General features: G+C 43.4%; 1 protein-coding gene across 2 annotated transcripts; it reads left to right on the forward strand.

Moving 5' to 3' along the window:
* The first annotated feature begins 9,536 nt into the window (after positions 1-9,536).
* Positions 9,537-60,136, forward strand: SEC16B (SEC16 homolog B, endoplasmic reticulum export factor). 2 transcript variants are annotated; one of them, XM_025390374.1, is made up of 27 exons: positions 9,537-9,570; positions 11,602-11,673; positions 15,353-15,706; positions 17,380-17,492; positions 18,246-18,366; positions 19,134-19,242; positions 21,702-21,846; positions 22,491-22,642; positions 23,028-23,089; positions 24,444-24,579; positions 25,053-25,283; positions 29,024-29,121; positions 31,369-31,450; positions 35,302-35,419; positions 37,013-37,124; positions 38,833-38,938; positions 41,526-41,666; positions 42,842-42,946; positions 43,785-43,860; positions 46,002-46,301; positions 47,152-47,219; positions 55,280-55,432; positions 55,605-55,703; positions 56,108-56,219; positions 56,348-56,427; positions 58,276-58,374; positions 58,995-60,136. In XM_025390374.1, the coding sequence occupies exons 3-27, from the start codon at positions 15,411-15,413 to the stop codon at positions 59,064-59,066; spliced, it is 3,186 nt and encodes a 1,061-aa protein (XP_025246159.1). In that variant the 5' UTR covers positions 9,537-9,570; positions 11,602-11,673; positions 15,353-15,410; the 3' UTR covers positions 59,067-60,136. The 2 variants fall into 2 exon arrangements, with proteins under 2 accessions (XP_025246159.1, XP_025246170.1); XM_025390385.1 differs by lacking the exons at positions 9,537-9,570; positions 11,602-11,673; positions 38,833-38,938; ... (9 more) ...; positions 58,276-58,374; positions 58,995-60,136 and adding an exon at positions 12,850-12,873 and having other exon boundaries at positions 37,013-38,195.
* The last annotated feature ends 11,298 nt before the right edge of the window (positions 60,137-71,434 follow it).

Here is a 71,434-nt window from a genome sequence, read left to right on the forward strand (position 1 = left end):
GATGTCTTAAAGGGAGCAATTCCACAGACTCATCTTAAATATCTATTTCTGTTTTTAAATGGTTATTGATTGGAACAAGTACCTTTTCAACTGCTGCTGGCTTTTGAGAGGCAAAGACACAACAGCCTGACTCTTAAGAAAATGAAATTGCTTGAAATAAGTGTGACCCATAGACTTAAGGTTTGAAATAAATTTAACTGAGTCAAAAAAAAAAAAAAAAAAAAAAAAAATCAGCCAGGCTGTGGTTTCAAGTACAACGGAAAATACCCACCATTGGCAGCCATGCAGTGCAGCCTCAGCTTCCCAGAACTCCTCACCATCAGTTCAGTCCTTTTTGACTTTGGAAGTTGTGGGAGATTCATAACATGTTAGTAGAATGATGGATCAAATCCATTTTTTAAAAGCACAATTTTTATGCAGACTTATTGTCCATCAGCCCTGCTAGCCTAGCTCACAAAATTATCTGCATGGGCATTCATACCCTTGCTGCCTCCCTCCCTTCCCCAAGACAGAGGTGTACTTCCTGACCCAGAACAAATCCCTTCTCTTGGATTACCTATCCCCATAAGCCTCCTCTGGAACCACCACACTCATCACTCAGTTCCTTTATTCTGGCTGTGTCTTCAGTCTTTCCACTGGCTTTCTACCGGCTTTCCACCACAAGTAAAAACATCTTTAAGTCTCTCCCATTTTATAATACACCAACTGACTACCCACCAAACCAGCCAATGAGCAAACACAATCCCTCCTTACTGTTCTCTCCCTTTTCTGACCCTTTCACCAACCCCACTGGCGTCCTCTAGTGGGCACTTTCGAGTTGTTATGTAATTTGATGTCTTACTGTGTTTGTGGTCTTTATGCCTTTCTTGATAGCCTCTCCTCCCTTGGTTGCCTTTGATGCTGTTCTGACCTTGCCTTCTTAGTCTTCATTGACTTCTCTTCCTCTGCTTTTTACCTTAAAGTATTATTTTCTTATTTTGAAGTATGTGCTCTTCCTTGACAATCTCATTCATATCTGAGATTTTAATTACGGTTTGTATGCTGATAATGCCTAAATCAAAGCACATACAAATCTTCAGGAAAGAAGCAAAGTATAAATAAATGAACACCGCCCAGCACAGATGCGTGTCTCTGCAGATTTCTCTTGGGAGCTCTTGACTCATATTTACTGCCTAAGACACCTCCAGTACATTGTCCTGCAGGCACCTCAACTCAGCATGGCCCATCCTGAACGTAGCTTTCTCTTAGTTGGCTGCCTTTCCCTCTGTGTATAATAATGTATGTAACTTCTACCCTAACACTTACCACATTTTATTAAAGTGATTAGTTTACTTTATTTGTCTCTCCAGTTAATGGTGAAAATTTGAGAAACAGAATTATGTCTTTATTTTTGTATTCCTAATGCCTACAACATGAGGCACATAATCGTTATTCAGTCATTAATTATTGAATGAATAAATGGTGGACAGATGGCTGCTTGCTGCAGTAGGTTGACATTCTGTGTCAGTCAACCCAGTCAGTGAGAAACATTGCTCTTTCACAGTAGTTCATGCATAAGTTCTGGGTGCATGCTTTTTGGAATGTCTCTGGACATGTGCTGACTGCTGAGTGAATCACCATGGCCAGGGAGATGCAAGACTCTCACTGTCCAGGTCTAAATTTTGTGCCCATTCTTAGAGCAAGAGATGGGGTCAGTCTCACACATGACAGATAAACTGAGAGGGGGTAGGGACGTTCATAAAAGTAAAATTGATCATTTATTACCAGAAGCCAGAGTATAGGATGCTGGCAGAAATGGCAGGTGTTCATCATAACTGTGTGCAAACCCCCTGGCTTTTATCATATAACTGCTATGATAAAAGCTAAACATTGGGGGTTTGCACATACTTATGATGAGTACCTGCCATTTCTACACTCCACTCTCCTTGTCCAGGTGCCAAGCAGGGACAGTCTTCCGTACCAACTCTCAACTTTTCTTTGCATTCTAAGCTCAAATCACATTAAGCATAAAACCCATTATGATGCTGCAAATGTACCAGGTCTTCCTTCACCTTCTAGCCCTTATCGTGTCTGTTCTGCCCAGAACACGTTCTCTCTTGCTCTCCTTTCTCTCTTTCCAGGATAATGCACTCTCATCCTTCAGGTCTCAGTTGAGACAGATTTTTTTTTTTTTTTTTTTTTCAGAGAAACCTTCTCTGGTGAGGGTTGATACCTTTGTTGTGCATTACATCTGCTTCTCATTGTCATCCTCTCCTAGCACTTATCATTGGAATTGCCTGTCACCTAGGCTGTGTCCCCATTAGGCACTAAACTCCAAGAAGAGAAGGAACAAGTTCACCTTGCCCATTTAGTGTGGCCTGGATTTAACACCTAAAATGATTATTGGCACATAGTAGATACTCAAGAAATACACAATAATGAAGTACTCCTGGGTTCCCACCCGTTTCTAGGTTAAGAAAAGGCTTTTCTCCCATATGAACTGAATAAATGAAGGTCTTCATTTGTTATTTCATAAATAAATGAATTAATATTGTCTAAAATATTATTTGGTGAATGGAGACAATTTAAAAAAAATTATCCCAGGGATGAAATTATACCGCAGTTGGATTCATTTAGCAACATAATTTATTTAATGAATGACATCTGGATCAGAACTAGGACATGGTGTCACAGTGTCATAATGTTACGGGGCATACAGAATATTGCATCCTAAGTGTAAAAGGGAATACGTCTAGCAAGCTTGTACAGAAACTACATTGCAGGAACAGTGTTGCATGCAGAGAATCTACAACATTCATTTATGGGATGCTCCCAGAAAATAGTGAACTTTAGCCATCTCCCTTGTAATGACTGCAGACACATATGCTTAGTGATATGCTTTGGCTGTGTCCCCACCCAAATCTCATCTTGAATTCCCACATGTTGTGGGAGGGACCCAGTGGAAGGTAACTGAATCATGGGGGCAGGTCTTTCCCATGCTGTTCTCATGATAGTGAGTAAGTCTCACGAGATCTGATGGTTCTATTAGGAGGTGTTTCTCTACTGAAGCTGTCTCTTTGCCTGCTGCCATCCACATAAGATGTGACTTGCTCCTCCTTGCCTTCTGCCATGATTGTGAGGCCTCCTTTGCCATGTGGGACTGTAAGTCCATTAAACCGCTTTCTTTTGTAAATTGCCCAGGCTTGGGTATGTCTTTATCAGCAGCATGAAAATGGACAAATACACTTAGAAAATCATCTTGTTGTGCCCTTCAGTGTCCTCCAGAACCTGAAATTTGAACTTGGTTTTTTGGCATCATAAGTGACTTCTATGGAAATTGCCCTGCTGTGATAAATTTAGCATTAGCACTGCCGGGGAGCTTTGCTATATTTGCAGTCACTCATTCCAGACTGGTAGAGCACGGGATGTGAGTGCCATTTAAACACATGTATGCATCCACACTGTACACACGCATGGGCCATTTCTGTACATGGAGCAGTGGGCAGAGCAGTAGAACCTGCAAAATGGTATGTACCTTTATTAGCTGACAAATGGGACAAGGAGAAATTGTCCCATTATTTACTATCTATCTATCTGTCATCAGGTTGAATGAATCTATTTACACTGACTGATAATTTTGAAGGTTATAGTTATTATATTCACATGAAATAGATTTTAAACAATTGCATTTTTGTGTTAAATATATTACATGGCTATTACTAAGCCATATGCTCTTTTGAGCAAAAGCATTCCACTAGAAGACCTGCGGTTGATTTTCCTCTACTTGATGACTGATATTGACACACTCTGTGAATTTGGTAAAAGTATCACTTGTATTGCCTCTAAAATGGACGTTCTACTGATGCCACTGGGTAAGGAAAATAATGAGCTAAGGATAGGCATCTCTGGGAAAGATAAGCTATGACTGCAATGGATTATTATGATGACAGACAGGGCAGAATAAAAATTAAAAACAATAACTTCTGATTAGATTATGTCAATAATAAAGAATAGCTAAGATAAAATTTAAATATGAACTGCTATGATAAAAGCTAAATAAGAACATATACTCTGAACAGCCTATAAATTAACTCTTCTGCTATGCTCTTTATTTATTTATCTATTTGAGACAGGGTCTTACTTTGTCACCCAGGCTGGAGTGCAATATGTTCATAGTTCCTTGCAACTTTGAACTCCTGGGCTCAGTGATCCTTCCACCCAAGCTTCCCAATTAAGTAAGACTGCAGGTGTTAGCCACCACGCCCAACTATTTTTTTTCTTTTTTGTAGAGACAGGGTCTTACTATGTTGACTAGGGTTTCTTGAGCTCTTGGCCTCAACAATCCTCCTGCCTCATTCTCCCAAATTCCTGGGATTGCAGGCATGAGCCACCATGCCCAGTTAGAAATAGTGCTATGCTCTTTTAAACAACATTGACAACAACCATTTGTTGGACACTTACCAAGGTGCAGGGACTGTGCTGAGTGCTTTTCCTAGATCATGCATTCATTTATTTATCAAATGCTAATTGTGCACCTCCTACAGGCCATGCACAGTACATTATCTCATTTATTCTATAACAACCTTGTGAAGATACTCATCATTACATACTCATTTAGCAAATGGGGACACTTAGGCTGAGAGGTTAAATAACTTGCCTGAAGGCTCACAGCTAATCAGCGGAGGCATTGGAACCCAAATCCAATTCTGACTGCAAAGCCTGAGCTCTCAATTCCCATAGTGTACCAAAGTCATGAGCTTTGTATATAGTTTAGCTTCTCACACCTTTAACAGAATGTAAGGAACCTCAAAGAGAGAAAAGCAAAGATTTATTGAAAACCCACTCCTGTAATTTAAAAGGCACTTTCTATGGTGTTTTTCCATATATCATTTCATCCACCTCACAGCTCTTTTAAATGAGATTTCATTTTTAAAATATAATTTAAAAATTTCATTTTAAAGATGGGCTCATAGAGATTAGGCAATTCTTCCAAAAGCACATGACTAGCAAATGGTGTAGTTAAAACCAAATCCAGGTTTCATTTTCTATTTTCTTTCCTTTGGACCTTGCTAATTCTCAAAATGACTAAGGAAAGGGCAGTTTTTAAGGAGATATAAACAAGATCGCAGCTCTGTACCCAGAGAGGAGCAGACTTCGGAGTGGTATGGGGGTGGTCTACGCTATTCAGACAGCTGCAATGAGGGCCTGAGTCACGTATGGGACTGTAAAATACTGGGGTGTATTTCTGTACAGAGCCTAACGACCTACCTTCCTTGAAGGACAAACACTACCCATCTCAGGTAAACTGAGAGTGTCACTAGCCCCCTGGGTACCTGGGTAACCTGTAGTGTCTTATATAATATGATATTTTTTATCCAGCAATAGAGAGTAATTGAAGTTCTATGACTGTAAATGAAAGAGCTGTGTGTGCATGAGCGCCTTGGCTTGAGTCTCTGGCTTAGACGCTGCTTCACCTGCAGGGATGGAGACTTTCCACAGATCCTTTCCAGCTCATTGGCTCTGTGCGTCTGAATGTCTGCTTCTGGTTGGAGTGCATCTCTCAAAATTTTCCAACAAATGGCAGGGAGTGACTTCTGGGGGTACAGGGTATGTGTGTGTGCATCTGTATCTGTCCCATTGCACATGTAAAATTTCTTTGAAGTATCATGCTTCATCTTAAAAATTAAGGTAAATTTGAATTTCATTCAAAACCATTTGTATTTGTTTTAAATGAAGATACTATTAAAATTGTTTAGAAAAGAAAATTGATGAGTATCCCATGGCATCCTGCATTGTTCCTGAAACAACAAGTACTCCAGTGTGAGAAGCACTGGGCTACATTTTCTTAAAGTTTCTAATTTTGTTGTTTTCACTTTAGCCCATTATTTTTTTCTTGTGTCATTGTATGACACATGTTCTCTGTTTCTTCTTGATCTCATGGCTCAATGGGGGCACTGGATTATGTGTCAAGGAGGAGTTGTAGTTTTCACAGCAGTGATGAATAATCAATTAATCCCTTACTGATGACTTGTGCAGAATACTTCTTAGGCAATTTATACTATTTCCAGGGAAATAATAACAGTTAACATTTATTGTGCATTTTGTGATTTGCCAAACACTTTGTAGGGTTTTAATCTAATTTTATCCTCATAATAACTCTGTGAGGTAGGAGGTTCTATTATTACCCCTATTTTACAGATGAAGAAAAAGAGATGCAGAGTAGCTTGCCCAAGTTCACACAGCCAGCATAGTAGGGCTGGGATTCACTGCTGGACAGCTTTATTCCAGGACCACCAAGTTGTCTTGCTCCTTTGGGGAATTTACATCCTATTGGCCTGCAGCTGAGAGAACATTCCAAGAGTATTCCAGTCCCACTTCATTTGGTGGGTTTATGAGTCACCTCTGCCTGCTGGAGCTTGACATGGGGTCAGGAGTCACAGCAGCATCCATCTGCTCCCCACTGTTCTTGATTCAGGGGGCATCAATCAAATGGGAGGGGTGAAGAGAGGAGGAAGTTGGGCCACCTCTGCCAGCCTAGGGCTAATAAAGAAGCATAGAGTCATTCTTCTTGAGTGATAGACTGCCTCTCCAGCTCTTGGCAGCAGAGGTGGATGCAGATTGGGCAGGTTTGCAGGCAACCACGTAGGTGGCATTTGAAGGAGTCCTTTGCGGGTGCACCCACAGGGTGCCTTGGTCCTGTAGGAAGTCTGCATTGTGCCTAAACCTTCACTTCTAAGGTTGTGGTAAGAGTAACAATCCCAGGACTGGCACTGGTAGCTTATGGTACCTGTGCCAGGCTAATTGTCTCTGGCACAGGCACCATCTTTTCTTGGCACACACCCTCCTAATAACTAGAACAGCTGAGTAGCACAGGATGCGCTGCATCTTGTCTGCCACTCAGCTCACCTGAAGCAAGGGGCTGAAGTCTTGGCAGCCAACACTGGCTGAGGCTGTGACCTCCATATCCCAAGACTGTTTCCAGGGGGTAGCTTAGCTGGAGTCAAGAGGCTGCTCTGCACGAAACCGTGACCCCCTGATTCATTCTTGGAGTCAGAAATATGAGATGCTTGCTGACTAAAAAGAGCCACGACGTTGTGGCTGGAAATACATGTGTGGCCATTATCCCATCGTTCCCACCTTGGTTAAGAATTTTAAAAAAATTATTGTAATGTAATGTTTTTCTTTCACTGTCTTGTTGGAGTGGGTCTCTTAAGATTAGCTAGGGACCTCATTTTAATAAAGTATGCAGATAATTTGTGTCTGTTTTTGTCTCATTTATATCCCACGCAGCATCCCTTTATCCACACTTAGATCAGCTCCCTAGACTCACTGACTGCCTCAGCCTTCTCTTTTACTTTCTCTGGAAACTCTCTTTCAACATTTAATTCTATACTCAGGCTATGAAAACTATTGGTACAGTCATGCAGTATAAGCTGTTGCTGGTATACATTTAAGGTGTCCATTCATTTATAAATAAAATGTTTTTGAGCTCTTGTCATATGCCAGGCACTGTGCAAGGCACTGCAAATATAGCACGGAACAAAGCACAGAAGGCTGACATCCCCATGGAGCTTGATGTCAGCCTAGGTGTCCAACGACAGATGCATTTCCAGCCCACTTGTTACTCTGAGCACACGTTCTTAGTGAAAGCCCACTCCTGTATTCCACAGTGGCCATTCCAAACCGTCGTAATGTTTCTCAAGTCTCTTACCAAATGCTCAGCCTAGAGATGGCCAGTAGAACTTGGCATTCTACTCCACAGGGAATTCTTGGTTTCTGTCCCCTTATGTTCAAACTTGTCTCCACCTATGCCCATCTTCACCTCTTTTTCCCTGTCTTAGAGGAAGAGGTGCCCTTCCTTGGCTAGGTTTAACTTTTGCTCCTGTGCTCTGGATCCCATGTGACCCATTTTCTCTGAGATTTGTTCCTTCCGTAAATGTTTTTTCAGTCTCTCCATATGAATCAGCAGAAACTCTCTCTTGGCTAGTCCACCCTAAACCAATTCTTCAAATCTGAGTGCCTCATGGTAGCCCTAGCCCTTTTCTTCACATCTAGGGCTCTGGAAAGAGTCATTTTACTTGCTGCCTCCTCTTCCTTAATTTCCATGTGCTGTAGAAGTGATTTTTATGTCTAATCCCTCACTCCCTTGACCATGGCCCTACTGAAATTGTTCCTGTTAAGATCATCAAACCTCTTAATTGTGAAATCCAGTGATTCAGAGAACACACTTTTACTTGTTGTCTTTCTCAATATTCCTCCTAGTTTGGCATTGTTGACCACTGTCCTGCTTTTAAAGCCATCACCTCTGACTTCTGGGATACCATCCTCTTCTGGTTCTCTGCTCATCTTTCTGGCACCTCCATGTTATCTTTCATAGGCTCCTCTTTCTGTGTCCAGTTCTTCTGTGTCCACCTCAGAGCTCCTTCCTCAGACTTATCTTCTAAGCTTTTCTCCAGTGATCCTATCTGTGTCTGTGGCTTCAACCACCATGTCTTTCCTCCATCCTTTCTCTTGAGCTCATTACAGCCAACTACTTATTGACCACACTCACCTCGGTGTCCCACAGGCCCCTCACAGTCAGCATGTGCAAAACTGAACATATCATCTTCCCCACCAAACTGGCTCCTCTTCTAAGATGATTAGCCAAAAATTAAAAAAAAGGTAACATGATCTCATCTCTACAGCCTGAAAACTTGGATCATTCTTGACTTTTCCTTCTCCCTCATCTTCTACAGTCAACAGACCATCAATGCATGTTGATTATATTTTATAAACATATATGTATTCTATATGTCCCTTCTCCTCCAGTCTCTTCACAGCTGCTCTTGTTCAGGCATTCATCTGTCCTGCTTGATTTGTAGAATAGCCTTGAATAGCACACTTACTGTTTCTAGTCTCCTGCTTTCCCCTGTGCTTCTTCTATTAGAAAAATCAGTGATATATCCATTAGAATGATGATTGCATTGTATTACGATTGCACTATACTGTGACTGATTGTATTATGATTCAATGTCTACTGCTCTACTGAATTGAGAGCTTCTTTGGGGGCAGATATTGCATGTTATTTATCTTTGTATCCCCAGTGCATGTGATAATGATGTGCATATAGTAGGTGTTCAATAAACACTTGTTCAGTGAATAAATGACTCAACCTCTATCAAGAAGAGCAGACTGAGCACAATTAATCAATCTTGGAAGCTTTGAGCACTGTCCCATTTTAGCAGCTTGAATGCCTAATTAGTTACTGATGTGACAATAACACATTTGGTGGTTGAACTAATACTATTGATTAAAAATAATGTTAGTTAATTTTGCCTTTTAAAATAATATACACTTATTGTAGAAAAGTTAGAAAATATGGATAAGCAAGAGGAAGAAAATAAAATCATCCATCATTCCATTACCCAGTGGATAACTACTGATAACACATTGATGCAGATCTTCTCAGCTTGTTTTCTAAATTGTTACTTTCAGTAAAGGAATAGGATGAAGCCTGGGGGATGTCTTAAATGATGAGCTGCCCTTTGCAAGAGTAACCAGTCATTAAATCACAGTGCTCAAGGATTCATGGCAAACCTGACCTGGATCTAGGTGGGTGTTCACATCCATCAGCACTAATCTGGTGGCTAGACATTAGCAGCATCATTAACAGTGATAATACTTTTGCTAGACAGGTGTCAAACTAGGGTAGTGTCTTAGTCAGTTCGGGTTACTGTGACAGAAAACCATAAACTAGGTGGCTTAAACAACATAAATTTATTTCTCACCCTTCTGGAGGCTGGGAAGTCCAAGATCAAGATTCCAGCAGATCTGGTGTCTGGTGAGGGCCACTTCCTGGTTTGCAGGTGGCTATCTTTTGTTTGTATTCTTACATATCAGAGAGCAGAGAGAGAGAGGAGAAGCAAACCCTTTTGTGTCTTTTTTATAAGGGAACTAATTCCATTGACAAGGGCTCCACTCTCACGACCTTTCAGAGGCCTACCTCCTAATACATTGGGGGTTAGGATTTCAACATACGAATTTTGGGAAGAAACAAACGTTCAGTTCACAGCAGGCAGTTACTCTTATTTGAAGCTAGACCCTAGACAGTGCTGTCTGGCATTTGGAAAGGAGGACGGAGACTGGGAAAGGAAATTCACATAAATTAGTAAACTTCTAGGATTCCAATCCTGGTACATAGTTGGGATGCAGAGCAGGAATCAGGTATGAGGACAGAGCACCTGGGGCAGGATAATATGAAGACTGTAGCCATTTGGGCATGAGGGAGGCTACTGGATTATCCAAGAACACTGCAGCCAGGACTTGGGGTGGCAAGACTCATTCTGGTCCACCTCCTGGTGGGGACTGAACTCCTAGTATATTGTCAATCTGGGTCAATTTGGTTTAGAAATCAGGAATAATTGAGCTGCCGGGCTGAAAGACTTAGTAGTTGTAGTTATGTAGGGCTGGGAAGGTAGGAAATGATAAATCCCAAACCCTTTGGAGCGGTGAGATCCCACCACAATCTACTTAATTTTGTGACCCATATAACTGTTGTATGCCATATGTCTATATAGAATAATTAAAGCTAATTAGAATTAATTGTGGTTGGTGAGTGTTTGAAGAGTTTCATAATAACTCTAGAGATAATTAGAGATACTATGGGATGTCACAAAAGAAGCATTTGGGGCCGGGCGCGGTGGCTCAAGCCTGTAATCCCAGCACTTTGGGAGGCCAAGACGGGCAGATCACGAGGTCAGGAGATCGAGACCATCCTGGCTAACACAATGAAACCCCGTCTCTACTAAAAAATACAAAAAAAAAAAACTAGCCGGGCGAGGTGGTGGGCGCCTGTAGTCCCAGCTACTCGGGAGGCTGAGGCAGGAGAATGGCGGGAACCCGGGAGGCGGAGCTTGCAGTGAGCTGAGATCCGGCCACTGCACTCCAGCCTGGGTGACAGAGCGAGACTCGGCCTCAAAAAAAAAAAAAAAAAAAAAAAAAAGAAGCATTTGGAATAATTTGACTAGATGTTTAAGCCAGCGTTGTGCACTGAAGGCTAGTAACAGAAGGACAATTCTATAATTGCAAGAACACTGAATCAGGAAGTAAGAGTTTGGGGTTAAAATCAGTATGCTGCTAAACAGGTTCTCTGAAAAAAACCAACAACCCACCAACAACCTCGCTTTGTAGCATTTGCCAATTTCTGTGGTGTAAATACTCCCACCATGGTGGATTTCAAGTTTTCCATGGTTTAACAACTGGCTCACATAATTCCTGAATATTTAATAATCAGCTCTTATTAACCTTGTGCAAGGCAGCTAGAGCACACCAGTGTAATTTTCACTGGACTTCTAGTTAACTTTGTGATCTTGGGTAAGTCATTTCACTTCTTTGGATCTTGGTTTTATCATCAAAAAAGCAAAGTTGCTAAAATAACCTCTAAGGTCCTTTTCAAAGTTAACATTCCGATAATGCAGCTGGTGTTATAGGCAAGACTAATGTCACATTATATGCCAAAAGAGTGACATCAAGAACTTTTATGAATGTTATTGTGATATATCAGAACATATAATTTGATATCAAGTCAGTGTAATCATCACCCACGTTCTGATTCCTGCTGTCGATGTGTGTGTCCTTCTCTAGTTCCTCTTCCCAGAAGGATTAAAAACAACAGTGCAGCCATTAGAGAGCCAAACTTCACAGACCAAGAGTGAGGTAAGAAACCATTAACGGCTGGGCACGGTGGCTCATGCCTGTAATCCCAGCACTTTGGGAGGCTGAGGCGGGTGGATCACAAGGTCAGGAGTTTGAGACCAGCCTGGCCAACATGATGAAACCCCGTCTTTACTAAAAATACAAAAATTAGCCAGGCGTGGTGGCACGTGCCTGTAATCCCAGCTACTTGGGAGGCTGAGGCAGGAGAATTGCTTAAACCCGGGAGGTGGAGGTTGCAGTGAGCCGAGATTGCACCACTGCACTACAGCCTGGGTGACAGAGGAAGACTCTGTCTTGGAGAAAAAAAAAAAAAAAAAACCATTAGCTGCAGTCAGAGAATTCTACACTCAGTTGCTGGGTTCTAGAGTCAGCTGAGGGGCTGAGAGAAAATCCTGTAGCTTAGATACATGACCCTATACGACCATGAGACCCAAGAGGGTGGTTTTCCCTGGACTAGTAATGACAGATATGAGAGACTAATTTGTGTCTTTTATATTTATGTGTGTCAAATCCTGGCCCTTAATAGGAACACAGTAAGTATTTGTTGAGAGAAAGAATAAACCATTTGGGATTTTTTAAAATTCAGAATTTTAAAATATTAATTCAGAAGTAGTCATGTGTTTCTCCGTGTTTACCTTGATATTGCAGAAGAAATGTGTATTTCAAGCGCGAGAAACTACTTTCTTGTTATAATGGAAAACTTTTTAGTGCCTTCAGTTCAATATTGGGGATATAAATCTGCCTTCTAGCTAGATAACAGAATGTATTACACAACCAGAGCCCAATGGAGAGAAACATACATGAGAAAAACCCACACTGGGCAAACCAGGTGTTTACTCCCACCAGCAAACATGTCCCCTTCCCCATGCACCTCAACCAGTGGAATTAACTCCTCTCTTTGGAAAGGAAAAGATAATATTGATCTGCGGGGCATACTTACCTATATATCATGTGATGCTTTACCAACATTTCATCCTCGTAATGACCCTCATAAGCTAAGCATTGCCATTCCCATTTTAAAGAAAAAGAAACTGAAACTCAGAGAGGTTAAGTAACAGAACCAGCGAGTGGAAGAGCCCCGGGTTAACACCCCAAAGGTGGCGCTTTTCGCGCCAGACCCGGCTGCCTCGGGGCTTCTGGACTTCCTCTTCCTGATGTCTCTCTTCCGTGATTGCTGTGGGAATTTGAATGATTTCTCATGTGAGTGAACCTGGCTCAGTCACAGAAGCTCAGGCAAACAGAAGCGCCAGTCTCTGACAGCGTTCAGAGCAAATTCTTCAAGTCAGGCGGGTCCTGGACTGCAGTATCTGGGCTGTACTTTGCCCTAATGAATCAGCTCTATGGAGGCTGGGCAGTTGCAAAGGTAACTGACATGCTGTAGATCTGAGGGCCCGGTGAGTCGTGGTAGATGTGGCACCTGGACTTTGACAGTCTCCAAGAGGAGAGGGGGCACTCTTAGGCCAGGTCCCTGGAGCAGCGCTGAAGGAAGGTGGGAAGCCATTGGAGCAGGTGTGTGGGACCACTTGCTCCCTTCTTTCCCTTCTTTGAGCTGGACGTGCTGTGCCGTCAGATTAGGAAAGGCGAGATGGCCTTTACCGGGGCGAGGAAAGGTCATTTATGTGAATATGTGAGTGTGATTTGTCATCATAGATGTAATTCCTTCATTTTGAGAATCGAAGGTGCTATTTATTTGGTGTCCTTAATCTGAGGACTGATTTGCTGGAGTTGATGTCTCTTGGCAGCAAAATGATGTGATTTCAGTGGAAAGATTGGGTGTTGCACCTTTGCATTTGGGGAAGGGCTGCCTAGTGAGACTATCTGGGGACAAGGAGAAAGCAGGTTTCTTCTCATTCCGCTTACTTGGTCCAAATGGTTTTAAGTTCCACCAGCCTTCAGAAAAGGCTCATGTACCCTTCCTTGTGTCTGGGACATTTGGCCCTTCCTGGGATTTGCTGGCAAAGGCTGTCATTGCACCTGGCTTTTTCAAGGGAGTGAGCTGACATGGGAAGGAAGCCACAGGTTCCCCTGAGTTGTGAGTGACCTTAAGGTGGGAGGCCCCCTCTGCACCTTGCTCTTCTTGTGTGTTCTGCTGTCTCATAGCTCTTGGCTCATAGCTGTCGACCCTGGCTCCCTGGTGTTTGAGCAGAGTGACGTCTCGATTTCAACACCCACCCTTTTGACCTTTTGTTCTGATATGCATTTTTATGTGAGGCTGGGACCTTTAGTAGTGGAAACAAGTTAACTGATTTGATCAGAATCTTGCAACCTAAAACAGTTCCTAAGGAAGAAAAAATCGAGGCCGACCTAGCCTGTGGATGCTCCTGACACAAGAGAATCCTGAGCAAGAGTAAGATCTGAGGCGTGCTTTCCTTTGGCGGGTGCAACCCCTGCCCCCCACCACCCCGTGCTATGAGCAGAGGAACCTGGAAGGTAATCAGTCCTTGGAGCAATTTTCCTTTTTCAGGAATACGTGGGGATGTGGGGGAAAATTAGTTTGATGCTAGGGAGACTTCCAGGATTTAAAATCTCCAGCCAGGAAGAATCCTGAGACATGGCCTTCTAATTTTTTATGAAAACAATCCCAAATTTGCCTCTTGTTGGCTTCTCTGGAGGAGCAGGGATGACCATGTTATATAGGTTCTAGTTCTTTGGGGGGTTAACGTAAGGATTCAGAAAAGGTGCTTCTTGAAAAGGTCAGTCTAAACTTCTTTTTCTTTTCTTTTTTTTTTTTTTTTTTTTGAGACGGAGTCTTGCTCTGTCGCCCAGGCTGGAGTGCAGTAGTGCGATCTCCACTCACTGCAAGCTCCGCCTCCCAGGTTCACGCCATTCTCCTGCCTCAGCCTCCCGTGTAGCTGGGACTACAGGTGCCCGCCACTGCGCCCGGCTAATTTTTGTATTTTTAGTAGAGACGGGGTTTCACCATGTTAGCCAGGGTGGTCTCGATCTCCTGACCTCGTGATCCGCCCGTCTCAGCCTCCCCAAGTGCTGGGATTACAGGCGTGAGCCACCATGCCCGGCCTAAACTTCTTTTTCTTTAGTAAACATCTTCAGCCACTCATACTACCCTCATCTTTATCCTTGATAACACTACTATTTATTGAGCACTTTAACATGTTGGGTAACATGTCAGGCACTTTGCAGAGGTTATCTTTAACTCTGTCAATAACCTTGCGAGGTAGTCATTACAGTCTCTATTTCATGGGTAAGGAAATTGAGGCTTGAAAAAATGAACTAGCTAGTTAAGTGGCAGAGTTAGGATTTGAACTCTGATCTAGCTCTCTGCAAGACCCACTCTATTTATGATACCACAGGGCCTCCACTGTAAGTGTTAAATAAACATTTGCTGGGGGAATATGTGAAGAAACATCAACTGGGATTCCTTGATAGCATTTTTAGCTGTACCTATTACTGTTATCTGTCTCCCATGCCTCCCCCATCTGTCGTGGTTCCAAATGTACTTTTTAATTTTTTAAGCAATATCAATATAATTGTCTAGTCTGTTATTTGCTTCATGTATCTGAGATTTTTTTTTTCAGATTTCTCTGTATCCATGACCATATGGTTTGTTTTAGATAGATTTTGAGGACCATAGCTGCTCTTTTCACAAAACCTAATCAACCACTATGTTTGGATATAGGTTTCAAATGATGATTTTTTTTCCTTTTTCTTTTGTCTGCAGGAAGATAAAATAACTACACAACTTACTCAAAACCCAAGACAAATTCAGAGAGTCAGTGATGGAACTTTGGGCTCCCCAGAGGCTGCCCCAGACACGAGGGAAGGTCACAGCACCCTCAAAGGATCCAGACCGAGGGTTTCGGAGAGATGGACATCATCGGCCTGTCCCTCACTCTCGGCACAATGGAGAGAGGTTTCACCAATGGCAAGACAACCGTGGGAGCCCCCAGCCACAGCAGGAGCCCAGGACAGACCATCAACAGTCCCATTATGCCTCCAGGCCTGGGGACTGGCATCAGCCTCTGTCTAGAATTGACTATTACGAAAGTGGTTATCCCAGTCAGTTGTATTCAAGGTATGGCTTTAGGGCTTGGAATGAATGCAACTCTCCTAAATGCTTATGAATAGATTGTTCTTTTCCTTCTTCCTTTTCCTTTTATTTTTCTCCCCCTTTTTTCTTTTTCCTTCTCTGCCTTACTACATGGCTTTAGCTAAATCCTGTCCTCTCCCAAATTTGTTTCTGATGACTGAAGATAGTATTTCTCTCCTCTTTATTCCCTAGTGGAGCTTCTTAAAGAAGCCATCACAAATGCAATTGAGTATTGGGGGTTTGGGGGGGGCAGTGTAGAGGGAAGAAAAGTGGTGAAATTCAAAAGAGCAGATGGAACCCTCTTGCTCTGGGATTGCAAAAGGTAGTATATGTAGACTATGGAAAAGCTTTTCTTGGAGATCCCTATAAGGAGTTCCTCATTGTCATTAGACCACATTGCCTTGGGATTAGCATGACACTACCGGCACCAAGAAGAGTCCTAGTTCCTACCACAGTACCCGGAATGTAACAGGCATACCAATAATCCATATTGAATGAATGGGAACTTTAAAAAAATCGACCTTAGGGAAAGCAGATAGAAACTTGGAGGCTGCAAGTTCGGAAGGCAGAGGTTGCAGTGAGGTCATTCTATTCAGGTTGGAGAAGCTGGAATTCCTGTTTCCCTGGTCTGTAGCACTGGACTTAGTATTTCACGGAATGTTGGAAGCCATCTATGTTCTACTTTAGGGGTAATATTTACCTGCTTACAGATTCAGGGTTGAAATTACGACTATTATTATAAAGAAATTTGTCCCTAAGAAATACTAAAGAATTACTAATTGGGCTAGGTGCAGTGGCTCACGCCTGTAATCCCAGCACTTTGGGAAGCCAAGGCAGGCAGATCATCTGAGGTTGGGAGCTCGAGACCAGCCTGTCCAACATGGTGAAACCCTGTCTCTACTAAAAATACAAAACAAAACAAAACAAAATTAGCTGGGCGTGGTGGTGCACACCTGTAATCCCAGCTACTTGGGTAGCTGAGATGTGAGAATCACTTGAACCTGGGAGATGGAGATTGCAGTGAGCCGAGATCATGCCACTGCACTCCAACCTGGGTGACAGAGTGAGACTCTGTCTCAAAAAAAAAAAAAAAATTACTAATTGATAAAAACGTTAGTATTATGATGGTCCTCTCCCCAATCTTTTTGGATTGTTGAATTCTCAAAGAGAGGCATGTTCAGGACAGAGGCAATAAAAGTAATCAGACTTAAGATAGTCCAGTTTGACTTTTTAATCTCAATTCCATCTGGAATAAGCATGGAAGTTACAGTGGTGTATTGGAGACTTAACACAGTCGTCTCAGGAAGTGATTTTCTCAGATAATGTCAGGACAGAGTGTTCTAAGATAATATGTATGTATTTGGGGAGTGAGAGTTTTACTATAAAGTAAAAGAGTTTTAAATAAAAAAGAGGTTTTTAGAAAAGAGTTTTAAGTAAAAAAATTTTACTATAAAAATTCTACTCTTGTTATGCAACAAAGGCCTGACTCTTGCTCTGATTCTGTTTATAGGATCTAGAATTAACCATGGCTTTCAAGCAGATTCTAGGCTGGGTCACAACTCTGTCCTCTGAAGCTGTTTAGTTTGTCAAGTCTTCCATTGGTTTCTGTCTTTACCACCCTTGTCCTCAACTGACCAGTCTTCTTTGTGCTATTTTAGGCCAGGGTATGAGAATTCATATCAGGGCTATCACTCTCCCACAACGAGGGAGGAATATGCTTATGGAAGTTACTACTATCACGGACACCCGCAGTGGCTGCAGGAAGAAAGAGGTATGGAAAAGTCTCCAAGAAGCCTCTGGGATTTGGGGATGGGGCAGCTGGTCTGAGAGGCAGGGGAGAGACCGACGGAGCCATGTTCAGACCCTCACCTTGCGCATCTTTTCTTGGCCAGACGAGACCACAGCAGAAACACTCCTTCTCGATGTCCTGAGAAGAGACATAAAGGAGTTGTTTTCCTTTGTTTGCATAGATGATGGTACTGTTACTAGTACTATGGGTAGTTTGCACTTCATCCACATTTTTTCTTCTACTTTGCCTTATAGCCAAGGGTATAGTCTTTGGCCAAGTAACAGTGAAGTCAGTTCTTAAGGACATCTGCTGGGCTATAGTAGGAGTCTGTCACTTCACCCTGAGGACAGCAGATATGCACCCAAAGGAGTGTTCTCCCCTATACTAATAAGTATAGGGTGTGTCTTAATGGCAGCGTCTGAACTGCTAGCAAAGATAAATCTGTTTCAACATTGAACACACACACACACCCCCCCCACCTGCCCCCCACACATGTACACACCAATCCCCATCGTTGTGCGGTTGTATAGATCCACGCTAATTAGTTCAGAGGGGTCTGAGAGGCGTCCTATGGACTTTCATCATTAGCTCTTACCTATCTATTTTTTCAATTTGGAAAATATGTTTTTAGATCTACTGTGCTCTAGGAACTCCTCACAGCTCACTAATATCTTTCTAAGAACTTTCAGAAACAGGAAGTGACCTGTCTTGATTCTGTTTTCTCTGAGGGTGCAGTGCCAAGGCAAAGGAGTCCTTATATCTGGCATGAAGATTACCGAGAGCAAAAGTACCTTGATGAACATCATTATGAAAACCAGCACAGTCCATTTGGAACAAATAGTGAGACCCACTTCCAGTAAGTGCAAAAGGAGAGGCCAGTTTGACATGATGTTGTCAAACTCAGACTATGTTGGGCAAATCTTCTGGTGTCTGATGCTGGTCTCTTACCTCCAGAAGCCTGTGTACCTTTGTTTCAGCCACAGGGATATGGGAGTATCCAAGGATGGTCCTGGTCCGCTGTTAATATGGACCCTGGGATGAGAGATTCTTATCACTGAGAGTCTGCTCCCAAAGCTGGGCAAGTCTGAGTCCTGTGAGGTTCCCTGAGGTCTGTCCTAAAAGAGGACTTTAATTCTGTGTTGGCCTCAGAACAGATATGGCCTAGAAAAAGCTCTCATGATTAGGTCATGAGAACCTACCTGGGGCTGGGGTGCTTCTCCTCAGCCTACGCCTGAGCCCTGAGAATGGGCCACCTCCCCGTGGTAAGACAACACAGGGAAGAGAGTTTTGCCCAAGCATCTGTCCTGGTGCTCACAGCTCTGGAATTCACCAACCTAAACACTCTGATGTAAGTCATTCCAGAATGTCAGGCTGTAGAGACCAACCGTTCTCATCAGGACCTGAGGCTGCTTCCAGCCACTGAGCTGTGGAACTCAAGCACTCCTGTTTTTCTGGGATTAGTAGATTGAGGTGGCGAGTGGGAGGAAAATGCTTTCTCCTATGGCACCCAGGCTGACATGGCACCTGACCATGCTTTGGAGCAGGTCAGCTTCCGGCAGAGAGTGCTTCAGCCTTGCTGGCTTGCCCGGGACCCCGCTCACTGCTCCTGTCATTTTGCTGCAGATCTAACAGTAGGAACCCTTATAAAGACAGCCCTGCTTCCAACTCTGGACAGGAGTGGCCCGGGGAGCTGTTTCCAGGGAGCCTGCTTGCTGGGGCCCAGAAAACTAAGGTAACCTAAAGTGACGTGGGGGCTGGAGACTGTGTCCATGTGTTGCAGCTGACACTGTCAGCAGTGGCAGAACAGGGCCCTTGGGCATGGATGTCCAGCGGTCAGCCGTCTGGAGGACCCATTCCTTCCCTCTTGGCAGAACCTCCACCCATGCCTTCCTTTCTTCCCTCCTTACTGCCTCAGTCTTAGGCAACCGAGGCCCTAAACTGAACTCCTTTGCATTTTCAGCAAATTGAGGGGATCGAGAAAGGTCACCCAGCTCACTCCAACACACTGGGAAAGAGAGGACACTCTCATCCAGGTGTTAGGTGTTAGGGACCCCAGGGGACTAGCAATTTGGTTTAACCCAGGAAGAGGGAAGTTGCTAGAATCTTTGAATTCAGGTTTGAGAAGCAGGGCTTGAAACCTTTTCTAACTCTTCATTCATCCCTCTCCTCTAAAAATCTTATTGTATGCACCAGCTGGGCCACAAAATGGAGATCTTTTTTAAAATACACTTTTTATTTTAGAATCATTTTAGATTTGTGGAAAATTTGCAAATATACTACAGAGATGGTTCTTTTCTTTTGAGACAGAGTTTCACTCTGTTGCCCAGGCTGGAGTGCAGTGGCACAATCTCGCCTCACTGCTACCTTCATCTCCTGGGTTCAGGCGATTCTCCTGCCTCAGCCTCCTGAGTAGCTAGGATTACAGGCACCCCCCCACCACGCCCAGCTAATTTTTGTATTTTTAGTAGAGACGGGGTTTCACCATGTTGGCCAGGCTGGTTTTGAACTCCTGACCTCGTGATCTGCCCACCTTGACCTCCCAAAGTGCTGGGATTACAGGTCTGAGCCACCACACTCCGCCAGAGATCGGGTCTTAATTTTGAAAGTCTTGTATTAATCTTGTCTCCCTTATTAGGTTTGTATGATTTTTGAGGTCAATTTCTTTTGTATACTTAGTGCTTAATAGGGTAGGGCACATATGATTATGACTAATAGTAACAATACAATGACAGCAGCCACATACACATGTACAGCACTTTACAGTGTACAAGAGCTTTACTTTTTATTTTATTTTATTTTTTGAGACAGAGTCTCACTCTGTTGCACAGGCTGGAGTGCAGTGGCACAATCTCGGCTCACTGCAACCTCCACCTCCCTGATTCAAGTGATCCTCCTGGCTCAGCCTCCCTAGTAGCTGGGACTACAACTGTGTGCCGCCATGCCCAGTTAATTTTTGTAGTTTTTAGTGGAGACGGGGTTTCACCACGTTGGCCAGGTTGGTCTGGAAATCCTAACCTCAGGCGATCTGATCCTCCTGGGTCGGCCTCCCACAGTGCTGGGATTACAGGTGTGAGCCCCTGGCCTGGCCCAGAGAGCTTTTGAATTCATTATTTTACTTGTATGCACACAAGATGTAAACTCAATGAATTTCTTTCTTTATTTCTTTAGAGACAGAGTTTTGCTCTGTCACCCAGGCTGGAGTGTAACAGCATGGTCATAGCTCACTGCAGCCTTGAACTCCTGGGCTCAAGTGATCCTTCCACCTCAGCCTCCCAAGTCGCTGGGGCTATAGGTGTGCATCACCGTGCCCAGCTAAATTTTTTTATTTTTTATTTTTTTTTTGTAGAGATGAGGTCTTGCTATGTTGCAATTTGGGGTCTCAAATTCATGGGCTCAAGTGATCCTCCTGCTTTGGCCTACCAAAGTGCTGGGATTACAAGTGTGAACCATCATACCTGGACCCATGAATTTCTTTACACCTGCATCCAAGGGGAAAGCATGGCACCTAGGGCATAATAGGTGCTCATCAAACAGTCAATGAATGAGGGCCAGGCACGGTGGCTCATGCCTGTAATCCCAGGGCTTTGGGAGGCTGAGGTGGGCAGATCATGATGTCAAGAGATTGAGACCATCCTGGCCAACATGGTGAAACCCTGTCTCTACTAAAAATACAAACATCAGTTGGCGTGGTGGTGCACCTGTAGTCACAGCTACTTGGGAGGCTGAGGCAGGAGAATCGCTTGAACCCAGGAGGTGGAGGTTGCAGTGAGCTGAGATCGTGCCATTGAACTCCAGCCTCATGACAGAGCGAGACTCTGTCTCAAAAAAAAAAAAAAAAAAAAAGTTGATGAATGAATACGTAAATTACTTGAAGTATATAGGGCAGATATGATTATATCACAGATGAAAGCACTGAGCTCAGAGAGCCTAAGTCACGTGTCCAGGGGCACAGCAGCTGAGTATAAGACAAAGCTGAGATTTGAATTCAAGGGCCCCTGACCCCAAGGCCTCCGCTCTTTCCATTGGGTCATAATATATCCTTTGGCAAATGCCTATCAACTTGATTTTCTCTTTTTCTCCTTTCAACACATCCACTTTCACTGTATGTGTTTTGTTTCTTTGAAGGAACGCTTGAGAAGACCAGCTCTCTGAAACTTCTTCCTATGTGTTTGTATTGTTTTTAACTTTCAGCCATCACTGGCTAGTGAGTCCAACCTTCTCCAGCAGCGTGAGTCTGGTCTCAGCTCCAGCAGCTATGAGCTCAGTCAGTACATCACAGATGCCTCCGAGCGGGATGATCCCCCAGCTTCAGCAGCTTGGAGTCCAGTTCAGGCTGGTGGGTTCTAAAATGATCACAAGAGTTGGTTGAATCTGATGTGGAAAGGCTGGGTGGAAAGTCTCTGGGAAAGTCAGCCTTATGGTGGATCATTGTCCACCGCATTTGCTTATGTAGGTCTCTGGGGCAGAGAGGTCAACTTTGGTTCCATTTTCTATCTTTTTGCTTGTAATAGTAATTGCATCATAGCTGATTCCTGGAAGGGAACACTGCCCCTATCCATCATAGGTTGGGAAAGGAGGCACTCAGTGGTGCTTTTAAGAAAGGGAAGACCAGAGAGAATTAGGAAAAGCAAAAGCAAGACGCAAAGCATCATTGCTTTGTCTGGATGTAGGAACTTTGTCATGAGTATAGAGGCCACGAAAGCCAGAGACTCCTTGGCCTCTCAACATCACTGAGTCTGGGCTGAGTGCATTATCATTTGGACTGAATCATCAAGCCCATGCATTGTATTGTGACACATTCTCAGAGGCTTAAATCTGACTGGAGCAGGGAACATGGGCTTCTTCTAATTACACAACCCACCCAGAATCTTATTTTGGTTCAGGCAGAATTTGGGCAGAAATATGTCCGTGGCATATTCCTGAACTAAAGAAAAGTGATGGAAGTAACGCTAACAATGTCCATCTGTGTCTGTTGGTCAGAGGATGTCTCCTCAGCTGGTCCCAAAGCGCCCATGAAGTTCTACGTTCCTCACGTTCCTGTGAGTTTCGGGCCAGGAGGTCAGCTGGTGTGTGTAGGTCCCAGCTCTCCCACTGACGGGCAAGCAGCCCTTGTTGAACTGCATAGCATGGAGGTAAAGAAGACCCAGTGTTCCTGGAATGCCGGCACACTGCTTACCTAACTACTCCTAACGTGCTTACCTTGCTTTCCTGTGCCTGAGCTGGGGCATCTCCGGGAATGGGATGCTCTTGTGGAAACTGGGCCAGGTACCCCCTGGATTAGGGGGTGCAGGAATGGGTGGGGCTCTTCTCTGAAAGAATTGATGCTAGAGTTATGTTTTTCCTGAGATGTCAGTGGCTCATCTTTAGAAACAAGATTCACCTTTTTCTTTCTGTTTTCTCTACAAGGCCTTGAGCCACATCCTAGCCCCACGGCCCTGGGGTCTGATACTAGACTGGACTGAAAGGGGCCTAGGGTGGACACAGTCTTAAAGATAAAATCTGATTGTTTTATTGCAGGTTATTCTTAATGATTCCGAAGAGCAAGAGGAGATGAGAAGTTTCTCAGGACCCTTGATTAGGTAAAGTGCTGTAAGAGCTGCTGAGTAAGGGCAATCTTCCTGCTCAGATCAGCATTTTGGAGATATGTTCTTGGTTTCCTTGGAAAAAAAAGTCCGTCCTTGTTGGAGTGGAATTCTCCGTGCTACAAGATAGAACCAGATGTGGCCTGAGTCATTTTGACAAGCCATTCAATAGTTGAAGGACAGAAAGCAAAATTAGCATGACAGTTTAGATATCTAAAACCAGTTCCATTTTGCAGAGGCTGCATGGTAGGAAGTGTTAGTGTTCCGTGTGCTTGACAGATGTTAGCAGAAAAGTGGAGCATCGCCTGGGAAGTCCCTGACGAGTGGATCATAGCAGAAACAATTCTTGTGACAGTGGCTTTTTCCTGGAGAGGTAGATAAGATCGGCAGTGTTCAAGTTACGGAACAGTGTGCGAGTGAGCCCTCTGCAGTACTCAGCTAGGACTGCTTTTAGATATTTAGTTATATTCCTGATAAATGTAACTCAGGGCATCTTTGTTGAGCAGAGAGTCCTTGCTGGATGACAGCCAACATGGGTCTCAGGCTCGGGCATCCTATGTACTAGGAATACCATGGTGGACAGGTCAGCCCTCTCTGAACCTTAGTTTTCCCCCTGGAAGTGGTATAACACCTGCTCTCCCTACCCGAGGCTTGTCTGTGAGTCTCAAGTGAGATTATGCACATGGAAAGTATCATCACTACTATATAAATGTATTCCTCTTATGGCATCTGACAGTTCCCTCAAGTAAAAATGAGTGTTCTCTCTGTTTCTTACACACGGGTATACAGATATGGGTCAAAAAAGTGAATTGGGTTATTCAAAGACTGGGGTACTAAGCCTAACTTGGCTTTGATGTTATTGGATGATCTTGAGCAAATCATAATGCCAATCATATTGATCACTTAATACATGCCACACAATTTTGTAATTCCTTTTTGTATGGAGGTAGGTTCTTTTACTGTCCCTATTTTAGGGGACAAAGCCGAGGCTCAGAGGAGGTAAGAAACTTGTCTAAACAGAGAAGTGGCAGACCGAGATTTAGACCCAGGGTTGTCTGACTCCAAAGTCTGCTTTTACTTGCTATCCTGTGCAGTGACTTCAGGTCTCTGGGCCTCTGTTGCTTCATCTATAAAATGGAGGGGGTGCATGAGAGAATCTCTGAAATTTCTTCCTGTTCTATAAGAAAATAACTATCCTATAGCTATAGACTCATTACCCTAGCCCTGGCTTGTCAGATTTCTATCTCAACTACAGCCCAGCCAGCACTTGCATACTTAGGAGGAGCCTGGGGTCCGAAACAGGGAAGTGTCTGCCTGCTTACTCTTCGCTCCCTAAATTTTTTCCATGTAGGGAAGATATACATAAGGTGGATATTATGACGTTTTGCCAGCAGAAAGCAGCTCAGAGCTGCAAATCTGAGATACTGGGGAGCAGAGACTCAGCTCTACTGTGGCAGCTCTTGGTTCTCCTTTGTCGCCAGAATGGGGTAAGTTACTGTTTTGGTGGGAGAGCAGGTGCAGGCTGAAATTGAAGTCTTCATGGGATAGATAAGATTATGTTTATGGCATGATTATGAAAAGCAATGTTAAAGAAGCCACAAATTGCCCCAAGGGGAAAAATTGTTCAAATGTCAATGCCAGTTTGCTAATGCAAATCTTCCCTGATGATCTTCCTTGGTCTGGGAATATTGTAGTTTCTGAGTTATTGCACCAGCCAGGTAATATACCTGTGAAATTGTAAATGTTTCTGGTAAGCTTTGTGGCTCCTGACAGGCAGAAAATAACCATGATAGTGATGCTGAAGTTTGAAATATAGCAATCTAAGAAAGGACTGCCTTATGTTTGCATAATTGGACTCCTCGCGAAGAAGGCAGGCTCCCTGGTGCCTTCCTTCTCCAGCTGGGGCGGCCAGCCTGAGGACCCATAGGATTCTCCTCAGATGATCCTCTTTGCCTTACAGTCCATGGTGGGGTCTGACATTGCTGAGCTGCTAATGCAAGACTGCAAGAAGCTGGAGAAGTACAAACGGCAGCCCCCTGTGGCCAACCTCATCAGCCTGACCGATGAGGACTGGCCAGTGCTGAGCTCTGGGACCCCGAACCTGCTCACTGGAGAGATCCCCCCCAGTGTGGAGACACCTGCGCAGATCGTGGAGAAATTCACTAGACTGCTCTACTATGGAAGGAAGAAGGCAAGTATGCCCTTCGCCCAATCCCTCTCCACCAATCACCCCTGCTCCAATTATGTGAATAGTATATACTCATTTCAGGGAGGATGCGAGAAGTTCAAAAAGAAACAACAAAGAAAATAAAAACACCCACAGTTCTACCATTAAAAGACAATGAACTATTAAATGAAATAAGCCAGGTACAGAAAGACAAACATCACATGTTCTCACTTATTTGTGGGAGCTAAAAATCAAAACAATTGAACTCATGGAGGTAGAGAGTAGAAGGATGGTTACCAGAGGCTGAGAAGGGTAGTAGGGAGGGTGGGAGGGAGGTTGGGAGGGTTAATGTGTGCAAAAAAAATAGAATGAATATGACAGTATTTTACAGCACAACAGGGGAACTACAGTCAATAATAATTTAATTATACTTTTAAAAATAACTAAAAGAGTATAATTGGATTGTTTGTAACACAAAGGATAAATGCTTGAGGGGATGGATACCCCATTTATCATGATGTGATTATTAAACGTTGCAAGCCTGTACCAAAATATCTCATATATTTTACTCCATAAATATATATACCTACTATGTACTCATAAAAATTAAAAATAAAAAAATAAAAATTGAAAAGATTATACCTGTTAACATTTTGATATATTTACTTCCAGCATTTTTCCATGCATATATATTAAAAAGAAAATAAAATTGCATATACAATCGTTTATTTCTCTTTTTAAACTTAAGATGATATGGTAAAATACCCTCATGGCATTAAATATGCTCCAACAGCACCATTTAAAAAATAGTTATACAATATTCCATCATATTAATGTATCATATTTTATTTAGCTATTCTACTATTATTGAATATGTAGACTATTTACAATTTTGTCAACCATTATAAATTATATAATTTACACATCTTGTTACATGAGTCTTTGTCTGATCTTTTAAATTTTTTAGGACAGATTCCTAGAAGTGGAATTACTGGGTATATAAATGGTATGCACTTTTAAAAGGTTCTTTATATATATACCAAATTAATTTCCAGGAAGTTTGTTTACAAATACTCCTTCTGCTATATCTAAGGCTTCCTATCAATATTGAATACAGATGCTCCTCGACTTACAATGTTTATATCCCAATAAACCCATCATCAAATAGAAAATATCATAAGTTGAAAATGCATTTGATACACCTAACCCAACATCATAACTTAGCCTAGCCTACCTCACATGTACTCAGAATGTTTACCTTAACCCACAAAATCATCTAACCCAGAGCCTGTTTTTTTAATAAGGTGCTAAATATCTCATATAATTTATTGAATATGTTACTGAAAGTGAAAAACAGAATGGTTGTATGGGCACTTGAAGTACAGTTTCTACCAAATGTGTATTGATTTCACACCATTGTAAAGTCAAAAACTCATAAAGCAGGCACTGTCTGTACTTTAAACAGATGAAGATTGATTTCTAGCTCACTTTTGAGGTTGAGATTATACTTTACAAAAGTCATAAAAATTTAAGTGTTTGGATAGATAATTAAAATCAATTTGAATCAATTTCATTCAAAAATTAAAATATAAAAAAGACCTAATTGGGAAATGATGCTCCTATCCCCTAGTCACCCAATTCTTCTCTCTGAAATATCCAGAGAAATTTTATGCTTATATTGTTATTTTCTCTTTGTTAAAAAATAGCATACTGTATACCATTTCTGTACCTTCCCTTTTCCATTTTACAAAATACCTCAGAAAACACTCTATATTAGGGTTGCCAAACTTTTTCTATAATTGGACAGATGTAAAAAATGTAAAATGTAAACATTTTACATTTTGCAGGCCATGGGGACTCTAGTACAACTACTCAGCTCTGCCCTTATAGTGTGAAAGTGGTCACAGAAAATATGTAAATGAATGGGTGTGGCCGTGTTTCAGTAAACTCCATTTATAGACATAGAAATTTGAGTTACCATATAATTATAATGCATAGTGAAATTTAAAAAATTTTTTTCCAATTACTTAAAAAGGCAGTAACTATTCTGAGGCTATGGCCTGTACCAAAATAGGCAGTGTGCTGGATTTGGCCTTTAGGCCATATTTTGCTGACCTCTGCTCTATAGCCTATATAAATACCTTTCTCATTATTTCTTACATTGGCAAAGTTTTCTACTGATAAATTATAATTACTTTAACTAAACCCCATATAGCTTGACATTAAGAGTACTTCCAGTCTTCTGCAATTACAATGTTGCAATGAATAACCACTGTCATTTTGCCCAGTGTGAGAGAATACATGTAAGATAAATTTCTAGAGGCAGAGTGTTGGGTCAAAGGATATGGTTTGTAATTTTGATAGATACTGACAAATTGCCTTTTAGAGGTTGTGCCAATTCACTCTACCAGCAATGCAAGAGAGTGCCTGTTTTCCTACATTCTCACCACAGTGTGTTTCAAACTCTTTGATAGGTGCCAATCTGAGAAGTGAAAAAAGGCTGGATGTGGTGACTCACGCCTGTAATCCCAGCACTTTGGGAGGCAGGCAGATTACTTGAGGCCAGGAGTTTCAGACCAGCCTGGGTGACATGTAGAAACCCCATCTCTACAAAAAATACAAAAATTAGCCAGGCCTGGTGGCATGGCCTGTAGTCTCAGCTACTTGGGAGGCTGAGGCATAAGAATTGCTTAAACCGGGGAAGTGGAGGTTGCAGTGAGCTGAGATCATGCCACTGCACTCCAACCTGGGTGACAGAGAGAGACTGTCTCAAAAGAAAAAATTATCAGCTAATTTAAGTTTTTTTTGTAGATATGGGGTCTTGCTGTGTTGCCAGGGCTGGTCTCAAACTCCTGGGCTCAAGTGATCCTCCCCCTCAACCTCCCAAAGTGTAGGGATTACGGGTGTGAGCCACCACACTAGGCCTGCATTTCTCTTATTGAAATGAATATGTTCAATTCAATTCAATTCAAAATGAATTCAATGAAGTTGAATATTTTTCAATCTGTGAATTTTTTGTCATTGATTTCCTGCATTTTTCTATTGAGTCTCTGATCCTCACTTATTGATTTGTTGGAGCTCTTTATGTTTTTAGGGCTTTCTGTGTAAAATTGTAAGTTTCTGGGGGTCATATTTAGAAGGGCTTTTTCTACTTCAAAATTAATTTATAAAAATGAAGTTGAAGTACTTTTCATTTTTACATTTAAATATTTAATTTCTTGTTTTTGTATATGATGCTATCTTTTATTTTTTTAATTGACAAAAGTTGTATATATGTATAGTATACAACATGATATATATGTGTATATATACACACACACTGTGGAATGGCTAAATGGAGCTAGTTAACATATGTGTCACATCACATATTTATCGTGTTTTTTCTAATGAGAACACTTAAAATCTCCTCTCTTAGTGATTTTCAAGTATACTATACATTGGTATTTACTGCAGTCTTGATGTTCAAGTGCTACGAAACTTTTGCTAAAGAGATGAGGCTAACTGGCAACCATGTCTGACGGGAAGCTGATGGAATAGCACAGTGGATTTTGATAAAGTGAAGGCTGGTGAAGGTGACATCCTAGAGAAAAACACTATGCTAGCTACAACCTGCTTCCTGGCTGTTCACATTCTTATATGAGGCTCTAAGAATTTTCTGGAAGCCCAGCCTCCGCTGCTCAGGATGCAGCAGCGCCTAAGCACAGGAACTTGTTGTGAGTGGAAGGTGGGAAAGGCACTCTTGAATGTGATGTTTTGGTTTTCAGGAAGCCTTGGAGTGGGCCATGAAGAACCACTTGTGGGGCCATGCTTTGTTCTTGTCCAGCAAGATGGACCCACGGACCTACAGCTGGGTCATGAGTGGGTGAGTTGGAACTTAACAAAAGACACCAGTGGGGCAGAGAGGCCTCCTCACCAAAGGTGGAGGATGAGGGTGTGGAGAAACGCCAGACGCACCGAGGAGCCTCCCACTCCAGGGATCTTTCCATGTTCTCTTTTCTGAGCTGGACATAGCATGTCTCTGTTTTAGACACAGATACATTCTTTCTACCTGCTAAATTGAATACAGAGTTTTAGTAAAATTGCCCAGGGTGAGAGTTTCCAAAAATTAAATAGGTTTTTACATTGCAGTAGCCTTCTCTCTTTGGGAGCGGCTGTTCCAGCTAGTTCTGGTAATGAGGGGTAGGTGATCACTTCCTTAGAGCCTTGGGACTGAGGGTCTTTGACGTAAGCAGTTGTCTACTGTTTATACTTGTGATGAGGTCTGGGTACTGAGAGTAGGGTAGGGGTGTGGGGTAGCAGGGTGGTGAGCTGTGGTAGGAAAAGGAGTTTTTGCACTGGCAGTGAGATCCAGAAGTCTGCATTGGCGGCAGTGGGAGGTGTTGAGACTGAAGAGATGTGCTTAGTCAGAAATGACGTCAGCACACTGTGATCTGGGTGCCAGCGTGGACCAGGAAAAATGCCCAAACCAGGATGAGCTAGGGATGGAAGCAAGGGTCCATAGCCAGGAGTTTGGAATAAGGAGATGAAACAGAGTGAAAGAAAGCCAGGATCAAATAGGGGTGCTGGATGGAGAAGGCTTTCTGAATAAGTCCTTCAGGCTCCTCCTAGCACCCACGGGTTGGCAGGGACAAATGTGGTGGGTGGGGTGAGGGACCCTCCTGTAAGGGGCAGACTTGGGTCAGACAGCAAGAAAGATGCTACCTCAAAGTGTTGAGCTTCTAGTGCTGGTTAGAGCCGTGAAGGAAGCTATCCTCTCAGCTGAACTTACATTTGAATTGGCCGTAAATCCTGTTGGGCAGAGGTTGAATTAGAAGATGACACTTCCGTCGGCATGGTGGCTCATGCCTGTAATCCCAGCACTTTGGGTGGCCGAGGTGGGTGGATCACCTGAGGTCAGGAATCTGAGACCAGCCTGGCCAACATGGTGAAACCCCGTCTCTGCTAAAAATACAAATATTAGCTGGACATGGTGGCGGGCGCCTGTAATTCCAGCTACTCTGGAAGCTGAGGCAGGAGAATCGCTTGAACCTGGGAGGTGGTGGTTGCAGTGAGCAGAGATCACATCATTGCACTCCAGCCTGGGCAACAAGAGCAAAACTGCATCTCAAAAAAACAAACCAACCAACAAACAAAAACACGTAACACTTCCATGTTAAGTTCAGTCTGAGGGCCTAATGACTGCACCACCGGCAGGCCCATTCTGGATGATGGCCTCGGTTGAGTCTCATGACGACTCCACCCTCAGTCTTCCTGGAGACTGGAATGGGGAGGAACACAGAAGTTGTATTATGATACATGCTTGGAGTTCCGGTGGCAAGGGTGCTGTTAAATAAAGGACGGTGTTCTGAGCATCATTTTCCTTTGAGCTTTGAAAACGAACATCCCACAGCCCCACATTGTAGCATACATCTCTGCTAGAGATTTTTGCCTTGGGCCATTGATTTTTGATGGAGCCCAGTGAATTGTGAAAAATACCTCTCACTGAGTAAGCTTAAATCTCAAATCAGCTGTAGAGCTTATTATATCCTTGTTAAGCATATCCCATGGTTTGTCATCAGCAGGATCATTTCTGGCCCCTGTTCCACGCCTCTTTGGTTACTGAAAATGGCTATTTAGTGCTTGTGAGCAAAAGCACTACAGACCCAGGCTCTTGATGAGCCAGAAAAACGGCACTGAGTGCTGTGGGCTTGGTGTGGAGGAGGGCTGCAGGGAGTGGGAGATCGGGGTGGCTGGGAAGGGGGTGCCTATGGAGAAAAGCTTCCAGATAAACTGCTGTGGCTCTCCAGGGGACCTTTGAGATGTCAATGGGTCATCTCAGTGATGGAAGAAGGCCCACAGAAATGGTTATTCCAGAGTTAGGCCATTAAGACCAAGGTGCAGAAAATACCTCCAACAATGAGATCTAGCTGGGGTGTGCGGTAGATTGAGGACCCTGCCATCTCTCCTCAAAGGAGGATGTGACAGAGGTACGGCAGAAAGTAAAGAGATGTTCACGTTCCTAAGGAAGCTGCCAAAATCTGATAAAATTAGGTGAGGCCCTGAGCCTTGTGGGCAGTGGGTAAAGAGGTTCCCTGGGCGTGGTCCTCACTGACTATCCTTCTCTCTGCAGCTTCACCAGCACGCTGGCGCTCAATGACCCACTGCAGACCCTATTCCAGCTCATGTCGGGGAGGATTCCACAGGCAGCCATGGTACCCCTGTGACAGGATTCCTTTACCACCCTGGCATCCCGAGGGCTTGAGGGGGTGGGGACTGATGGCTTTTAGGAGCAAACGTGATGATAATATTAATAGTTTATTAATCACTTACCATGTGCTGGGCCCTGTGCTAAGTGCTTTGATGCATATTACTTGGTTTAATGCATAGAGGTAGGAAATATTCTCTCTGCTTTGCAGATGTGGAAACTGAGCTGCAAAGGTGTAAGATGACCCAAGGTCAGAGATAGTGAGTGGTGGGCTCAGGATCTGTCTGGGTCTGTCTGACTCTGAAGATCTTGGCTTCCCAAAATGTCAAAGCTGCCTGCTCTTGTGTGAATGGCAAGAGGACCTGTGCCTGTTCTTCAGGCTTCCCCTGGCAGGGCTGCCCTTCTTTTTCTCTGGAGGAATGCTCCCCACCACTGCACACTGGCACTTTGAAGCTGGACGTACTCGATTTCAGTGTTCTAGAGTTGATGTGGCTGACAGTCTGAGGCCAGCTTGATAGTTTTCCCATTATAGGAGACTTGATCTTTTGGCCCCAAAGTATTCCTTCCTTACCTTTGATGTCCAGTCACTTTACTAGATTATGCCCTAGTGTTGACTGTCTGGATCCATTTTTTTCCTTGGGGTATATATAGCATGTCATTTTAATATGTACATTCATATGTTAGAGTTCAGGAATATTTTCTTGGATTATATCCTTCAATATTTGTTTTGTTCCCATTATTTTGGTTACCTTTTCAGGAATTCCATGTACACATATTTCATATATATACATATATGAATTATACTTATAATTTTCTCTTTAATAATTTTTATTCGCTTCTTTCCTCTCTTGCCCGCCCTTCCTTCCTTCCCTCCCTCCCTCCCTTCCTTCCTTCCTTCCTCCCTCCCTCCATCCCTCCCTCCCTCCCTTCCTCCTTCCCTGTTTCCTTCCTTTCTTTTTTCCTTCCTCTGTCCTTTACTGTGTTTTCACCGGTGTCTCTTGCTTTTGTGCTCTGGTGTTTCTGTCTATTTCTTCAATTTCCCCCTACTTTTTTCCTGAGCTCTGCACATTACATTCATCTCCTGTTATCCACCATCTATTTCCTGGGCTCTTGTAACTCAGATGATGCTCTTGCTTCACAGACGCAATTGTTTCATTATTTTACTTAAATTCACGACAAAATGTTTGGTGACAATTTTTCATTTGTTTTGTGGCAACGTTTTTGTAGTGAATGTTCTCTCTCCCCTCTATTTTTCATGTTACCTTCCTCCTTCTGTCTTAGGGTTTATTTGTATACATTCTGTGCTTGCTTTCTCATATTACATAACTTTAAAGGAGTTGAATCTTTCCTGGGTTTATATTTCCAGTTATTTATATGAGGTTCGTGCAGAGGATGGGCCAGGCCATATTCCAGGCCATCTGGCATTTTCTGCAGGACCCAGAGTTTTCTGTGTGAGCCTGAGTTGCCTTTGCCACTCTCCAGCTGGTGGGGAGAGCTGTGGGGTCCTCTCCCTTGTGTTCTCTCGGCTTCCCCATGGAGGGACCTCTGTCCAATCGCCATTACTTTTGGTAGCCTTTTCTCATATCTTGAGGCTTGGGTTTTGGTGAACACTAGTTTTAATAAAAATTGACCTCACGCTTTTCCTTTTCCTTTTTTTTTTATCCTTCTTATTGCTTGTGGCTAATTCCAAGAAAAGAGAAATTATTTTCATGCCCCGTCATCAAATCAACCGGCTATTTTGTAGCACAGAGTGTGCCTCACAATTCAGTGGAATGGCCTGTGCTCCACAATGGAACTGCATTATGTCACGAAGCACTAAATGCAGGAAGTGATACAATTAGCTATGGTTCATTGTGTGTGTGTGTGTGTTTTTTTTTTTGTAATAGTAGAGTTAGCTAAATTTCCCCTATTTTTAGATGAGAGAACGGAGGAGCCAGAGGTGATGTGTCAATGCATTATTTGATCTTAGGGAGTTTCCCAGCACTTCAGCATGTACTAAAAGGCTGGATTTCAGTTTCATGTGATGAATGGGGTGGTGGAAAAGCACGGCAACAGGACAACACAGATGTGGGTTTCACACCAGTTTAACCTAGACTCTATGTACGCCTTTCTGCCAGGTGAACTTGGCTTTGTTTCTTAATCTCACAGAGCCTCAGTTTTTAATCTTTATTGGGATTTTGGTTCCTAACCAGCAGAGTTATTGTGAAAATTAAAGGAGAGAGAACATCTGAACATATCAACCATCATGCTTGGCCCATTGACGTTAATTAATAAATGTTGGTGCTTTATCTCTCTCTCTCTCTCTCCTGTGTCCCCTCCACCTCTCCATTGATCTGATTCATAGTGATCTTTTTCAAATCACCAGCGAGGAGACAGAATAATGACCTCTAAGTTTTTCTTTGTGTGTGTGTGTGTTTAGCAAGGGATTTCCTTCTCTTTTGCTGATTTCTGTAGATCAGCAAGAAGCAGCTTGGCTTACATGTTAAAATGAAGGTCATAATAGGACTTAGCACATGTGATTGTTGGTAGGGGAAACGCTTAGCACAGGATATGGTTCATGGTTCGATGTGACACATGAGAACTGCTATTATTATGATTTATCATCACCATCATTGTCATCATCCTCTTCACACTGCATTGACTGGATCAACAAGGAGTGGGTGTAAAATGGAGTTGAAAAAAGCATCTTTTATTCCCTGGGATAATTACAAAGACCAAGTAATTATGAATGGTTTTAACCTCCAAATCTTAGTTATTATTGGCAATCTCCTGCCCTACCTATCTAGATAACAAATTGGAAGGTAGGCAGCTGTGCAAATCACCTCTTTCCTCTGCTCAGCTTCCAACTGTGTGTGTGTGTATGTGTGTATGTATTTATACCTACATGTAATTAAGTGCAAACCAAACGTGAAGCACCATGCGATGTGCTTTACACAACTATCTTATTTTATTATCAACAATAACCTGTTAGGTGGAAATTATGATCTCCATTTTAGGGATGAGAAAACAAAGGTTCAGAGACATTAAGAAACTTGCTCAAGGTAAGTAAGCTAGTAAGATGCAGGACTCGAGTTGGGACCTGTGTTGTTTCCATGACGTTATATTGTTTCTTTATTGATATTTTCTGCCTTGAAATTCTCCTTTGTTTAGTAGGACAGCCTTAGGGAGAGATGGTAGGGAAAACACCATTTATGCGGGGTTTTGTACATTTCCACCACGCTGCTTACTCTCTGTTGCCCCCTGGTGGAATTCTGCTGCCTCTGCATTGTCCTAGCTGGGACACTTGGCTTGATTTTCTTATTCCTAAAGTGGTAATAGGAACCGGACTTCATAGGGTTGCTGTAAAGATTAAATAAGAGGATGTGTGTGAATGGGCTTTGTAAAGTCAGAAAACATAGGTATTTGTAAGACATTAAGCAGGCCCGTGTTCCCCTGACTTCTGTGACAGGCTGTGGCCTCTTCTACTCATGAGCCAAGGATGTTTGATCTTGAACCAAAAAACCACTGAAGCCTCAGGGTTTTTCTGAGTTTTGTCTCTAGCTATTTGGGGGTCAGGCACTGGGGAGAAATGTGAAAAGTAGTAAGTGAGCAATGTCATTTTATTTATCCATTTTCCAATATCCCTGTGAATGCATGTATGTATGCATGTATACGTATCTGTCTATCTGTGTCCTTCTGAGAGTTTTACCTTTTTAAAGATGAGAACTCTAAATCAATGAATGGCAGCATTGCAGGTGGTGGAGTGGGCGTTCTCTCACAGCTTCTGAACCAGGAAATAGACAACAGCCTTCTTTATGTACATGTGGCCATTCCTAAATGATTGTACATTTAAGTTATTTTATTTCTGGTGCTTTTCAGTGTTGTGGAGAAAAGCAGTGGGGAGACTGGAGGCCTCACTTGGCTGTGATTCTGTCAAATCAGGCTGGGGACCCGGAGCTGTATCAGCGTGCGATTGTTGCCATGGGTGATACTCTGGGTAAGCGACACCAGCATTGACCCGCCCCTCCCCTCCCCTCCCCTCCCCTCCCCTTCCCTTCTGTCCCCTACCTTCCCCAACTCCTCCCTGTCCAGACCAGCTTTAAACATCCTGCTCTTAGATTCTCAGATTCTAGGTAGGGCCAGAGTCTATGCCCCAGGCTTTTCCTGGACCCAGGAGCCTCCATGTTTTGGGGAAAGTAACTCCAGGGAAATGCATGTCCTTCTTGTCTCTCTGTTTCGCAGAATTTCTGCGGTGAGTGAATGCAGGCCAGGCCCCTGAGCCTTGGTGTTCTGCTGCTGTAGGAGTCTGCTCTCAGCAGCTGATTTTTCTAGCCCTGGGTCAGATTCCCCTGTGGATGGAGTTAACGCATAGGACACCTTGCCTCCTGATGCTGTAAATTTCTCAGTGACCCAGTTCAATCAGATAGGAAATTCTGTTTTTGCCTGAACCACTCTAGGTTAACCCTGTAGTCTTTCTTTCTATTATCTCTCTGTGAATGTGGCCTTATAAACACTTAGGGGCTATTGAATGTTCCAGACCAGTGGTTCTCAAATTTAGCCAAGAAGCAGAGCATCTAGAAATCATGGTGCTCCTATGGGGCTTTTAAAAATACTGCTCTGTTAGACTTAAATAGCTATGGTAAGGTTGTGCCAAGTCATAGGGAGACCACGCAGCACCCTGAGTAGAAGGGAACTAATGTTTGTTGAACCCTTCTTGGGAGCCAGACACTGTGCCAGGTATCGTATCTAGTTGAATTAACTCAATTTTGAGGCAGTGGAAAATGTATGGGAGAACATTTCAAAACATGTTGGTAATTAATGTGATTTTTATGTTTGACTTTAGCAGGGAAAACAATGGTGCCCCAGGAAGCCTAGTTTAAGAATGGCGACTCCCGGTAGTCTCCTTCTTTGCTCAGGTGCAGGCATTTCAAACTCCTTTTTCACCCTCAGGAAAGACTAAAATGTTCAGAGAATTCCTCATCAAAAATCCTTTAGGGGCCGGGCGCGGTGGCTCAAGCCTGTAATCCCAGCACTTTGGGAGGCCGAGACGGGCGGATCACGAGGTCGGGAGATCGAGACCATCCTGGCTAACACGACGAAACCCTGTCTCTACTAAAAAATACAAACAAACAAACAAACAAACAAACAAACAAACAAAAACTAGCTGGACGAGGTGGCGGGCGCCTGTAGTCCCAGCTACTCGGGAGGCTGAGGCAGGAGAATGGCGTGAACCCGGGAGGCGGAGCTTGCAGTGAGCTGAGGTCCGGCCACTGTACTCCAGCCTGGGCGACTGAACAAGACTCCGTCTCAAAAAAAAAAAAAAAAAAAAAAAATCCTTTAGCTAGAAGGTGAAATCGTGCTTTATTCTGGCTGAAGAGAAATGTAACGTCTGAGGCCAAATGGGCTGGTGGGAGGAGTGGGGTTTAGGGGTCTGTGACTCATGCTATGAAAGGCTTATTCATTTAGTCCCATGTAGCTTCTCCCCTCTGACCCCCGAGGCCACTCTTCCATCTCTCTCCTATCCCACCCGGATGATGGGCCCTCACACGGGTGTGCTCCGGGACTGGGTCTTGTTCTCTTCCTCCTGCAGCTGGGAAGGGGCTTGTGGAGGCAGCTCACTTCTGTTACCTCATGGCCCATGTGCCCTTTGGCCACTACACCGTGAAGACAGATCATCTGGTCTTGCTGGGCAGCAGCCACAGGTATGTGACCTGGGAGAAAGGAAACAGGAAGGACGTTTTCCAAGGGATTGTTTTAGCCCTTGTTGGGTTTTATGAATCCATTTTTCATTTTCTCATGTGAATTTCAGCTTCCGCTGGCTCCCTTATCTGGGACTGTTACCTGTGCATGTCTGTGCAAGGAGATGCCCCGTGGGCCCCACATTAAAGCATCAGCGGGGGCCTCAGGCCCTGGGTCTTGCTCTGCAAAGAGGTGGGCTGATGCCTTTGTGTAGTATTGTGTCCTTTGGCCACTGGGTGGCACCCTGGCTCCACAAGCTGACTTTGTTCCTTAAAAAAACCAATTATGTGTGGAGGCTTGTGGGTCCGTCTTAGGCAGCCCTGGGACTGTTCTGAGAGCCCACCCTGGGCAAAACTGGATAATGGAAGCAGTTTATGTTTAGTCCCTCTTTGGGGCCCTAGCATCCCTACAATGACTTGGGGCACAAGCTACTTAGAGTCCCACTGGTGACATTCTCTGTTGGCCATAGCATTAGGCTTTTCCTGCAGGAGGCGCTCGGTCAGCTCCCAGTGAATGAATGCACGGACAGAACGATTCGCTCCCTAGTGGCCTTCCCTGTTCTATATCTCTCTATCCCCCTCCCCATACGCATTAAGAGTCACTAAGCTCTTACGTTGTGCCAGGCGTTTTCTTTGCACTATTTCCTTTAATTATTACACATTTACCCTATGAAGAAGTGAAGTCAAGCAAAGATTTTAATCGTACTCATGGAGGAGGGAAACTGAGGCACAGGGAGATGAAATAACTTGTCTCAGATGGTACAGTGAGGGTGTGGGTGAGTTGGACTCGGAATCCAGGCAGTCAGGCGGCAAAGCCCTTTTAACTGTTGCACCACACTGCCCTCCGCTGAGGCAGCTACCCAGCTCATGCCTGTTCCTTCCAGGTCCAGGTCTCTGATAGCACACGGCTAGCTTGTCAAAGAATCCCTCCTGTGCCAAATGTACAATAAGTGTGTATGGGCTAATATGTCTCCCCTCCTATGTTTATGTTGGTTTATGTTGAATGAGGAAATTCCTAGAAATAAAGTCCTACCCTGATTGTGATTTTAAACACCATGGCGAGCTGTTGATGGGAGAAAGTTTGGGTCGCATGAGACTCTTGTGCCCCCCACCACCTGCCCCGACCAGATCACACTCACTCAGTCCCCATCCTCGCCGGTGGAATGAACATCCAATGTACAGACGCTTGTTCGATTTCTGGCTCAGCCGTCCTCGCCTGCTCTGCCATGCCTTTTGGTCTCAGTGCTCCTGGGGTGTTACATGGCTCCCCTCTTTTGTGCTCAAACTAGGGGTGCTCTTTACAGGTACACGACAGGCTTTATGGGCATGGGGGCCAGCTTTCCGTGTGTTTAAGAGGAGGGCCCAGTGCCTTGAGTTACCCTTCAGCAAGAAGGCAGGTGACGCCCCGTTTCCGCAGCCTCTGCCTCCCAGCGCCTCTGGTGCAGAGTTCTGTTCTGTTCCTTCCTCAGCCTCAAGCAGGGAGAGGGAGAGGAGGTGAAACACTCATTCTGGGAGCCCAGAGTCTCTTTCTTCTCTTGAAGCTGCCGCAGGGATCAGCCCAGGATGGAAACTCCCCCATGAAAGGCTGCAGCTGGTGTTTGGCGATCCACTAGGATTTAACTCCCGTGTCCCCCACACCTCAATCTCTTTTATTGTTATTCCCTGGTTTTAGTCAAGAGTTTTTGAAATTTGCAACAACTGAGGCAATCCAGAGGACGGAAATCTTCGAGTACTGCCAGATGCTGGGCCGCCCCAAATCCTTCATCCCTTCTTTCCAGGTAACCGAGCCCAGATGAGGCCACCACTGTCACTGTCAGGCAGCTGCAGGCAGCTGTATTTCCAGCTTTGCTTTTTGGCACTTGGTACCTGGGGCTAAGTTATCACTGAACTTTTCCTCATTAGCTTAAGCGTGGGAGGGTGTAGGATTTCTTTTTATGTTCCCTAAAGGTCTGCGTTTTATAATACAAAGGTAAAACCTTGCAGAGGCCTCTCTGCTGGAGGCTCCTGCCTGACTGCTGACGTTTGAACGTTCTGCTTGCTGCCCTGGCCTGCGCCTCACTCCTGCTGTCAGCTGCCTCTCCCTGTCTCTCCAGACAGCTCTCCCTTCTTCTGAGCCCCTGCAGCTGTCCTGTGGGAGGGAGTGGGAACGCAGGCCCAGCCCAGTGGCTGCTCACCCTCCCTCTGCTCCACGCTCCTTCTCAGGCCTCTTTTGAACTCCTCTGTCCTCTACCTCTGGCCATCCCTCTGTGCTCAGCCCTGGCCCTCACCCCTCTTCGTCCCTCTCAGGGCATCAGCTGTGCGGTTGATGACCATGCTGTGGTTTCCGCCCTGTCTTCGCAATGTTCCTACATGATGCCGTTGTCACCTTACATTCGTTAAGACCAGTGCTGACATCGTGCCGTCCTCCGTCTAAATCCTCCGTGAGCTCTGACGTCCAGCACCATCCCTTCCTCCATGCAGGCTCCCCGGACCACGCCTATGAGTGTGACTGAGATGGCAGCCTTCAGTGGTCTCAGCTGTAAAATGGGATGACAGTGGTGCTTTGTAATGGAGTGGGCATGAAATTGAGTTAGTTTCTCTAATGCACGAGAACAGCGCCTGGCACACAGCAACTGCTGTCAGTGTTGAGGCCATGGCAGGCACAGTGTGGCTCCCACAGCTGAATCCAGGGGCCCCCACTGACATTGAACTCACGCTGCCTTGTGTTTTCTTGCCTTTCATGCACAGGTACCTTATCTTCCTACCTTAGTTATCTTCTTTAGGTAGAGATCTTTTCCAGCAATTCCTTGTTTCTCCTTCAGTGCTTGGTGTCGAGGGTACATACAGCAGCAGCAACAACAACAATTACAACAACATGCACACACAACACAAAGCCTTGAAAGTGAATTCCTTTGTCATAGAGAAATGGCCCAATTAGCATCTTCTCTTCTTTTTCTTTTAAGTTCTGGCATACATGAGCAGAACGTGCAGGTTTGTTACATAGGTATACATGTGCCGTGGTGATTTGTTGTACCTATCAACCTGTCATCTAGGTTTTAAGCCCCACATGCATTAGGCATGTGTCCTATAGCATCTTCTTTTTTAAGGGCTTTGCCAAAGACTCACCTTTTCCAGCAAAACCTTGCCTGATGGGCTCCTGTTTGCAGTTCCTCGACCGGCTCTTTGGTCTCCTTTTTTTTTCTCTTCTTTATTCATCCCAACTCTCCGTTATTTTGGTGCTGCTTGGGGCTGGTATTAGTAATGAGATTGGCTACTTTGAATGTGCTCTGTGTGCCCGGCATTGTGGCGTTATACATCTTGTGTATTGTTTCAAATCCTGTAATGTAGGCATGATTAACTCCCTTTTACAAAAGAGAAAATGGAGGCCCGGAAGGGTTACATGCTATCGGCCCACATCTCTTGCATGCTGTTTCTTCTCAGTACTTCACCTGAATTATCTCATTTAATTTCCATAACAACCAAGGGCGTAGGTAGTAGTAATATTCCCATGTAGTAGAGAGGAAACTGAGGCACAGAGAGATGAGGTAACTAGCCCAGTGTCTCACACCTCACATGGAGCTTTTATTTGAACTTGAGTCTGTCTGATACCAAAGCCCTCACACTTGCTCCTGCCCTGGCACTCATGCTTTCATGAGAGCTTAGTTGTTTTTCTCAGTAAGCTTTCTCCATTAACTTTATGCCCTTTGCACTAGGGTCTATTTTTTTTTCTTTTTTTTTTTTTTTGAGACAGAGTTACTCTGTCACCCAGGGTGGAGTGCAGTGACATGATCTCGGCTCACTGGAACCTCTGCCTCCCGGGTTCAAGCAATTCTCCTGCCTCAGCCTCCCGAGTAGCTGGGACTACAGGTGCATGCCACTATGCCAGCTAATTTTTGTATTTTTAGTAGAGATGGAGTTTCGTCATGTTGGCCAGGCTAGTCTCGAACTCTGGACCTCAAGTGATCCGCCTGCCTCGGCCTCCCAAAGTGCTGGGACTACAGGCGTGAGCCACCGCACCCAGGCTATTTTTGTTTCTTTTAATGTCCCTCTTTTGCCTGGTCCTGTGCCTGTACATCAGGCTCTCTGGATATGTGGGCTACCCAATAAATAAGGACTCCAGTGCACTTTGCACGGTGACCAGGACCTAGGAACGTTGAGCGGATGGGACTCCTGTTCTTTTCTCTGTAATGCAGGAACTGGAGGCTGGATTTGGAGTTGTGCCCGCGCATAGATAAAATGCTCCAAATGGCACAAGCCTCTTGATATTTGGATGCCAGAGTTAGCGGAAGCTGACAGTCAGCTGACTTCCAAGAAGTCTTATCTACATTTCTCTCTCTTTCTCTCCCTGCCTGGATGGACTAGTCACTGACTCATTTCCCTTCACAGGTGTATAAGCTCCTTTATGCTTCCCGTCTGGCAGATTACGGCCTCGTGTCCCAGGCCTTGCATTACTGCGAAGCCATTGGTGCAGCTGTCTTGAGCCAGGGAGAGAGCAGTCACCCTGTGCTGTTAGCGGAACTCATCAAGGTGAGCCTCTCAAAGGGTTCTGTGCAGTTGTTTTATCTTCACTATTCAAAGAATGCCATTGTAGAGCAGCGTAGACTCTACATTTCATCTTCTTTGAACCTGCTGTAAAATTGGAGCCCACGGCCGTCTTTGACCACGTATGCATGCCCAGATGCGATAAGCAGAGGCCCAACACTGCACAAAGGATGCTCTCTGAGCGGGCGGTGGTGGGATTGGAGACTGGAAACCATGTCGGTGCTACTTGGGAAATTCATTTTTGCATCTGCTTTTCTGGTACAGTAAAACTACATGCTATGGTGAACCATTCTAATTATAAAAGCTGGGCTTAGAAAATATATTTTAGTGATTAAAAGAGTAAATGATCCTTATTAAAATGCTTTTAAATGCATGGAATATTTTATCACATGTGAGATACATTTAAAATAGAAAACAAAAACATATCAACCTTTAGTTCCTAGGGAAGAAAACAACAATCAAGCAAATAGTTGTTTCAATTAATTGAAGAAAAACCCATTAGCTAGAGAGTAAAAAAGCAGCCTACCCTTAAATTTTTGTTTTGCCTTAGATGAGGCCGAAGTGCTGGATTCTTTAACGATAAAAATTTGTGGTGGTGAACCTCCCCATACCCTGAAGTTTCTGCCAACAGGTTGATGGTTGCAAGGAGCTCAGAATGAATGATTAGAAAAGTTTTGGTAACTAAAACTTGTTTATGGAATAAATCCTTGAAATACAAAGTGACATTAGCATCACCTGGGAGCGGGTTAAAAGTGCAGACTCTTCACCCCTGCCCAGATGTATGGAATCAGAATTAGCATTTTAACAAGTTTACAATTAGAATTCAAACAAAATTTGTATGTACACCTAAGTTTGAGAAACACTGTTACAGAGCAGACAGCTTTGCACAGAAATGAAGCTGAGTAACTGTTTCTCCTCATACTTTATTTAGAATCTAATACCCAAGACAGGTTAATGATTTATGTTGCAATTTTGGAAGGATGTCTGCTGAATTAGCTATTTTTCGATTATTTTTTATAATGTAATTTACAAGTGAGTTAAGGCTCTCTTTCTCCTTTTTCCTTGTTTTCTCTTCCCTATTGTCGTTCCGTTTCTCTTCCCACTCTCTCCTCTCCTCTCTCTTACTTTCTGCCCCTAACCCATCTGGAAACCTGGCACAGCTAGCAGAGAAACTGAAGCTATCAGATCCTCTGGTTTTAGAAAGACGCAGTAGAGACAGGGACCTAGAGCCAGATTGGCTAGTGCAACTTCGGAGGCAGCTGGAGGTGAGTGGGGTTGGAGCCAGGGCAGTGGTGGGGGGCGGGTGTCGGCCTTTGTTTCCCTCCTCCCTCCCCTAGACATGGAACAGGTAGGCGCTGACATTAGCAAGTCCCTGGTCCCCATGCCTCGCCGTAGTCTCTTCCATCACCCATGAGGCACAGTTGGTGTCTGGGGAAGGGGTGGGACTCAGCTTCCTTGCCGCTGCTTGTCCCTGTGTGGAAGCGTTTTCCTATATTCACATGTGACACGTTGGGGCGCTCTTCCCAATCACTCTTGACACCCTTCCCTGAGGCCCCAGAGAATATGTTTCATGACCATCAAAGCTTCCCCATCTCTGCTAGGAACAATGGATCACAGTGGACCAGTGTCACTTTCATGTAATGTGGGGCAATTGCTTAAAAGACTTCCGGGCCTTTTCTTTTTTGTTCTGACAATCGCAAAAGCTGCTGGTTGTAATTGGAACAGTAATTGGAACAGGGCCTCCTCCATTTTCTTTTTCCCATTCTGCTCTGAAGGAAAGACAGGGTGGCTTTTCTGAAGCACGCCCAGCCTTACCCCTTCTATCTGCTGCACGTGCTGAGGCCTACAGTTTAGTTCTTTCCATGCGCTCCTTCCTTCAGGGGAGGGTGGATGACTCTGGTCTCCAGCCATCTCTGCCTGGTCTGGGCAGAGTTGGAATCCCCATCCACATGACCCCCCAGGCCCCTAAGCATACGAGTGTTTCCCTTACCTTGTCATCCCCACTGGAAGTTTCTTTTTGGCTTAAGTTTTGAATCACTTTGTTTCTCTGTTCTTGTTTTTCCTTCGTGCCGCTTAAAAGGAATTTTACTTTATTTTAAATAGCAAAAGATAGCAGGAGACACTGGGGATCCTCATCCTACTCGCTCAGATATTTCGGGAGCCAGAGGAACAACAACAGGTATCCAAAATGATGAACTGAGCATATCCATAGCTGACGCTCAGGATCTGATTCTACGAGACAAAGTAATTCACAAAATCACTCGCCCTTCCCTTCCCTGGGTGCCTGCCTTGCCGTGTAAATCCACCCTGTTGTCCAAGCGCCTCCTCCACACAGCTCCTGCCAGCCTCACACATCCCCGACACTTCTAAATTCCCTCAGTCTGAGAGCGTCGCTTCACGATTCAGGTTTTTAAATACCTGAGTGTTTTTTGTGTTGCACTGTACTGTTAGCCAATTCTTTCTCCTATGTTAACTTCTCTCCAGCTGGATACATTTCTTGAGTCCAGAGATTGTGGTTCATCGGTATCATATGTTAGTGTTGGGGATGTCGGAAGTCCTTAAGAGTTTTGAGCTGGCAATTGCCAGATGACTGTGGAATAAGTATGTTTCAATGTTTTCACGGCATCTCTACTCTTCCCTTGGGATGCTTCCCAGTGGTGGGTTGGCAGGCACCATATCCCTGGTTAACTCTGTACTCTTTCCCCAAGTTCCCCCAGCAGTAGGGTCAGGAAAGGGCCCTCATCTCTTCCCAGCCCTGTGTTCTTCCTCAGGCATGAGCAAAGGGAAGGGAGGGCAGGGCAGGCCTTGGCTTCTGTTTCTCACTGTGTAGCAGGATCTGTAAAGGTGGGGGGTGGAGGAGAGCTAGGCTGGGTGCCTGTGGATGTTGCTTCCCCACAGCCCTGGCTCCTGGTGTCCAATGGCCGACCCATGCCAGTCCCGTGACCAATCATGTTATAGGTCCACACCTTAGTTTATGTTACCAGTCAGGTCTTTTCCAGGGCAAATGTACTCTGATTCTTTAAGAACAAAGCCATGATTTCTGTGAGCTGGTTTAGGTTTTTAGCTGGAAGCTTTCTAAGTTTTAAATACCCAAGTCCATTAGGAAGTCCTTAAAGAAGAAATAATTTATCAAAAATTAAAAAGATGTGGAGTCAGATAGGATGATAATTTCAGCCCTCCCAACCCACTGGCTAGAGGCTCAGAGATCATACAAGGTAGTGTTAACTTAAAAAAAAGGTCATACAATGTGTACATTCGGAAAGGAGACTTTATTTCTTACAAAGGGTTCCAGCCTGCAAGGTGGCCATCCCACAGGCTGGGAAGTATAGCCAGGCACTTTGAGGGAAGGAGAGGTAAGACAAGAATTTAAGTTGAATGGGTTGATCAAACATACGTATTTAACAGGTTATAGGAGGAGCTGTGACTATTCACAAAGGAGGTCCTCACACATGCCTAATGAGCTAACATGCATGTAAAACACGACCCATGTTCACCTTGGGGTGGAGACTTATCCTTTAAGCGTATTACAATTAGGCCTTACCTGTCAAAAGGTCTTTTCGGGACACAGAAGCACTCAAGTGGGGACCCTCTGTAAACTGGCCAGACCCAATTCATGGTTGGTGGTCTTCTTATCTGGAGAAAGTTACTGAAATCAGTCTTGTCCAATCACAGCCGTGGTTATGGCTGATGGAACAGAGGCTCATTTAGTCAGCATTTGTGAGCGGAATGAGTTGTAATTGTTTTAACATTGCTCATCTCAAGGCCAGTGCTTGCTGAGCTGCTAGAGAAAAAAACCTCGTGGCCATGAGAACACAGTTTATTTTTAAAGGTGCGGGACTTAACTGTTGCGTGGTAGGGCTTTAGGTTCTGTGTGTAATTTGGTATCTTATGGCCACCAAGCCATAAGATCTGTTAGTCTTAAGATCTCGGTTTTAACATTAATGCTGGTCAGTTGTGTCTAAACTACAAAAGAGAGGGGGTATAATGACTCTCACTTCCCATCCTGTCATGGCTGGGAACTCAAGTTTTAAGGTTTCTCTGGGGTCCCCTTGTCCAAGAGGGGGTCTGTTAAGTCAATGGACGGGCTTAGGATTTTATTTTTAGGGTACACTAGTGAAGGAAACAATTCCGTAAACAGCAATGAGGGTGTTACCATCACTCTGTGTTTTACTTGTCATCACGTTACTGGAAGCCACATTAGATAGCTTGTCCTTGTGACTGCTTTCCAAAGAAGACATGAGCAGGAATGTTTCTGGTGTGATCAGTATGCAAATGCCACATTTCAGGTCTCACTTCTTTACCTTTGTTCTATGTCCTTAGAAAACACTTTCTACCAGGACTTTTCTGGATGTCAAGGCTACTCTGAAGCCCCTGGGTACCGCTCAGCTCTGTGGCTGACGCTTGAGCAGACCTGCCTGCCCCAGCCCAGCCCACAGCAGCCCTTCCCTCTCCAGCCAGGCTCCTACCCAGCAGGAGGGGATGCAGGGCAGACAGGGGCACCGATGCCTCTTTACTCAGTTCCTGAGATCCACCTACCAGGAACTGGCAGCAGCGTGGCAGTGACAGAGGCCCCTGGAGGAACAGTCTGGGAGGAACCGCCGCAGACACACCTGGGCCCTGGTAAGACCTGGTAGCTAGGGTGGCCACGTTGAGTATAGGGTCTGGGTAGGGAGGAAGCAGGAAAGGGAGGTTCTGGGACCAGTCAGAGGAGGTTGGGTTGGAGCTGGGAAAGACACAGATGCAGGGGTATGTGCCTGTTACTGAGGGCCTGCTGGTTTTCAGCTACTATACTGGTGCTTTGCATATATCTGAAGGAGATTGCTGTCTTCCAGCCTGGTCCATCTCTCCTCTGGGTACAGCAGGGCAAATGGAGCCACACCTGCCATCCAAATGATTACATAGTTTCTAGGAGAGAGATTACAGGATGGAGAAATAGAGGCCAAGTTCTCTTTCTCCAATCATCCTGTACCCAAAAGCTTACTATCAGGGTATCCAGCAGAAACCCATGTGTCTGTCTTGGTCCCGAGTTTTTTCAGGCTCATCAGACATTTGACAACAAGGGCTAAGTATGAGTGAGCAATGCTGAGCGATGCCAGGGAGATGCTGGAAGTCACCTAGAATGATTAGATCTTAGACCTTCCAGGATTAGGTCCTGTCCAAGATGGAGGCTTACATGGAGAGGAAGGTGGTGGAGGATCCCTGTGACCTTGCTTGATGCTGCTCTGATTTCCAAGATTCCCGAAGAGTGGCTGTGGAAGTAGAGGATGAGTTGAACAGCATGTCCTGGGGTGGCTGGGATTGAGCTGAGCCATATAAGCATTCTTTGTATTGGCTGTGATTGGCTTGGGCTTATGGACTCGGAGCTTCTGCTGCAGTTAAGAAAGCTGATTGTGTCCTAGTTACTCTTCTTCAGGATAGATGGGAAAAGCACAACTTCCCATTGCTATTTCCATTTCTGTTTGTGACTCAGGAGAGAACACAGTGTCTCAAGAAACCTCCCAGCCTCCTGATGGCCAAGAGGTCATTTCCAAACCACAGGTGAGAGCACACAGCATAAAAGATACCACTGCCCACTCAAACACTTCTGGTTTTTACCAGTTGCCCTGGTTTCTTGGCCACATGCAAGCTCCTCCTCAACATTGCAGCAGCTTTCTCTTCCACATCTCGCCATGTCTCTTCCTATGCCAACTCCTGGGAGCTGGGCGGGAGGCTGTGTTCTTGTTTACACTCAACCCCACCAACCTGTGTCCACGGGGTGAGAGGGAGCAACTGAGCTGGTTTGTTTTGGCCTCTCAGATCCCTGTTACCTCTGACATCTTCTCAGTGCTGCACAAAACGCTTGCCATACCCTGTCCTGCCATGGAAGACTGTTGATATTTCCTTGTTTTAATTTTTACCTGGCTTTATTTCAAAGAAAGATCTGTGGTAGCTGGGACAGTGCCTGCCTCTGTCTTTTCTCCTCAGTTAGGCTCTAAGGTCCTGGAGGTGACCATGTCTGATGAATCATTCTATTTAGCTCTGATTGAACACACCCCTGCCCTCAGCAATGGGCAGTGTTGGTCTCGAACCTAAGGCGTTCTTCAGCTTCTCCTGGTTGGAGGGTTACATCCTATAACTTTTTAAAGTAGAAAAACAGGGGTACAGGTCTTAACAAACTTCTATGGTTTTCTGTTTTTTTATTTTTTCCTGACTGAAAAGTGGTACATTATTGTTATAGAAAAATCTAAAAGTGAAGTATCATATAAAGAATCAAATATCACTCAATCCAACAGTAAAAGTGCTTTTCTTTTCTTACACTATTTTTCTGTATATGCATATGTATACACACATATATGTATATCTGTATATACATTATACACATATACATGTTTTTAAGTTGCTAAGAACATATGTATGCAAAGCTTTTTTTCCTGTTACTTAACACTATATAATGAGATTTTTCTATGTCATTTGTAAATATTATTTTTAAAATTATACTTTATGTCGTAGGGTACATGTGCACAACATGCAGGTTTGTTACATATATATACATGTGCCATATTGGTGTGCTGCACCCATTAACTCATTTACATTAGGTATATCTCCTAATGCTATCCCTCCCCTCTCTCCCCCTCCAACAACAGGCCCCAGTGTGTGATGTTCCCCTTCCTGTGTCCAAGTGATCTCATTGTTCAATTCCCACCTATGAGTGTGAACATGCAGTGTTTGGTTTTCTCTTCTTGTGATAGTTTGCTGAGAATGATGGTTTCCAGCTGCATCCATGTCCCTACAAAGGACACAAACTCATCCTTTTTTATGGCTGCATAGTATTCCATGGTGTATATGTGCCACATTTTCTTAATCCAGTCTGTCATTGATGGACATTTAGGTTGGTTCCAAGTCTTTGCTATTGTGAATGGTGCTGCAATAAACATATGTGTGTATGTGTCTTTATAGCAGCATGATTTAAATCCTTTGGGTATATACCCAGTAATGGGATGGCTGGGTCAAATGGTATTTCTAGTTCTAGATCCTTGAGGAATCACCACACTGTCTTCCACAATGAATTGAACTAGTTTACAGTCCCACCAACAGTGTAAAAGTGTTCCTATTTCTCCGCATCCTCACCAGCACCTGTTGTTTCCTGACTTTAATGATCGCCATTCTAACTCGTGTGAGATGGTATCTCATTGTGGTTTTGATTTGCATTTCTCTGATGGTGACTGATGATGAGCATTTTTTCATGTGTCTGTTGGCTGCATAAATGTCTTCTTTCGAGAAGTATCTGTTCATATACTTTGCCCACTTTTTGATGGGGTTGTTTTTTTCTTGTTTGAGTTCTTTGTAGATTCTGGATATTAGCCCTTTGTCAGATGAGTAGATTGCAAAAATGTTCTCCCATTCTGTAGGTTGCCTGTTCACTCTGATGGTAGTTTCTTTTGCTGTGCAGAAGCTCTTTAGTTTAATTAGATCCCATTTGTCAATTTTGGCTTTCGTTGCTATTGCTTTTGATGTTTTAGAGATGAAGTCCTTTCCTATGCGTATGTCCTGAATGGTATTGCCTAGGTTTTCTTCTAGGGTTTTTATGGTTTTAGGTCTAACTTTTAAGTCTCTAATCCATCTTGAATTAATTTTTGTATAAGGAGTAAGGAAGGGATCCAGTTTCAGCTTTCTACTTATGAGCTAGTTTTCCCAGCATCATGTATTAAATAGGGAATCCTTTTACCATTTCTTGCTTTTGTCAGGTTTGTCAAAGATCAGATGGTTGTAGATGTGTGATATGATTTTCGAGGCCTCTGTTCTGTTCCATTGGTCTATATCTCTGTTTTGGTACTGGTATCATGCTGTTTTGGTTACTGTAGCCTTGTAGTATAGTTTGAAATCAGGTAGAATGATGCCTCTAGCTTTGTTCTTTTGACTTAGGATTGTCTTGGCAACGCGGGCTCTTTTTTGGTTCCAAATGAACTTTAAAGTAGTTTTTTCCACTTCTGTGAAGAAAGTCATTGGTAGCTTGATGGGGATGGCATTGAATCTATAAATTACCTTGGGCAGTATGGCCATTTTCATGATATTGATTCTTCCTATCCATGAGCATGGAATGTTCTTCCATTTGTTTCTGTCCTCTTTTATTTCGCTGAGCAGTGGTTTGTAGTTCTCCTTGAAGAGGTCCTTCATATCCTTTGTAAGTTAGATTCCTAGGTATTTTATTCTCTTTGTAGCAATTGTGAATGGGAATTCATTCATGATTTGGCTCTCTGTTTGTCTGTTATTGGTGTATAAGAATGCTTGTGATTTTTGCACGTTGATTTTATATCCTGAGACTTTGCTGAAGTTGCTAATCAGCTTAAGGAGATTTTGGGCTGAGACGATGGGGTTTTCTAAATATACAATCATGTCATCTGCAAACAGGGACAATTTGACTTCTTCTTTTCCTAATTGAATACCCTTTATTTCTTTCTCTTGCCTGATTGCCCTAGCCAGAACTTCCAACACTATGTTGAATAGGAGTGGTGAGAGAGGGCATCCCTGTCTTGTGCCAGTTTTTAAGGGGAATGCTTCCAGTTTTTCCTCATTCAGTATGATATTGGCTGTGGGTTTGTCATAAATAGCTCCTATTATTTTGAGATACGTTCCATCAATACCGAATTTATTTAGAGTTTTTAGCATGAAGGGCTGTTGAATTTTGTCAAAGGTCTTTTCTGCATCTATTGAGATAATCATGTGGTTTTTGTCTTTGGCTCTATTTATATGCTGGATTACATTTATTGATTTGTGTATGTTGAACCAGCCTTGCATCCCAGGGATGAAGCCCACTTGATCATGGTGGATAAGCTTTTTGATGTGCTGCTGGCTTTGGTTTACCAGTATTTTATTGAGGATTTTTGCATGGATGTTCATCAGGGATATTGGTCTAAAATTCTCTTTTTTGGTTGTGTCTCTGCCAGGCTTTGGTATCAGGATGACGTTGGCCTTATAAAATGAGTTAGGGAGGATTGCCTCTTTTTCTATTGATTGGAATAGTTTCAGAAGGAATGATACTGGCTCCTCCTTATACCTCTGGTAGAATTCGGCTGTGAATCCATCTGGTCCTGGACTTTTTTTGTTTGGTAGGTTATTAATTATTGTCTCAATTTCAGAGCCTGCTATTGGTCTATTCAGGGATTCAACTTCTTCCTGGTTTAGTCTTGGGAGAGTGTATGTGTCCAGGAATTTGTCCATTTCTTCTAGGTTTTCTAGTTTATTTGCGTAGAGGTGTTTATAGTATTCTCTGATGGTAGTTTGTATTTCTGTGGGGTCAGTGGTGAATCCCCTTTATCATTTTTTATTGCATCTATTTGATTCTTCTCTCTTTACTTCTTTATTAGTTTGCTAGCAGTCTATCAATTTTTTTGATCTTTTCAAAAAACCAGCTCCTGGATTCATTGATTTTTTGAAGGGTTTTTTTGTGTCTCTATCGCCTTCAGTTCTGCTCTGATCTTAGTTATTTCTTGCCTTCTGCTAGCTTTTGAATTTGTTTGCTCTTGCTTCTCTAGTTCTTTTAATTGTGATGTTGGGGTGACAATTTTAGATCTTTCCTCCTTTCTCTTGTGGGCATTTAGTGCTACAAATTTCCCTCTACACACTGCTTCAAATGTGTCCCAGAGATTCTGGCATGTTGTATCTGGTTCTCACTGATTTCAAAGAACATCTTTATTTCTGCCTTCATTTTGTTATGTACCCAGTAGTCATTCAGGAGCAGGTTATTCAGTTTCCATGTAATTGAGCGGTTTTGATTGAGTTTCTTAGTCCTGAGTTCTAGTTTGATTGCACTGTGGTCTGAGAGACAGTTTTTTATAATTTCTGTTGTTTTACATTTGCTGAGGAGTGCTTTACTTCCAACTATGTGGTCAATTTTGGAATAAGTGTAATGTGGTGCTGAGAAGAATGTATATTCTGTTGATTTGGGGTGGAGAGTTCTGTAGATGTCTATTAGGTCCACTTGGTGCAGAGTTGAGTTCAATTCCTGGATATCCTTGTTAACTTTCTGTCTTGTTAATCTGTCTAATGTTGACAGTGTGTTAAAGTCTCCCATTACTATTGTGTGGGAGTTTAAGCCTCTTTGTAAGTCTCTAAGGACTTTCTTTATGAATCTGGGTGCTCCTATTGGGTGTATATATATTTAGGATAGTTAACTCTTCTTGTTGAATTGATCCCTTTACCATTATGCAATGGCCTTCTTTGTCTCTTTTGATCTTTGTTGGTTTAAAGTCTGTTTTATCAGAGACTATGATTGCAACCCCTGCCTTTTTTTGTTTTCCATTTGCTTGGTAGATCTTCCTCCATCCCTTTATTTTGAGCCTATGCGTGTCTCTGCATGTGAGATAGGTCTCCTGAATACAGCAAACTGATGGGTCTTGACTCTTTATCCAATTTTCCAGTCTGTGTCTTTTAATTGGACTATTTAGCCCTTTTACATTTAAGGTTAATATTGTTATGTGTGAACTTGATCCTGTCATTATGATGTTAGCTGGTTATTTTGCTTGTTAGTTGATGCAGTTTCTTCCTAGCATCGATGATCTTTACATTTTGACATGTTTTTGCAATGGCTGGTACATTCAAACATGGAATGGTTGTTCCTTTCCATGTTTAGTGCTTCCTTCAGGAGCTCTTGTAGGGCAGGCCTGGTGGTGAGAAAATCTCTCAGCATTTGCTTGTCTGTAAAGGATTTTATTTCTCCTTCTCTTATGAAACTTAGTTTGGCTGGATATGAATTTCTGGGTTGAAAATTCTTTTCTTTAAGAATGTTGAATACTGGCCCCCACTCTCTTCTGGCTTGGAGAGTTTCTGCCGAGAGATCTGCTGTTAGTCTGATGGACTTCCCTTTGTGGGTAACCCGACCTTTATCTCTGGCTGCCCTTAACATTTTTTCCTTCATTTCAACTTTGGTGAATCTGACAATTATGTGTCTTGGAGTTGCTCTTCTCGAGGAGTATCTTTGTGGCGTTCTCTGTATTTCCTGAATTTGAATGTTGGCCTGCATTGCTAGGTTGGGGAAGTTCTCCTGGATGATATCCTGTAGAGTGTTTTTCAACTTGGTTGCATTCTCCCCGTCACTTTCAGGTACACCTATCAGATGTAGATATGATCTTTTCACATAATCCCATATTTCTTGGAGGCTTTGTTCATTTCTTTTTACTCTTTTTTCTCTAAACTTCTCTTCTTGCTTCATTTCATTCATTTGATCTTCAATCACTGATACTCCTTCTTCCAGTTGGTCGAGTCAGTTACTGAAGCTTGTGCATTTGTCACGTAGTTCTCGTATCATGGTTTTCATCTCTATCAGGTCATTTATGGACTTCTCTGCATTGGTTATCCTAGTTATCCATTTATCAAATCTTTTTTTCAAGGTTTTTAGTTTCTTTGCACTGGGTTCATAGTTTCTCCTTTAGCTCTGAGAAGTTTGATTGACTGAAGCCTTCTTCTCTCAACTTGTCAAAGTCATTCTCCGTCCAGCTTTGTTCCGTTGCTGGCAAGGAGGTATGCTCCTTTGGAAGGGGTGAGGCGCTCTGATTTTTTGAATTTTCAGCTTTTCCGCACTGCTTTTTCCCTATCTTTATGGTTTTATCTATCTTTGGTCTTTGATGATGGTGACGTACAGATGGGGTTTTGCTGTGGATATCCTTTCTGTTTGTTAGTTTTCCTTCTAACAGTCAGGACCCTCAGTTGCAGGTCTGTTGGAGTTTGCTCGAGGTCCACTCCAGACCCTGTTTGCCTGAGTATCAGCAGCGGAGGCTCAGTTGGAAATGCAGAAATCACCCATCTTCTGTGTTGCTCACGTTGGGAGCTGGAGGCTGGAGCTGTTCTTATTTGGCCATCTTGGTGCCCCCTATAAATATGATTTTTAATATTGGCATGGCAAAATTCATTTTATGAAAGTAGCGCTATTCATTCATTTATTCAAAATATTCACTGAGTTCCTACAATGTGCCAGGCCCTGTCACAGGGGCTGGGGTGGCATCAGCACGTAAGCCCAAGCCTTCCCTCAGGTGCTCAAGTCTAGTGGAAGTGACTAAACATAGACAAGTATATGCGCCAGGCATCTCACTTCAGAGGAGTGGCCAAAGAAGGTGTCACTGAGGAGGCCTTCAAGTGGAGATCAGGATGGAGCATGGAAATGAGCCAGGTGAATATCTAGTGGAAAGGCGTTCGAGGCAGAGAAATAGCAGGACTGGAGGCCCTGCAGTGGCTCCCTTGGTGTAGTTAAGGGAGATCAAGGGAGCCACTCTTCCCTGAGAGTGGGGAGAGTAGGGAAGAGGGCTGAGAAAAAAGGCTGGAGGGCAGCAGAGGCAAGCTTACGGGGCCTCCATGACCACAGTAAGGAGCTCGCATTCTGGTTGATTATTCCCGTGTTGTCGTTAATCATTGTGAGTGTTGCATCCTTTCCCCTCCCTCCCTCCATTCCTCCTTCCTTTTCTCACTCATATATAACACACAGTGCTGGGCATCCTAGTATATAAGCTCTTGTCTATGTCTTGAATCATTCACTTAGGAGAAATTCCTCGAAGGAAAGCCAGACAGCCTACCTTTAGCCTTTGCTCTGCCATTTATGAGCTGGGTGACCCGAGACAGGTTGCTTCACCTTTCTGTGCCTTAGTTTTCTCATATATAAAATGAGATAATAATAGCACCTAGCTCACAGGACTATTGTAAGGATTAAATGCATCACTACATATAAAGCCCTTAGAACAGTGCCTGGCACAAAGTCAACACTATATTCATTTGAATAAAAAATAAAGTTTTTTTCTTTATTTTGCCGAAGTATTTCCTAAGGTTTGTATCAATTGTGTTTTATTGAGAGTGAAAAATGTAAATATTACAGAAAAGGGCAATATGTCGTGTGACTCCACCTATGTGAGACACATAGAATAGGCAAACTCAGAGACAGAAGTGGAATGGCAGTGACCAGGGCCTGGGGGAGGGGCAAATAGGGAGTTATGTAATGGGGATGATGAAAAACTTCTGGTGACAGCTAGTGGTGATGGTTGTACGACACTGTGTGTATACTTACTGCCACTGAATTGCACATTTAAAAATAGTTAAAATGGCAAAATTTATTTTGTATCTATCTTACCACCACCACAACAAAAAGTTAATGTAAAGGGATGTGGGTGTATTTTACCCCTCTCTGGCGCATATGTTCGCAGTTGATCTTGAGCAAGTCTGTTAGGAAATGAGCTCTAAGACGAGTTATGTTTGGTGGTTGCTACGTTCTCTGTTTTCTTTGGGGGGGGCTTGTGGGCCTCTGTGGGGTGTTTTCTGGCCCTCTTCATCTCCAGCAGTAGCAGTCCATAACCCCTGCTCCAGGCCTTGGCATAGTTCTGAAAACTGTATGTTTCTGGAGAGGTGGCACCACAGACAAGGTCTGTAAGATTAGGGATAACATGGGCTTGGGCTCTGACTTTATCCTGCGACCTTCAGCAAGTCATTTTGCATGGCTAAGCCTTCCTTCCTCTTCAGTACAATATGATTCTGAGAGACAATCCCACTGCTTCTGAGCAGGTCAGGTGAGGGAGTATGTGCACATGTGTTTGGTAACCTGTCAAGTGCCATGCAAATATGAGTTCTTTCTTTAATTCCAGACACCGCTGGCTGCCAGAGCACCAAGTATTTCTGAGAGTTCCACCAATTCAGCCAAGGAGGATGAGGAGGAGTCCTCCGATGAGGCTGATAAAAACTCTCCCCAAAATACTGCCCGGAGAGGCAAGCTCGGAGATGGGAAGGAGCATACAAAGGTGGAGGGACTTGTTCTTCTCTCCCCGGCCTTCCTCCCCCTGCCAATCCCTTCCTTAAGGGTGGTGCAGACTTGGAAGTCTGGGCTCTGACTGTCACATGGGGGCGGGTTAACCTTATAGTCAGGGGGAGAAGCAAACCTGCAGGTCATAAAATGTCCTCTTCCCCTTCCAGAGCTCAGGGTTTGGCTGGTTCAGCTGGTTTCGATCGAAGCCCACCAAGAACGCATCTCCCTCTGGAGAGGAGGACTCCTCGGACAGCCCTGACTGTGAGGTAGGCTCTGTGGAAGGGAGAGGATGCCTCTCTCTGTGGGTCTTTCAGAGGGAGCTGCCTTAGCACCTAGGAGCTCTCAGAGCTGGCACCTGACTCCACCCCAGGCCACACAAGACAGAGGTTTTGTGACAGAAGATGGTGGGAAATGAATTGGTCCTGTGGGGGCAAGGCAGATTATAAAAGCTTTAAAAAGTTAGGATGAAGAAATGTAACTTTAGAGGGTCAGCAGGAGGGAGCTAGTGTGGATTACTGAGCAGAAGAGTGGAATGAGGAGAGGGGGTTTTGGGGAGTACCCAGCAGCAGTTTGTGGCAAGGCTGCCATCCTGAGTGTGGGAACGCAAGTGGGTGGGCGTGAATTTGTTAACCACCAATGTCGCCAATGCTGCGTTTCTTTCTCCACAAAGCGGGAGACCCCCAGAGCATCTTCTCCCCACCAGGCTGGCCTGGGCCTCTCACTGACACCTTCTCCTGAGTCCCCTCCTCTGCCAGCTCTTAGCGCCTTCTCCGTGGACACAGGTACTCCCACCTCGCGTCCTCTGGGCCATGGGTGGTCCCCTCAGCGCTCCCAAGGGTGGGGGTGCCTTCTGGGAGTGGGGACCCCCAGTCCTGAGCAGAGGAAACAGCTCTGACTCATTGCTTTCCAGGTGGGGGTGAAGGCCAAGGATCCACATCCAGTGGGGGAGCAGCTGCGGGCGCTGGGGTTGGAGGCTTGTCTGGACCTGAGGTGAGCAGCCCCTGAGCTGGAGCCTCGGACCCCAGCAGATGCCTGTGTGTGAGGACTGAACCTTCAGTGTGGACAGTGCTGACTCCTGGGGAACATGAGGAATGCTTCTCTGCTGTGTTAGTTTGCTCAGGTCGTCATAGCAAAGTACCACAGAACGGAGGCTCAGACCACAGAAACCTAATTTCTCACAGTTCCGCAGGCTGAAAGCTGAGGTCCAGATTTCTTTTGAGGAAAAGATGACCTGGCTTGTGCCTGACCATCTTCTTTCTACGTCTTCACACGGCCTTTCCTCTGAGCATGTCTGTGTTCAGATTTCCTCCTCTTATAGGGACATCAGTCATACTGGATTGGGCTGCCAATATGACCTCCATTTATGTTAATTGCCTCTTTAAAGAGCCCATCTCCAAATGTTGTATTTTCATGTTTCTCCAAACATATGTTTTCTGAGGTACTAGGGGCTAGGGCTTCAACATGTGATTTTTTTTTTCTGGGAACACATTTCAACCTATAACATCTTCCTCAGGGGAAGCCTGGGGAATTGCCTTTTTACCTGTCCCAGGAAGAGGCAGAGTTCACTGGAGACCTTGTCCAGGGCTATGGTAAATTCTTGATGAGTTGTCCACATTAGTATGGATCTCATATCTATTGCTAGGAAAACATTTTTATTTCTTTAAGCCTGGTTAGATAATGCTTGTATAATTTTAGGCCTTTTGAAGGTTATATTACTTTTTATGATGGTATCAATATAATTTATTGAGGCTTTTTCTTTTTGTCAGTATTGCCACTCCAGACCCACGAGTTGGATGTGTCCACTTGAACCATGTTGGCTTGCTTGAGATTCCCTGAGTTCTATTAAGAAATCCTTCTGATATGGTTCTCTTTTAAAACATTTCAGTAGCTTTTGGGGCCCAAGTGGTTTTTGGTTACCTAGAGGAATTATATAGTGGTGAATTCTGACATTTTATTGCACCCATCACCCAAGCAGTGTTGGCATGGATGTGGATTGTACCTAATGTGTAGTTTTTTTTAATCCCTGACCCTCCTCCCCCTCTTCCCCTTCTGAGTCTCTGAAGTCCATTATGTCGCTCTGTATGTCTTCACGTACTCATAGCTCCCCACTTATAAGTGAGAACATATGGTTCCTGGTTTTCCACTCCTGTGTACTTCACTTAGAATAATGGCCTCTGGCTCCATCCAAGTTACTGCAAAAGACATTATTTTGTTCTAATGACTGAGTGTATTCCATCGTATATGTATACCACATTTTCTTTACATGCTCATTAGTCAATGGGTACTTAGGTTGGTTCCACATTTTGTAATTGTGAATTGTGCTCCTATAAACATACTTGTGCAAGCGTATTTTTCAAATAATGATTTCTTTTCTTTTGGGCCGATACCCAGTAGTGGGATTGCTAGATCAAATGGTAGTTCTACTTTTAGCTCTTTAAGGAATCTTCATACTGTTATTCACAGAGGTTGAACTAATTTACATTCCCACCCGCAGTGTAGAAGTGTAGAAGTGTTCCCTTTTCCCCACATCCGTGCCAACATCTATTATTTTTTGACATTTTAGTTATGGTCATTTTTGCAGGAGTAAGATGGTGTCTCATTGTGGCTTTAATTTGCATTTCCCTGAAGATTATTGATGTTGAACATTTTTTTCATTTGTTAATTGGCCATTTCTTCTTTTGAGAAATTTCTGTTTATGTCCTTTGGAGAGTCAATAAGGAACTCCAAGAAATCACCGAGAAAAAAACCAAACAATCCTGATGTGCTTCTTGAAAGCCTCAACATTCTGGAATCTGGGAGGCGGGCACTGATGGGATTTTCCATGCTTTTTTATCACAGAGTGTTTCCTTTGAGCTCTGCTCCAACCCTGGTGTTCTGCTTCCTCCACCTGCCTTAAAAGGGACTGTTCCTCTTTACAACCCATCTCAGGTCCCTCAGGTAAGGAAACCCTCAGGGGGAGGGGCTGGCCAGGAGCACAGGTTTTGGATTAAGGAGACCTAGGTTTATCATCCCAGTTTGCCATTTACAATATGTGAGTTCTTGAGCAATTGGAGAGTCTTGAGACTGTCCAAGTCTCAGTTTCTGCATCTGTAAAATGGGGTCAATAGTAGCTAGCTCACAGATACGTATATGAAGGGCCTGGAACCCAGAAAATGGTCAATAAATGTAGTTACTCTTAATATCGTGTTTAAATTTTAATAGCTCTTGAGATGTGGGAGACACAGTCGGTGTTGGCATCAGTAGTGTGGGTGCACTGTCAGTCTGTCCTGGGGATAAAGGGATCACTGGAAACTTTGAGAGAAGCTAAGTTCCCTGTTCCTCAGCAAACTGGGTAGACTTAGCTCTGCTAATGTCTCATTTGGCCTCCTCTCTTTATAAAATCCAATTTCTTTTCACCATAGTTGGGTGAAGGTGTTGGGTGGAGGTAGATAATTAGAACACAACCTTGGGAAATGTTCTACACAGAGGCTCAGGGTGCCCTAGCTCCATCCATCCAATCAATCCCGGGCAGAGTCATGTTTGGGGCTGTACTCAGTGTAATATTTGTTCTTTTCCAGCTGCCCATGGCCACTAGCCTGAATCGGCCAAATCGCCTAGCTCAGCGTCGCTATCCCACTCAGCCATGCTGAGAATAAACACGCGTCCCAGGTTCATCGCCGCAACTTTGCTTGCTCTCCTTTTCTCAATCTCCCAGTCCCTCTCTACCATACTGGGACCCTCAAGAGGTTTGTGTCAGCCCGATGTCTCCACCAGTCACTGAGAAGGCAAGAAGACAGGATCTCTCAAGACACAGCACAATTCAGTCTCTTAAGATTAGCTTCAGAATGCCGGAAATTATTTCCTCAGGTGGAAGGTCTGGGTCTAATAGCAGACTGCACATGAGCAGAGTGACATAGTGGTGGCATTTATGGTGGTGGCTTGAGAGCCTTGGGGAAATTAGGGCCCTAACAGCTAGAATCAAAGATGGGACCACAGAGCCCTGTAGCAGGAAATGGGAAGCGGGGGAGGGGCAGGAGCTCAGAACAATGTTCTAGACCAACTTGGACTTCTTCCTGTCTTAGTAATAGACCAATACATGGCTCTACTTAGCAAAGTTTTTATACTGAAACTTGATTATTACTGCCCTTTATAATTTCCTCTTCAATGATACTTCAGCAGTTTCCCTCTTGGTCCTAGTTTTGTGCACATTTTTTTTTTTTTTTTTTAATGTGGTTCAGATTAATTATATTTCTCTCACTTTCTTAGCTGGTCCTATTTTTTCACATTCTGGCATGTGGCTATCAAGTTAGATTGCTCTAGGCATCATATTGTCATGGTAACTACTGAACCTAATGATGCAGATGGATGACACATCAGTATAATAAATGATGGAAAGCGGTTCCTAAAAATTCATCCCTTTCATAAGAGGGGAAGAATGAGTGCCTAATATTGTTAATACCTCCCTTTCTACCTCAGGCCTTTGCAAATTGATGTTCGGAGGGTCACTGGAGTGAGAGGGAGGAGGGGGGCGTCTTGGAAATTTCCATTTCTCTTTTCAAGCCCGAAATAGGAATGACTCTTGCTGTTTGTCAGATTTGCTGAAAATTGCTCCTCACAAAGAACATTTTTTTGTACATGTAATTGTAAATACAGGTTTAGTACGTTAATGTTCTATAGTTCTGATGTTGATAATAATTAAACCCAGATAATTTTATAGCAAGTGCTTGTCTCTGGCTGATTTTTGCAGAGGAAGACAGTACGCTGGTGGTCTCTTCCCTGAAGTCTTTCTAATAATGATTTTATTGTGTGATCAAGTGTGAATAGCTGGAAAGAGCCCTTTGTTAATGAAGAATCTAGGGACAGATCCTCTTAACTTCTAAGTCTACTTTAATGTTATTCTTTTTCCAATTTAAAAAATATGAACAAAAAGCTCCTCTGATGCAAGTCAGTCACTTTACTAACTAAACTAAATGTTGTGTATTTTGTTCCATAAAAAGTTGTTTTAACCTCTTAGATTAAATTAGAAAATGTATGCATAAATGTTTCGCACCTGGAAGGCCCTCAATAAATGCTATTCCCCTTTTTTCCTTAAAAGGCTGCTGCTCCTTCAATTTGGTATGCTGACATCCAGTGGTGGTGCTGTGGCATTAGTGTGTGAGTTTCACAGGAGCCACACTGCCTAGTCTTGCATGCTGGCTCATCTGTAGCTCACCCTGTAACCTTGGGCAAGGTTACCTCACTGTCTTGTATTTCAGTTTTCTCATCTATAAAATTAAGATGATAATAATCATAGTACCTGTCTTACAGGAACATTGCAAAAATTACATGAGTTAGGCCCTTAGAAATGGGCCTGGTATATGCTAAGTACGGTTGGCCCTTGAACAAACTGAGTTTGAACTGTGTGGGTCCACTTGTACTTGGATTTTATTCTGCCTCTGCCTGTCCAAGACAGTAAGACCAACCCCTCTTCTTCCTCCTCCTCAGCCTACTGAATGTGAAGACTATGAGGATGAAGACCTTTATGATGTTCCACTTTCACTCAATGGAGAGCCCATATATTTTCTCTTTCTTATGATTTTCTTAATCATGTGTTTTTCTCTAGCTTACTTGAAGAATACAGTATATAATACATATAACACATACAATATGTGTTAATACACTGTTTATGTTATCAGTAAGGCTTCTGGTCAACAGTGGGCTATCAGTAGTTGAGTTTTTGGGGAGTCAAAAATCATATGTGGATTTTTGACTTTGCAGGGCTCAGTGCCCATCATGTCCGCATTGTTCAAAGCTCAACTGGACTTTATTATGGTGTCTTTTATTATTAATTTGCAATCTAATAAGATCTTGACTGTTTTTTGGGGCCTACCAGATCTGACTATAGATTTTTTGTTCTTGATATCTGTATAGGACAGGGATGATGATTAAAACATACTTCTCAATATGTGTCATTGCCAAGTCAGTTTCTCTTCCTGCATCCCTTCTAACACCAACATTAGGCCATGAGGCTTTGTGCCCAAGGGAACAATGGTATAGGGGAGGTCCTGTCCAAGAAATAAAGCACTTTAGGGAGGAGAGAGTGCAGACCAAAGAGGAAGGCGCAGACATCGGATGCCTGTGTCCTCTCGTCCTCCTCCTGTTAAAAGAATTCATGGAATACCAGTGGCTACTGTTATGCTCAACAAAGCAAGCACTGAGTTTAGTTACCTCCCAGCCAGAGGAATACAGAGCAACGAATATACTTTGTGAAGAGGAAGAGTAAGGGTTTCTATGCACTAGAAAGGGAGGAGGTTCTTGGTGTTTATGGTAATTCATAATTTAAAGGTTTTACTCTGGCAAAGTCAGAATGTGTCTATTAATCTGTATATGCTTGGTTAAAACAAGCCCAGTTGCTCATTGGTTAGGTTAGGTCCAGTAAGGGTCTGAGGAGCTGGGGTCACTCCCAGTTCTTAGTTGCTCATCTGTGCTGTTTGGGTAGTGGTGGTGGTATTGCTAAAGGTCATGGTTATTTTACGACTTCAACTGGTTAAAATGTGTTTTGGTGAAACAAGTGCAGCTGTCAGAAGAAAATATTGTTTTCTCCTTTTATAAGGTGGAGGCTTGGGAAATAGAGTAGGTTGTGACAGATATACACTGCTATGAAAGGGAGCACACTGGGCTAGTGGCCCTTTCCTCTAGCTCACCTGGTAACCTTGGGAAGGGAGGCTGCAAGACTTGAGGAGAAGCCGGCTTTGGCTTGGCAACGTGTCCAATGTGTCTGGGGAGCCATAGCAGCTTGGCTTTGGGGATCTGAGGCAGAGCTCTGAGCTCCCTGAAGCCTGCTGTAGTGTAGACTAGCAGGGAATAATTGCATAATGACCCCAAAGGCCAGATGGGACAAGTAATCTCCCAAAAGGCAAAAGGTCAGGAGTGGGCCAGACAAGCCACCAGCAATGAATAGGTCACACTGTGAAGGTCATAGCCCTCTTTTCCGTCACCGTGAGCTGTTTGGGGAGAGAGAAGGAACAGAATTCTCTTTCTCAAAAAATGAATGATCAAAAGACATGGTATGACAGGGAAGAGCCTAAGATATTATTAATTGGCAAGTTTGTTTTTTCACCTGCTTCTCAACAGAGTCCAAGCTTGGAGGAAGAATAGGTCAGTCATACGAAATAAACTATAGTTTCCTTGAAAAGCTGAGTAGTAGTGGGCAAATTTATGATTCTGCCATATACACATAATTCAGTATTTATAGGAAAACATTTAAATGTAATGTTCTATAATTTGAAAGTGAACAAACCACTAAATTCCATTTTAGGGTCTTTATCACATGTTACCATTCCAGCCCTCTGTCTAATCCCCTCATGTGGCTATAGAGCTGTAAATGAGCCGCGAGTCGTCAGTCACCTGTGTGTCCTCTCTGTTCAGCCTTCTCACAGGCTTCAGGTTGCTCAGGATCAAAGCCTCTGCTAGCTTTGTTTTACCCTAGAAAGTCTCTTTCTTTTTGGTATCTTCCTCTGAGTAACCAAGAAAAGGAGCAAGAGACTGCATCTACTTCTTCACTAAAATCAGAAGACTTTCTACCCAAGACGGAATGTGCAAAACCCTCTTTCTGCTTGAAAAGAATAATAGGTATGTAATTTGGGTCTCTCCAATCACGTGAGTTTCTCTCTCACTTTTTCCACCAGAGAGTGGAATGGAAGTGACTTTTCTCCTCTTCTATTTGCTGCCTTAAGCTGGAAATTGCATAAAGCATGATCTGCAAGCAACAGAATGTTAGGTACTTAACTGAGGTTGTCCCAAAATGTGGCCTCAACAACGGCCTGTTTTCATTTCATTAATTGGCCATACTTATACCAGGCATCATTCATTCAGGTCCTTTAGAAATGGTTTCTTAATGAGATTTAAAGTTATTCTGAACGAGGATTAACAGCATATGAAAATGTTTTCATTACAATCGTGCTAGGTAGAGAAATCTTCTTCCTATACTTTCTTCCTTTTTGTATATTCCTGTTTCCAGATAATCAGGGTCAACAGCAGTTTAGGTCAAACTCAAATGACCTTTGCCAACTGTTTGTTATTTTACTGTGAGATGTTTTCCTGGCCCTTACCTATCTTAGGGAGAGCCAGTTAACCTACCCAATTTTTAAAGAATTCTTAACAGAGTGGGATTCCATGGCTTCCTTTGAGGTTTCAGCCCATGGTTCCTCAAACATTAGGAAGCTATTTCTAATACTTTCTACTCCAATCACTCCTGTGACTCTTTAAGACTCTTAACTGGTCCTCAGCAGAGATGGAAAACAGCTGCTCACCACCACCTGTGCCTGGGAACTCGTTCACATTTTGGAAGGTCGAGTCATGCCTCAGCTTATGAAATGAAGTCTTACAAAATGGGGTTTTCTTCAGTAGAATTGGAGATTAAACCAGATAAATGCTAGGAGTCTTTTGGTAGCTCCAGTGTTCAGACATCCTGAATTTCAACAATAATAGTATAACATTTATTGAGTATTTTGTGTCAGACACTTGCATTCTATGTGTGTATACTTTCTATGCAGTATATAGTATTGTGATTTCAACATATATTAGGAACAAAAAAACTGAATAGAGAGGTAAGGTAACTTGTCCAAACATACACAGCTAGTAAGGATGGAGCTGGAATTAGAATCCAGGTAGTCTGATCTCAGAATCTGGGCTTTTAGCCACATTGTCCCTGGACATGTGTACATTCGTTCACTGATTTATCAAATATTAATTGAATAGCATGTCAGGCATTGCTGTTTTCCCAACAAAAATGGTTCTGACACTTAAAATACTTACAGTCTAGTGGGAGAGACAGACATGTAAACACAGAAATTTCTGCATAATGTGAGAGCTGTTCTAAATATATGTACAAATAACTTTGTAGCTTCAATCCCTTAATCATATATGAATTTCACATATTTATATAATTTTGAGGGAAATATGTAATATATTCAAATTATATCATCCCTATAGGTTAAGATGAAGGTGAAGTTCACTGCTAGCTATGTAGAGTAGCATATCTGTTGGCCAAGTTTAAAGTGGCTTTAAGATGTGGTGGATGCAGACGAAGTCTGGATGAACAAGGGTAATAGTGTACTGTGATCACAAATACCACCATGATCTATGAAAGGAGGATGATCTGATTTAGACTTGTCAAATTGCTACTGCAGAAATTCTTCCCGCTTCTCCATGCTGTTGGTTTGGAGGCAGGAAAGGACTGTGAATGTTGCAATGGAACACATTTGAAGGCAAGAGCCCTGGTGAGGAGTGTATATGGTTTCATGTGTGTGCACATGCATGGGTGCCATCCATGAGGCTCCTTTCGGAATGTCTCTTTTCACCTAATCTCCACTCCTAGCCTCTTTCACTGCCCCTTCCTCGCAATTACTCTTTATTTCCAAGGGAGGATTACCCAGAAGACAGCCTCTCCATAAAGCATCTTCCGAGTGGCTGATACTACGAAGACTCTGTGAAGTCCCACTTACCAGCACAGGATTGTGTCAATACATCCAGACTTTTGGCTAGCAAATTTTAGCTAATTTTATGTTTCCCCAAACTGGTTCTTAGAAATCCAAGACCTTGACTTTTAAAACTTGTCTCTGAGTTTTAAGGGCTCATTTTGGAATGTCAAAGATAATCACTGTTTTTCATTATTTTAATGTTCTACCATCATGATTTGGGGTCATGTGAAAACCTCACTGTCCTGGAGTGAAAATAATTTGAGTTTTGTGCGTCAAGATTTCATTCCACTTCTTTGAGTATTTGGATAAATGCCCATGAATTAAGTAAGAACCAATGAGAGACTTAGAGTCATGATTTCTTTATTTAATTTTTCAGCTGCTTCTCTTTGCAAACAACAACAAACCAACCCCAAGCCCACAGATGGCGTTAGTCATCCTAATAATACACATCAGTTAAAACTGTGAGTCGGGAGCCAGCCTCATTTGCTTTGAGCAACAGGTATATTCCTGACGAGTTGCAGATACATTGACATTTTCTAAATCAAATTAATTTTTAAATGCACTGGAGTAGCTTGCAATTTAAAGGTAATTGATGTTAAACCCCTGAAATAAAGAGTTATTTATAAAGAAAACAATCGTTCCCATTTTCTCACTTCGTAGATGCTGACTTTGTAGTCTTGGGGGAAGACATTGTATTAAGAATGAGAAGACTTTCAGTTCCAGGCTCACATTTTTTGCTAGCTAGATGGTTGACTTTAAAAGTATGTCAATTGAATCTCTCAGTGCCCCCAAACATCTCAGCTAAAAACTTGGCACTTGCTCAATCAACAAACATTTATTTAGGATCTTCTATGGGATACATAGGTGAGATCAAAGTCCTAGCCCTCAAAGGGCTCACAGATGAATTAGGAAACTAACAAGTGATTCAGGGAAACCCAGGATAGTCGTTTCTCCGGGCGCCCTTGGTGTGTCATGTTGCCCCACTCTGCCTACCACGGAAGGAGGTTTCAGGAAGGCTCGGAAGGAGCGGGCTCTATCAGTGAAAAAACCATGGTCCAGAGAGGTTAATCAATTTTCCTAAATCCTCTTAAAGTTCTGATTTCCAGGCTGATGGTCTTTTTCTTCAAATAGGAGACCGTAATTTAAAATGTAAAGCTTTTTGATTATTACATTGAGGGTATATTTTTGGTTAATAAAAACATCAATATAATAACTGAGATTTTGTGCCAGGCATTTTATGTAAGAGGTTACATGTGTTTATTCATTAAATTCTCTTAATGGCCCTAGGAAGTAGATATTTGGAAGATGCTAAGGCACAGAGTTCAAATAACTCATCCAACGTTACACAGCTAATGATGGAACTGGGAGAGCATCGAGGCAGGTACTTTACATATGTTGTCTTTAATCCTTAAAACAACCTAGAGGGGGGTTTGATTAGCTCACTTTATAGATCAGGAAATGGAGGTGCAGAAAATGTAAGTAACTACCCCAGAACCACACATAGAAAGTGGAGGACCTGGTATTTGAACTTCTGCAGTCTGGCCTGTACCCTTATCTCTTGTTCACTTAATTTAAAGTGGGTGGACCTGTACTGCAATACCAAGTAGGACCACTGACCTTTATTCGAGTCTTGTGCTGTCTTAGCTAGGGTGATTCTGTGTGCCTCTCTTTCCCAAGTACAACCAAGGGATATTATTTGTTGTCTCCAGTGTTTATGTGTATGCCTATTTTTTTCCACTAGACTTATGACTTTCAGGGGCTGGGGTGATATTATAACTTACTTATTTTTATATTTCTGGCACCTTGCACAGTACCCATGCCTAACAAGGGCTCAATATTCAAAACAGAACTGGGTGAATAATTTCCCACTGTGAGAACTTCAGGAGAACTTGCAAAAAATGTCCACAAATTATATTTGGTCTAGAGATTATCATGTGAAGTCATTCTCTTGTTAGAGTTTGATCCTTTTCTGCATCTTTAGAAGCTGATACAGGTATTGGCATGTGGTAAGTGCTCAAACAAAATCTGTGAAGGGATGAGTGGCTTAGTAAGGGCGGGCAAAATGAAAGGATCATCACAGCTTCTGAGAAACTGTCCGTGAAAGAGATGATGGAGGTCTACGGAAGAGGGAGTCTAGTGCTTCGTCCCCAGGCCAGCGACATTTGTGGCAGCTGAGGGAAGGGAAGCGCCTTACTTGAGGTCAAGGCAAGTGATGTCCTGTATCTACAACTCCTCGTTTGACCCTCAGGGGCGCTTATGTCTGGCAAAAGCATTTCTTGGTTTTAAAAGGTAATTCACCCCTTTACAACCTGTGTAATTGCTATTGGAATGCTTTGCCCCGCTAGTGTCTTAATTAGGTCAAATTTTATACCAAGGGCTTTAAGTTAATGCTGTATTTGCAATTCTAAGGCCCCCTTCTCTCGGCACTGCCAGGAAGCACTCACATTTTTTTAGAGATGGAGACACCCTGATAAGCCCATTTGGGCACTCTTCTAAGGGGGTAGGATGGGAATATGGGTCCAGGGGAACTAGGCCAAAGGAGATGTGTGTGCCAGGAGAATCATCTAAATGCTTCTAAAAAGAAAATTCAGTCTCAAAGTTATCCTGCTCCAAGTATTGCTTGGATAATTGCAGGATGCAAGGCTCTTTGCATTTGGTTAAATTATATAGTTCTGCTCTCTCTGTGTTAAAAAAAACCCACTTTTTATTATCTGCCTTTTATCAAGCAGACCATAGCCCTAGAGTTACACCCTTCCTCTCTCCAGCATGCCACCCCAATAATGAGATAACCATCCACTAAGAAAACAAACATAATATAAAAATTATACAAATACATAATCCCCAACCCAGAAGGAAGGGAGCAACTGCCACCTGGTACCAAACAGCAAACAGTATAATATTTATCCAGAGCAGAGGGTTCCCCCAACAGGCTGTAATTCCTCTATTGGGTGGGGCAGGGGGTGAGGGGTCAAGGGGAGGTCAGTGATGAAAATCACCTCCATAGGCCTGGTCTAAATAGGTAGCAGGTGGAAATCAATTCAGTGAACTCAATGTTTCTGTTTCCTGTCTCAGGACACACTCAGGAGGCACCTGAGGAGTCCATCAATCTGTCACTGGAAAGGGGAGAGGTGGCGGGAGAAAGGAGGTAATTGGATTGTGCTTCAGTGGGACTTTTTCTCTAGCTGGAAGCATAGCTGGAGAAATACGAAGCAGAGCCATCCCTGAGGTCAAGTAAATTGGGACTTTTGGTCCTGGAGCTGGAAAGTAGCGCCCTTGAGGTTTGAAAATCTGCTCTGGCTGTAACATTTCAGATACGGCTGTTTTATAACTTTTGGGCTGGTCTTGGATTAGGATAAAATTTTCCTCCCCTTGCCTAAGAACTGCACTTTCCATGGCCTCAGTCAACTCAGGGCTTGCACTGATTCATACATAACTAGTATTTAATTTCTTAATCAAATGCTCTCTGAGCAAGTAGAAATTCAGTTGTTAGAAACTGTGCAATGCACGGAAGCTAGTCAATCTTCTGTTTTATTGATAAATTGGAACTTTAAAGCAACGTTGCTAGTCAACATGACAGTTCTTCCTAAGAAAGAGGCAGTTTACAGAGCTGTGTAAAACAGAAGTGTCCTTAAACTGTGGTTGGGGAGATGTGATATGGCAAAATGTCTACCAATAAAGTGGAGCATTATAGCAAATTACCCAGTTTATACATGCAGGCAAAGCTTCCTTTCTTACGCCATGTTGGAGAGCCAATAAAACTTGCAAATGTGATGGGAGCCACTATTTCTGCCTCTGTGCAGCTGTTTATCAGCAGCTTTTTAACACATTTTCACATATTAATGAGGTGGCATAGCAGTTCCAGAATTAGAACAGTGGGATGTATCATTGTCTGCTTATCTGAAGATATGCCTGCTGTCAGCTCAGCATCATTACCAGGGTATGTACAATGAAAGATGTACTTTTTGGTGGGGGCAGCATGTACATGCTACCCCACCTTCCTTATGCCCCAAACCCCCTCGCCTTCCAACCATCATACCTGGATGGGCTCCGGCACTGCTTTTGTAGGTCTTCCTGCAACTTTGTCTCCTTGTTTCATGATTTGTGTGTCAGTAGGACTTGAAATTCCTTTTTGCTTCTCCATTTCCCAATATAGTCCTTGATAGTCAGTAGGTACTTATTAAATGTTGAATGAATGAATGAATGAGTAGATAGGTGGATGGATAAAAGTGTTCCCTCAAGAACTGTCCTCTGCAGGCACAATCTGCAGTCACTGTGGCTTAAAGGAACAAGATAGATATGTGGCATGGCTTTCCTTGAATTTGCATGAAAAGGTAAAATGGCAAATAGAATCTTATAGAATAAGGGCTGTAAGAGACCTCAGGAAGCACTCACCCTGGTGGTTTCCAAATGCAGGTGTGCAGTTGGTGCCAGAACACTGCAAAATTTTCACCCACCTGCAATGAGATGAAAAAATAAAAACAATAGAGTGAGCTTTTCATAGAGCCAAGTGTATTATCTATTAGAATTCTAAGATTAGGTCCTTTTACTATATTTGGTGTTAAAGTTTCTTCTCTAAAAAAAAAAAAGAGAGGTAATAGTAGATAATAGCTGCTACTTTTTTTCTCTCTTAAGTCCCTTTATTTGGTAAAACAACAAATTCCTAATTTTTTTGCAGATTCCTGAATCACCCACATTTTTTTGAGAGGGAGAGGAGAGGATGTTTCATGAGTCCATAAAATCCCAAAGTCTGGAACCACTGAATACTCATCTCTGTCTTATCTGGAAAAAACTCGCTGACATCTGCTGTTGGCCTTAAGTGAGACACCGGGCTCCTTAAAAGAAATAGCACATTTCAGTAAATGATAAGATGCTTCAAGTCGTACAAGTTCCTCTCTGTGTTGTCTCTTCAGAGCAGGGATCCAGGCTGGGTCACAGGCTTGTAGCAATGCCATAACTAAGACATAGGAGATTTCTTAAATCTAGGTCAGTCAATAACAGGGGCACAGAGGCCCAATTTACCAACTTCTAATGTGCTTTCTTTTGCCGTGGGTATAGTCGCTGTTTTGTCTTTAGGTAGAACATATATGTGCTCTGTGTAATACAGAGCACCTCTCTGAGAATGACAATTCTACTTGATATAAACCATGGGAAAAAGAGAACTCCACAGGGACACACCTCCTTAATCACCTCTCCTTTCTCTGAATTGCTGCAGCTCTGTTGTCTATGCCATATAACGTAGCTCTTGGATTTTACATTGTCTTCTGTTCTCTGTTTATTAGTCACAAATCTTATCTCTCCTAAAGAATGGGAACAATTCATTTAAATCCTGTTATTAACTGATAAACTTTTTCTTTTGTAACTCAATCTTCTCCGGAGGCCGTTGGCCCTTACTGGTCCTATGTATGTTGGAAAGATCTGCGGTTCTGCAGACCTGGTTTCCAGCCCTGACTCTGTGACTGATGGATGACAAGTAGATGAGTGAATGCTGAATCTCACGGCACCTGGATGACTGTTGTTCAGAGAGAAGAATGATACTGACCTGCCTCACCAAGAGAAGTGGCAGATGCATTAACTGCCTAATGATGCTGATGTTCTTTGAGAATATAAACGTGAAACATGATCATTATGGTTAATAGTAGTCTTTGGATTAAAATTTTGTTTTCCTCAAAGAGGAGAGGAAGAAAGATTATTTAAAGAAATAGTGAATAGAGGGCCCCAGTTTGTTCTTCATTAGTGATTGACTTTGATCAGAATGGCATAAGCAGTGGGAATGTGGTCTTAAAATCCAGAAGGGAATTATCTCTACTTCAGGGCGTGAAGTCTTCTCTTTCTCCTCCTCCCACTGGGGAAAAAAGTAAAGAGAGAAAAAGCTAGGGAAGCAAATGCTCTTAAAAAATAAGATGATTTCTCTATGTCAGGTCTGAAAATAGTATTTCCTAAAGCTACTGCTATGTCAGAGACCAAGCCAAGTGGAAGAGAACTGGCCCAGGGCTGGCCTTAGCCTCCAACATCTTGCTATGGAAGAAGCCAGAAGCAGGTGGGGCTGTGATGAATTTTTATTAAAGCCCCTGTTTGTTAAAAGTTGAGTGAAAGTCTTCCTAAGATCCAACAGGCCTTTTCCAGAAAAGTGCTTTTCTACTTGTGATGGACATAATTGGTTTCCCAGCTATAAAAGCTTCCTATGGCTGCTGTAGCAAATTGCCACACTTACTGACTTTACGCAACATGCATTTATTACCTTACAGTTCTGGAGGCCAGAAGTCTGAAACGAGTCTTGCAGGGGTAAGATCCAGGTGTCTGCAGTGCTGGTTCCCACTGGAGGCTCCCGGGGAGAATCCGTTCCCTGCTTCCTCCACCTTCTGGTGGCTCGTGGCCACACCACTCCAATCTCCACTTCCTTCATCACATGGCCTTATTCTCTTCTCTTTCACATTTCCCTCTGTTTCCCTCTTTTAAGAAAGCTTTTGATTACATTGGCTGTGCCTGGAAAATCCAGGTTTATCTCTCCATCTCAAGATCCTTGATTCAGTCACATCTGTAAAGTCCTTTTGCTACAT

Source organism: Theropithecus gelada, chromosome 1 (genome assembly GCF_003255815.1).
Source record: "Theropithecus gelada isolate Dixy chromosome 1, Tgel_1.0, whole genome shotgun sequence".
NCBI classification, from domain to species: domain Eukaryota; kingdom Metazoa; phylum Chordata; class Mammalia; order Primates; family Cercopithecidae; genus Theropithecus; species Theropithecus gelada.

Excerpts from the sequence above, each read along its gene's own strand:
- SEC16B (XM_025390374.1), top strand. The coding sequence starts at position 15,411 with ATGGAACTTTGGGCTCCCCAGAGGCTGCCCCAGACACGAGGGAAGGTC. Across the intron at positions 24,580-25,052 it reads TCCTTTGTCGCCAGAATGGG|TCCATGGTGGGGTCTGACAT; the intron begins GTAAGTTACTGT and ends TTTGCCTTACAG. Across the intron at positions 37,125-38,832 it reads TTGCTGGGCAGCAGCCACAG|TCAAGAGTTTTTGAAATTTG; the intron begins GTATGTGACCTG and ends CCCTGGTTTTAG.